Raw genomic sequence first — 72,089 nt, 5'->3', positions numbered from 1 at the left:
TGGTTAGCAAAGAGTTCATGTTCTTTTATTTGTTTATAGGTGGGCAGGTAGCAAAAAATAGGGGAAAACATGCAAGGTTCCTTGCAAACGCTCCACCGTGAGGTTCCTTACTCCTTCTCGGTCGTCGGGAATCTATGTTCTTCCCCTCTTTTTTTACGTGAGATTTGTTCATCCTTTTGCCAACACGCGAGACATCTAGCATCAAGGTGCACGTGTCATGCAATAAAATGCAGATAATCAGATAAGCAGTGCGTAAGTGAGTCGTGCACTTCGATGGCACCTACTCCTACTACGCAATATTTTTTCTCCTCGATGGCACGTGAATAGTGCATGTACTCAACGACGGAGCACATGATTGTAGCCATGACATGGTCAGCCCTTTTTTGGAGAGAGTATGTACTAAATAACTTTGATGTGTCCCTTCAACTCGCAGAACGACGAGAAGCTTGCTTACTACGCCTTCTCCCTCGCCAACGCATGCGCGGTGGCTCACAGCATGAGGAGAAACTTTTGCTTACAAGAGGTGGACATGCAGTAGTTCTTTTGGTGTAAGATTGCGAGAAGTACTACTGTAGTACCACCATTATTGTTCGACTTATGAAAGAGGTGAAGAGCCAAGCGCAAGGCTAGCCATAGTGGGAGTAACATAAGTAGGAGTACATCCTTTTTTATTCTAGAAACAACCACACATGAATATTGGACGGTAGCAGCACATCAACTGAATCAAAAATCGAAACCTTCCCACCCGGCGCCAGCTGAGCTCGCCGCTCCACATTGATGGCAGGTCAGGGAGACACGACCTCTCACTGCTTCCGCCGTTGAAGCAGCGCGCCGATCGAGGGCACCGCCCGCTGCACACCTGGCATTTCAGACTACACATACTTTGTGAGACAAAATGTGGGGCCATTATTAATGATATAGTATTATACTAAAGGTACTAACTATTGTAAGCAGGCTACGCATAATACTAGATGATGTGTCAGCTTCATATAGCTGGATGTTGGCTATACTATTAACCAAGCTCTAAGTGTGGTGTGAGTTGGAAAATTTATTAAGTCATTAATTAATAATTAACGGACGCCTTAATTACTCAGCCGTTTCTGATTCTTTTGGATAGTGGGGCTATTATTGACTTGGACATGGGGTTTGGGCCAAATGCCTACTATTATGTAGCACTTGGTCTTACTCGCACGACCGACCTGACATGCTCCACCCTAGCCGCCGCTGTAGCATATGGTTTCGCACCATTCCAGATCTTAGCGCCGCCATGCAATTCTTCTCCATCCCTCCTTCCCGCGTGCACCGCGATAAGGGACAACAGTCCTCCGAACCCCGCCATCCTATACGGGAGAGGGGCGATCAGGTTTTTGGGGAGCACATTCATGTGACTACTGCCAGTGACGACTTCCTCAACGACAGCCTTCTTCCCTGACCTCGGTAACCTCTTCATCAACGACATGAGTGACAACATCAACCACAACGGTTCTGCTCCTGCTGTACAGTATGTGATTCTGTCCTCCTGGTTTAGTCTGCATCATTACTTTGATCTTTGCAATTGTCGTCATGATCTATTTACTGTTGATTCGGATTACATCTCATAGTAAATTGCTCATATATTCAACAATCCAATCCAAAAACCTGATTATAGGCAATTTACTCCGAGTGGTTTTGCTGCGCTTTTGAAGCCGCCTACTTTTAAGGGGGTGCAATATAAAAGGTGGTGCACAAGAGCAGTATATTGGTTTCAGATCATGTACTGCTATGACGCCACTAAGGGTAAGCCTGAGGGTGATCTTAATCCTACACAACAGGAAGCTTTTGAGAACATGGATACCCTCTTCAAAGCCGCCTTGGTGAGTGTTCTTGAAGATTCCATTGTGGATTCATATATGTCATTTGACAGCGGCAAAGACATGTGGGCTGCGCTCGAGGCCACGTTTGGGACCTCGGGCGCTGGCAACGAGTTGTACGTCATGGAGCTATTATGTGACTACAAGATGACTGATGAGCACTCTGTTGTTCAGCAGACTCATGAGATACAGTCACTCGCTAAGGAACTTGAGTACTTCAAGTGTGTGTTGCTAGGAAAAATTTTTGTTGGGACCATCATTGCCAAGCTTCCACCTTCGTGGAACGATTTGGCTACTTCTTTGAAAAACAAGAGACATGAGTTTCTCGTTTTGAATCTCATTAGCACTCTTCATTTTGAAGAGAAAGGGAGAGCAAAAGACACACGTGCTTGGGTTGTTGAGGGAGCTTCTAGTGCCCACATGGTACACGAGAAGAACTTCCAGCCCAACCAACCCCAAAACAACAAGAAAAAATCTCAGGGGAAAGGCAAGTTTGATGCAAAGTACAAGCCGTCACATTCTACCAACTTCAAGAAGAATTCTCATAACGGGAAGGGATACAAACCTCAATTTTGGTAGCACCGCACAAAACATATATGGTTGCATCTACCTACTGTCAGCTAACCTCATGGTGCTCCAGGTATTCCTACATTCGTAACTAGGTACAATCACCACCACAAGATGAAATAAGCTTATTCGTACATTGACTTGCTGATTGCAGTGCGGAACGATCATGTCATGTGTGGAGTAGCAAACAAGCAGTGCAGCCAAAGGTGGAAATCAACCAAGGACTTATGAAATTATATATAATCTTCCTCAAGCAGGTCAGTATCCCCTTCGTCCAGATGATCATGTTTTCTCATGTCAAGCTATTGATATGTGCTACTATTTTGCAACACCGTTTAAGTATAGCTATTGTTTTCCTATCTTTTTAGATTCGGGACAATGAAGATGATTTCAGGGGAACTGCACAATATGGACTCATGTTGAGTCATCTCTATTGCCTCATGTGTTTGCTGCAAATGTGTCAGCATCAATTGCAACATGAGGCAGCTAGCTAGCTGTGGAGTTGCCAACATGCTCAAATTGCTTGCAACATTGAGAAGAAACAAGCATGCCTAGGAAATTAATGTGTGCGTAGGGAGGCCCTTTGCTCAGAGAAGCATCGACCGATTTTATTTATTTCCACACCTTCTCACAGCTTTGTATTGGTTATAGTATGGTGAATCATCGAGATGCATAAACATGCTGAACTTTTGTTCTTTTGAATGTTAGTATGCATACCGTATCTTCTGAAGCTTAGTTTAATGTAAATGTTGACTAGCCTGTGAACCTTCACAATCTAGTAAGTATATTGTAGGCCTGTTATTTGACACCTCACTTTGCCGCGCTATGAGACGAGTGTGAGTGTCTGCATCCAGTACCGCATCCTCTAATTTGGTGGATGCCAAGTTGAAAAAGGTTATCGATGAGTAGCCATAAGCTGGAGGCGTCTCTTTTTTTTTCTTTCGAATGGGCAATAAGCTGGAGAGTGTCTCGGGCTGCCTCTAGCACAAGGCCCTCCAATACAAAATACGGGCAGCCGACTGGGCTGATACAAAAGCCTATGCATCTTAAAGCCCATTTGTTTTTGTTTTTTGCGAGGAGAAGCCCATATTTCTTGAAGAGGGGAGATCCCAGGAAAACCCTCCTTCCTCCTCGCTTCCACTTACGCTTCCGTCTCGCCCCAATTCCCCCCAGCTCCCCATCTTCCTCACTCTTCCAAAAAACTGCTCACCTTCTTCCTCACTCGTACAGAAAACTCCTGCTCCTCTTCTTCCACTCCTACAAAAAAACCCAACCCTCCTTCTTCCCCACTCACACTGCCACTAGGCTCGTCTCTGGCTACTTTGCTCAAACACGTGAGCTCGGCGCGACGCCCACAAGGAAAATGGAGTCGGCTGGCCCCGGCGCCAAGAAGATGAGGCTCCCGCCAGCAGTGACGCCGGTTGTAGATCCCGCACCTGGCATCGCTGGGAGACGTGGCGAGCCCCTCTCCCCCCACACAAGGATCTGAAGAACTGGTGGAATCTCCGGTGGACTACATCAGCGATCTCCCGGACGTCATCCTTGAGGAGATCATCTCGCTTCTCCCCACCAAGGATTGCTGCCGCACAGAAGTCCTCTCAACTCGGTGGCGCCCTCTATGGCGCACCGCGCCCCTTAATCTCGACTGTCGTCAGATATTTGTCCTTCCTGAATTTGATCTCCTCGGAGCCATCGTCTCCTCTCACCAGCAGGGCCCCGTTCAACGCCTCTACATCCTGACACGCTACCTGCTGTCCATAACCAACACGGTGGACGCTTGGCTAACATCCCTTGAATTCAGAAAACTCCAGCAATTTGAGTTCTACCATTACCATGAAAGTTTCATACCACGAACATAACAAGAATTCGTGCCCACACCACCATTGTCCATCTCACGGTTTTCCTCCTCTCTCCACACTGCCACCTTCGCCCGGTGCCATCTACCAGACGATCTGCTACAAATGCTTCGACTCCCACTACTAAAAATACTTTCGCTTGTGGTGGTTTATCTGTCAGAGGCCTCACTGCACAGAATCATCCACTCCAGTTGCCCTGCCCTGGAGCGCTTGCTGATTGTTTTGGGAATAGAAATCCCTATCAGTTGTCTCTAAATAAAGTCGCCTCACCTTAAAAGCATTGGAATTTGTTTTGAAGGACAGCAGCTCATCATCGAAGATGCCCCTTCACTTGAACGATTGCTCCTTGATAATTGTTATAAACCTTCGCAAATAATTGTCGTCTCTACGCCCAAACTGGAGACCTTGGGTGTAATTCGTGATCCGTTTAATGATCACAAAGAGTTAGTGTTTGGCTCCTCACTTTTTCAGGTACCGTATATTATCATCTGCACATTTGTAATCATAAGATGCATTTTTCATTTTTGTGCATAAGTTTTATATCATCTTGGAGTACACTTTGGGTACTAATATTATGTTATATCCTCAATGAAGAGTTTTTCCATGGATAGCTTATCAATGCTGCTAGATTCTGTCAAGATCTTATATATCGGAATGTATAGTTATCATCTGAACATAATTATTGTCTTGCTACGATGCTTTCGGTCTCTGGAGAATATATATATGGAGGTGATGATTTCATGCACACTGAAAGACTTTATATATTGTACTAGAATTAACCATTCAGCTGTTACTCTTTTGACATACTCTTTTTTCATACCTTAACTGTTTTCAAATCTTCATGTCTACTTAGGTACTGCAAGTACATGGACAAAAACGTATAACTAATCGGTGGCGTAATAAGCACCAGAATTTTCTAAGTTCTCATGACATTCGTTTGAGGACAATAACGATGGAAGGATATGCATCCAACCAGGCAAGCAGAAGATTTGTCACATTCTTCCTGTTGAATGCGAGGTTACTATTGTCCCTGAGGCTTAAGTTTTACCGCAAGAGATTTCTCACGGAAGGACACGTTGAAGAGCAAAAAAAGAAGTTCCAGGTGGACAAATGGGCTTCTAAACGTGCACGACTTCTATTTACAACAAGTTGTAGTCATCATGCAATAAATTTTTATGCACAGGATGTTGATTTTATGGATCAGACCTATCCATTTGTTTGTGACTGCGAAAAAGAGTGGTTGGGTTATGATACGCCCATTTTGCATCATGCTTTTATATCGATATTTATTGCATTATGGGCTGTTATTACACATTATGTCACAATACGTATGCCTATTCTCTCTTATTTTACAAGCTTTGCAAGAAGAGGGAGAATGCCGGCAGCTGGAATTCTAGGCTGGAAAAGGAGCAAATATTAGAGACCCATTATGCACAACTAAAAAAGTCCAGAAACTCCATGGAAGATAGTTTTGGAATATATAAAAAATATTGGGCGAAGAAAGCACCGAAGGGGGGCCACCCACCATCCACGAGGGTGGGGGGAGCGCCCTACCCCCTGGGCGCGCCCCCTGTCTCATGGGCCCCCTGGCAGGCCTCCGGTGCCCATCTTTGGCTATATGAAGTCTTTCGCCCTGGAAAAAATCATAAGCAAGCTTTCAGGATGAAACACCGCCGCCACGAGGCGGAACCTTGGCGAAACCAATCTAGGGCTCTGGCGGAGCTGTTCTGTCGGGGAAACATCCTTCCGGGAGGGGGAAATCATCACCATCATCATCACCATCGGTCCTCTCATCGGGAGGGGGTCAATCTCCATCAACATCTTCACCAGCACCATCTCATCTCAAACCCTAGTTCATCTCTTGTATCCAATCTTTGTCCCAAAACCTCAGATTGGTACCTGTGGGTTGCTAGTAGTGTTGATTACTCCTTGTAGTTGATGCTAGTTGGTTTATTTGGTGGAAGATCATATGTTCAGATCCTTTATGCATATTAATATCCCTCTGATTATGAACATGAATATGATTTGTGAGTAGTTATGTTTGTTCCTGAGGACATGGGAGAAGTCTTGCTATAAGTAGTCATGTGAATTTGGTATTCGTTTGATATTTTGATGAGATGTATGTTGTCTTTCCTCTAGTGGTGTAATGTGAATGTCGACTACATGACACTTCACCATTGTTTGGGCCTAGGGGAAGGCATTGGTAATTACTAAGTAGATGATGGGTTGCTAGAGTGACAGAAGCTTAAACCCTAGTTTATGCGTTGCTTCGTAAGGGGCTGATTTGGATCCATATGTTTCATGTTATGGTTAGGTTTACCTTAATACTTCTTTTGTACTTGCGGATGCTTGCAAGAGGGGTTAATCATAAGTGGGATGCTTGTAGAAGAAAGGGCAGTACCCAAGCACCGGTCCACCCACATATCAAATTATCAAAGTACCGAACGCGAATCCTATGAGCGTGATGAAAACTAGCTTGACGATAATTCCCATGTGTCTTCGGGTGCGCTTTCCTTTATATAAGAGTTTGTCCAGGGGTGTCATTTGCTACAAAAAGGATTGGGCCATCTTGCTGCACCTTATTTACTTTTATTACTTGTTACCCATTACAAATTACCTTATCACAAAACTATCTGTTACCGATAATTTCAGTGCTTGCAGAGAATACCTTACTGAAAACTGCTTATCATTTCCTTCTGCTCCTCGTTGGGTTCGACACTCTTACTTATTGAAAGGAATAGATAGATACCCTATACTTGTGGGTCATTAAGACACTTTTCTGGCACCGTTGCCGGGGACTAAAGCGCCTTTGGTAGGTGGAATTTGGTAAGGAAAAATTTATATAGTGTGCTGAAATTTACTGTCACTTTTTACTATGGAACATAATCCTTTGAGGGGCTCGTTCTGGGTATCTTCACCCCGACCAGTAGAGCAAAGAATTGCTCCTCAACCTACCGACCCTTCTGAAAATGTTTACTTTGAAATTCCTTCGTGTATGATAGAGAAACTGCTGACTAACCCTTTTACAGGAGATGGAACATTACATCCCGATTTGCACTTAATCTATGTGGATGAAGTTTGTGGATTATTTAAGCTTGCAGGTATGCCCAAGGATGTTATCAAGAAGAAGGTATTCCCTTTATCTTTTAAGGGAAAGGCATTGACATGGTTTAGGCTATGTGATGATATTGGATCATGTAACTACAGCCGATTGAAATTGGAATTTCATCAGAAGTTTTATCCTATGCATCTGGTTCATCGTGATCGTAATTATATATATATACTTTTTGGCTTCACGAAGGAGAAAGCATCGCTCAAGCTTGGGGGAGGCTTAATTCAATGTTATATTCATGCGCAATCATGAGCTCTCAAGAGAAATTATTATTCAAAAATTTTATGCTCGTCTTTCTCTCAATAATCGCTCCATGCTCGACACTTCCTGTACTGGATCTTTTATGATGAAGACTATTGAATTCAGATGGGATTTATTGGAAAGAATTAAATGCAACTCTGAAGATTGGGAACTCGACGAAGGTAAGGAGTCAAGTATACCACCTAAGTTTGATTGTGTTAAATCTTTTATGGATACCGATGCTTTTCATGAATATAGCACTAAATATGGACTTGACTCTGAGATAGTAGCTTCTTTCTGTGAATCATTTGCTACTCATGTTGATCTCCCTAAGGAGAAGTGGCTTTAATATCATACTCCCATCGAAGTAAAAGTAGATGAACCTATTAAAGTTGAAGAAAAGACTATCACTTATAATGTTGATCCTATTGTTCCTACCGCTTATATTGAGAAACCACCTTTCTCTGCTAGAATAAAGATCATGCTAGAGCTTCAACTGTGGTTCGGAAGAGTAATACTAGAACACCTACACCCTCTGAGCAAATTAAAGTTGAACCTACTATTTCTATGGTTAAAGATCTCTTGTCCGATAATATTGATGGGCATGTTATTTACTTCTGTGATGAAGCTGCTAGAATTGCTAGACATGATACTAGAAATAAACATATACTTGTTGTAGGCATGCCTGTTATTTCTGTTAAAATAGGAGATCATTGCTATGATGGCTTATGTGATATGGGTGCTAGTGCGAGTGCAATAACTCATTCTTTATATGAAGAATTATGCATGATATTGCACCTGCTGAGATAGAAGGTATTGATGTTACAATTAAGCTTGCCAATAGAGATACTGTTTCACCGATTGGGATTGTTAGAGATGTTGAAGTCTTGTGTGGGAAAGTTAAATATCCTGCTAATTTTCTTGTTCTTGGTTCCCCACAAGATGACTTTTGTCCCATTATATTTGGTAGACCCTTCTTGAATACTGTAAATGCTAAGATAGACTGCAAAAAGGATATTGTTTCTGTTGGTTTAGGGGATTTGTCTCATGATTTTAATTTTGCTAAATTTTGTAGACAACCCCATGATAAAGAATTGCCTAGTAAAGATGAAATTATTGATCTTGCTTCTATTGTCGTGCGTCCTAATGATCCTTTAGAACAATATTTGTTGGACCATGAAAATGATATGTTTATGAATGAAAGAAGGGAAATCGATGAAGTATTCTTTAAACAGGGACCTATTTTGAAACACAACTTACCTATTGAATTCTAGGGGATCCTCCTCCACCCAAGGGTGATCCCGTGTCTGAGCTTAAATCGTTTCATGATACTCTTAAATATGCTTATCTTGATGAAAAGAAGACATTTCCTATTATTATTAGTGCTAACCTTTCAGAGCAGGAAGAATATAAATTATTGAAAACTCTAAAGAAGCACCGTGCTGCAATTGGATATACTCTAGATGATCTTAACGGCATTAGTCCCACTCTATGCCAGCATAAAATAAAATTAGAGGAAGACGCTAAACCGGTTGTTGATCACCAATGACGGTTAAATCCTAAGATGAAAGACGTGGTAAGAAAAGAAATACTAAAGCTTCTGGAGGCAGGTATAATTTATCCTGTTGCTGATAGTCAGTGGGTAAGTCATGTCCATTGTGTCCCTAAGAAGGGAGGTATTACTGTTGTTCCTAATGATAAGATGAATTGATCCCACAAAGAATTGTTACAGGTTATAGAATGGTAATTGACTTCTGCAAATTAAATAAAGCTACTAAAAAGGATCATTACCCTTTACCTTTTATTGATCAAATGCTAGAAAGATTATCCAAACTTACATATTTTTGCTTACTAGATGGTTATTCTGGTTTCTCTCAAATACATGTGTCAAAAGAGGATCAATAAAAGACCACCTTTACTTGCCCTTTTGGTACCTTTGCTTATAGATGTATGCCTTTTGGTTTATGTAATGCACCTGCTACCTTTCAAAGATGTATGATTGCTATATTCTCTGACTTTTGTGAAAAGATTGTTGAGGTATTCATGGATGATTTTTCCATTTATGGACTTATTTTGATAATTTCTTAAGCAACCTTGATCGAGTTTTGCAGAGATGTGAAGAAACTAATCTTGTCTTGAATTGGGAGTTAACGAATTTACAGTCCGTCCCCATTAACCACTCGGACATCGACCCAGGAAGAATTTATTCTAGGGTTTTTGCTAATCTATGATTAACCTCCTTTCATAATACTCCCTACCCCCAGGGGAAGTCGAATCCCCGCTGCCTCCTTAAGTGCCACTTTATGGTTAATGGAGGTATTGTCTTGGGGCATAAAATTTCTCAAAGAGGTATTGAAGTTGATAAAGCTAAAGTTGATGCTATTGAAAAGATGTCGTGTCCAAAGGACATTAAAGGTATAAGAAGTTTCCTTGGTCATGTCGGTTTTTATAGGAGATTCATTAAAGGCTTCTCAAAAATTTCCAGACCTCTGAATAATCTCTTACAAAAAGATGTTCCTTTTGTCTTTGATGATGATTGTGTAGAAGCATTTGAAATACTTAAGAAAGCCTTGATTTCTGCACCCATTGTTCAGCCACCTGATTGGAATTTACCCTTTGAAATTATGTGTGATGCTAGTGATTATGCTATAGGTGATGTTCTAGGACAAAGAGTTGATAATAAATTAAATGTTATACAATATGCTAGTAAAACTCTAGACAGAGCCCAGAGAAATTATGCTACTACTGAAAAAGAATTTTAGCAGTTGTATTTGCTTGTAATAAGTTCAGACCTTATATTGTTGATTCTAAAGTAACTATTCACACTGATCATGCTGCTATTAAATATATTATGGAAAAAAGAAAGATGCTAAACCTAGACTTATTAGATGGGTTCTCCTACTACAAGAATTTGATTTGCATATTATTGATAGAAAGGGAGCTGAGAACCCCGTTGCAGACAACTTGTCTAGCTTAGAGAACATTCTTGATGACCCACTGCCTATAGATGATAGCTTTCTTGATGAACAGTTAGCTGTCATAAATGCTTCTTGTACTGCTCCATGGTATGTTGATTATGCCAATTACATTGTTGCTAAATTTATACCACCTAGTTTCACATTCCAGCAAAAGAAAAGGTTTTTCTATGATTTAAGACACTACTTATGGGATGATCCACACCTTTATAAAGGAGTAGATGGTGTTATTAGACATTGTGTACCTGAGCATGAAGAGGAATAGATCCTACGCAAGTGTCACTCTAAGGCTTATGGAGGACAACATGCTGGAGATAGAACTTCACATAAGGTATTGCAATCCGGTTTTTATTGGCCTACTCTCTTCAAGGATGCCCGTAAGTTTGTCTTGTCTTGTGATGAATGTCAAATAATTGGTAATATTAGTAGATGTCAAGAAATGCCTATGAATTATTCACTTGTTATTGAACCATTTGATGATTGGGGCTTTGATTATATGGGACTGTTTCCTTCCTCTAATGGGTATACACATATTTTAGTTGTTGTTGATTACGTTACTAAGTGGGTAGAAGGTATTCCAACTAGTAGTGCTGATCATAACACCTCTATTAAGATGCTTAAAGAAGTTATTTTTCTGAGGTTTGGAGTCCCTAGATACTTAATGACTGATGGTGGTTCACATTTTATTCATGGTGCTTTTCGTAAGATGCTTGCTAAGTATGATGTTAATTATAGAATTGCATCTCCATATCATCCACAGTCTAGTGGTCAAGTAGAACTGAGTAATAAAGAGCTTAAATTAATTTTGCAAAAGACTATCAATAGGTCTAGAAAGAATTGGTCCAAGAAACTTGATGATGCATTATGGGCCTATAGAACTGCATATAAAAGTCCTATGGGTATGTCTCCATATAAAATGGCTTATGCAAAAGCATGTCACTTACCTCTCGAACTTGAACATAAGGCATATTGGGCCATTAAAGAGCTCAACTATGACTTCAAACTTGCCGGTGAGAAGAGACTATTTGACATTAGCTCACTTGATGATTGGAGAACCCAGGCCTATGAAAATGCCGAACTGTTTAAAGAAAAAGTTAAAAGATGGCATGACAAAAGGATACAAAACTGTGATTTTAACGTAGGTGATTATGTATTGTTATACAACTCTCGTTTAAGATTTTTTGCAGGAAAACTCCTCTCTAAGTGGGAAGGTCCTTACATTATCGAGGAGGTCTATCGTTCCAATGCCATAAAAATCAATAACTTCAAAGGCACAAATCCGAGGGTGGTGAACGGTCAAAGAATCAAACATTATATCTCACGCAATCCTATAAATGTTGAAACTAATGTTATTGAAACCGTAACCCCGGAGGAGTATATAAGGGACACCTTCCAGAATGTTTTAGCCTCCGAAAAGGAAGAGGTATGTGGTACGGTAAGTAAACCAACTCCAAAGCAGTTCTAATAGCAATTTTTCTCCGTTTTGGAATATTTAAGAAAATAGGAAAATAAGAAGCAGTCCGGAAAGGACACGAGGGTGGAGGGTGCGCCCTACCCCCTGGGCGCGCCCCCTTACCTCGTGGGCACCTCGTGTGCCCTCTGGACTCTGTTTTCTTGCATGATACTTCTTTTGGTCGGTAAAAATTCACTATGTAATCTCCCGAAGGTTTTGACCATCATACCATGCAAATATCCTCTGTTTTTGTTTCGAGCTATTTCTACAGCAGATTTAGAGCAAGATGTCATCTCAAGACTCCGACGGAGAGAGCTATGTCTCACATCTCATTGCTGACCCAAAGACCTATGGGGACCTATCCCCTTGTGGTCGAACTACGGATGATGAGGAGGATGCTCATTTGAGGAGGATGAATGATTCAAGTTTGGAGGAGTAGGATGTTCCTCTACCACAACCTGGGGATATGCACGTGAAGTTCAAGAAGTCTAGTCTCCCCAAGAGGGCTAAACTATCTAACAACCGATCTATTCCTTCTTGTTTTCGGAAGAAAAGCAAAGGAGATTTACGTGACAAGATCTTGAAGCTGGAATCGGAGGTCAATAATTTAAAGGCAGAGATCGCTCTTCTCAATTACAATATGAAAAAGCTGAAGGCACAATTGTCATCATCATCACCATCTCCTTCACCTTCGAAGAAAGACGCATAAATACATGGGTATGGGCACTCCCCTTGGAAACTGCCAAGCTTGGGGGAGTGCCCCGATATTGTATCACCATCACACTTTTATCTTTACCTTTTTTTCTTAGTTCGATCCTTTTGGTTATATCTTGATCTAGTAGAATAAAGTTTTTGTATGATCTAGTTTTGAGTTTTGATTTATGATCCTTCTATGTAATCGAGTCCGTGAGCTATATATAATAAAGATTAGTGTTGAGTCAAGGGTTTGGTTATCTTGCTATGATCTTGAGAAAAAAGATAAAGAATAAAAATAAATAAAGAGATCATATTGATCTTATGGAGAGTAATGACTTGACATATAAAGAGTATGATGAATAAAAGTTGTTGAGAGTTGACAAACATAGTTTTGGTCATCATTGCAATTAATAGGAAGTAATAAAGAAAGAAAGGTGTTCACATATAAATATACTATCTTGGACATCTTTTATGATTGTGAGCACTCATTAAAATATGATATGCTAAAAACTTGATGTTGGACAAGGAAGACAACGTAATGGGTTATGTTTTCTTACATCTGAAATAAGTTATATTGTCATGGATCATCCAACATGTTGATCTTGCCTTTCCCCCTCATGCTAGCCAAATTCTTTGCACCAAGTAGAGATACTACTTGTGCTTCCAAATATCCTTAAACCCAGTTTGGCCATGAGAGTCCACCATATCTACCTATGGATTGAGTAAGATCCTTCAAGTAAGTTGTCATTGTTGCAAGCAATAAAAATTGCTCTCTAAATATGTATGATTTATTAGTGTGGAGAAAATAAGATTTATACAATCTTGTGATGTGGAAGAAATAAAAGTGACAGACTGCATAATTAAGGTCCATATCACAAGTGGCAATATAAAGTGACATTCTTTTGCATTAAGATTTCGTGCATCCAACCATAAAAACACATGACAACCTCTGCTTCCCTCTGCGAAGGGCCTATCTTTTATTTTTGTCTTATACCTTATACAAGAGTCATGGTGATCTTCACCTTTCCTTTATACATTTTATCCTTTGGCAAGCACTGTGTGTTGGAAAGATCCTGGTATATATAGCTAATTGGATGAGGGTTTTCATAAACTATTATTGTTGACATTACCCTTGAGGTAAAAGGTTGGGAGGCAAAACTATAAGTACCTATCTTTCACTGTGTCCGATTAAAGCTTCATACCCATAAGTATTGCGTGAGTGTTAGCAATTGTGAAAGACTAAATGATAGTTGAGTATGTGGACTTGCTGAAAAGCTCTTATATTGACTATTTCCGATGTTATGATAAATTGCAATTGCTTCAATGACTGAGATTATAGTTTGTTAGTTTTCAATGAAGTTTCCGATTCATACTTGAAATTGGAATGAATTGTTACTTTAGCATAAGAAACCATATGAAAATATATATATGTTGATGTTATAAGAATGATCATGATGCCCTCATGTACATATTTTATTTTATCGACACCTCTATCTCTAAACATGTGAACATATTTTTTGATATCAACTTCCGCTTGAGGACAAGCGAGGTCTAAGCTTGGGGGCGTTGATACGTCCATTTTGCATCATGCTTTTATATCGATATTTATTGCATTATGGGCTGTTATTACACATTATGTCACAATATTTATGCCTATTATCTCTTATTTTACAGGGTTTGCACGAAGAGGGAGAATGCCGACAGCTGGAATTCTGGGCTGGAAAAGGAGAAAATATTAGAGAACTATTCTGCACAACTCCAAAAGTCCTGAAACTCCAAGGAAGACAATTTTGGAATATATAAAAAATATTGGGCGAAGAAAGCACCAGAGGGGGCCACCCACCATCCACAAGGGTGGGGGCACGCCCTACCCCCCTGGGCGCACCCCCTGTCTCGTGGGCCCCCTGGCAGGCCCCTGGTGCCCATCTTTGGCTATATGAAGTATTTTTCCCTAGAAAAAAAAATCATAAGCAAGCTTTCAGGATGAAACACCGCCGCCACGAGGCGGAACCTTGGCGAAACCAATCTAGGGCTCTGGCGGAGCTGTTCTGTCGGGGAAACATCCTTCCGGGAGGGGGAAATCATCACCATCATCATCACCATTGGTCCTCTCATCGGGAGGGGGTCAATCTCCATCAACATCTTCACCAGCACCATCTCATCTCAAACCCTAGTTCGTCTCTTGTATCCAATCTTTGTCCCAAAACCTCATATTGGTACATGTGGGTTACTAGTAGTGTTGATTACTCCTTGTAGTTGATGCTAGTTGGTTTATTTGGTGGAATATCATATGTTCAGATCCTTTATGCATATTAATACCCCTCTGATTATCAACATGAATATGATTTGTGAGTAGTTACGTTTGTTCCTGAGGACATGGGATAAGTCTTTCTATAAGTAGTCATGTGAATTTGGTGTTCGTTTGATATTTTGATGAGATGTATATTGTCTTTCCTCCAGTGGTATCATGTGAACATCGACTACATGACACTTCACCATTGTTTGGGCCTAGGGGAAGGCATTGGGAAGTAATAAGTAGATGATGGGTTGCTAGAGTGACAGAAGCTTAAACCCTAGTTTATGCGTTGCTTCGTAAGGGGCTGATTTGTATCCATATGTTTCATGCTATGGTTAGGTTTACCTTAATACTTCTTTCATAGTTGCGGATGCTAGCAACAGGGGTTAATAATAACTGGGATGCTTGTCCAAGTAAGGGCAGCACCCAAGCACCGGTCCACCCACATATCAAATTATCAAAGTACCGAACGTGAATCATATGAGCGTGATGAAAACTAGCTTGACGATAATTCCCATGTGTCCTCGGGAGCGCTTTCCTTTATATAAGAGTTTGTCCAGGTTTGTCCTTTGCTACAAAAAGGATTGGGACATCTTGCTTCACCTTATTTACTTGCATTACTTGTTACCCGTTACGAATTACCTTATCACAAAACTATCTGTTACCGATAATTTATGTGCTTGCAGAGAATACCTTACTGAAAACTGCTTATCATTTCCTTCTGCTCCTCGTTGGGTTCGACACTCTTACTTATAGAAAGGACTACGATAGAACCCCTATACTTGTGGGTCATCATGTTAGATGTTACTGCCATGTTCAATCTGGGTTTTGTCTAAAAATTTGATGAACAATTAATCCTTGGGCTTTTTGTACCGTTTGTAAGCTTGAGTTGCATGTTGTTGCCCTCGTACTCCCCTCCACCTACCACTACACTGCTGCATCTTCCACAGCTGTTGTTCCTTCCCATCCGAGGCCTCACCGTCGTTCTCCACCTTGGTTCGCTCGCTGTGCCCGCCTCCGTCTGGCATTGTCAACATGGTCAACAACCAAGAGGAATCAGGAGATGACTGATACGTCCATTTTGCATCATGCTTTTATATCGATATTTATTGCATCATGGGCTGTTATTACACATTATGTCACAATACTTATGCCTTTTTTCTCTTATTTTACAAGGTTTACATGAAGAGGGGGAATGCCGGCAGTTGGAATTCTGGGCTAGAAAAGGAGCAAATATTAGAGACCTATTCTGCACATCTCCAAAAGTCCTGAAACTCCACGGGAATTATTTTCAAAATATATAAAAAATAATTGGGCGAAAGAAGTACCAGAGGGGGTCCACCCACCGTCCACGAGGGTGGGGGCCCGCACTACCCCCCGGGCACGCCCCCTGCCTTGTGGGCCCCCTGGTGGCCCTCTGATGCCCAACTTTGGCTATATGGAGTCTTTCATCGAGAAAAAAAATCATAAGCTAGCTCACGGAACGAAACTCCGCCGCCATGAGGCGGAACCTTGGTGGAACCAATCTAGGGCTCCGGCAGAGCTGTTCTCCCGGGGAAACTTCCCTCCGGGAGGGGGAAATCATCACCATCGTCATCACCAACGATCCTCTCATCAGGAGGGGGTCAACCTCCATCAACATCTTCACCAGCACAATCTCATCTCAAACCCTAGTTCATCTCTTGTATCCAATCTTTGTATCCAAACCTTAGATTGGTACCTGTGGGTTGCTAGTAGTGTTGATTACTCCTTGTAGTTGATGCTAGTTGGTTTACTTGGTGGAAGATCATATGTTCAGATCCATTATGCATATTAATACCCCTCTGATTATGAACATGAATATGATTTGTGAGTAGTTACGTTTGTTCCTAAGGACATGGGAGAAGTCTTGCTATAAGTAGTCATGTGAATTTGGTATTCGTTCGATATTTTGATGAGATGTATGTTGTCTTTCCTCTAGTGGTGTCATGTGAACATCGACTACATGACACTTCACCATTGTTTGGGCCTAGAGGAGGGCATTGGGAAGTAATAAGTAGATGATGGGTTGCTAGAGTGACAGAAGCTTAAACCCTAGTTTATGCGTTGCTTCGTAAGGGGCTGATTTGGATCCATATGTTTCATGCTATGGTTAGGTTTACCTTAATACTTCTGTTGTAGTTGCGGATGCTTGCAAGAGGGGTTAATCATAAGTGGGATGCTTGTCCAAGTAAGGGCAGTACCCAAGCACCGGTCCACCCACATATCAAATTATCAAAGTACTAAATGCGAATCATATGAACGTGATGAAAACTAGATTGACGATAATTCCCATGTGTCCTCGGGAGCGCTTTACTTTATATAAGAGTTTGTCCAGGCTTGTCCTTTGCTACAAAAAGGATTGGGCCATCTTGTTGAACCTTATTTACTTGCATTACTTGTTACTCGTTATAAATTACCTTATCACAAAACTATCTGTTACCGATAATTTCAGTGCTTGCAGAGAATACCTTACTGAAAACTGCTAATCATTTCCTTCTGCCCCTCGTTGGGTTCGACATTCTTACCTATATAAAAGGCTATGATAGATCCCCTACACTTGTGGGTCATCAAGACTCTTTTCTGGCGCCATTGCCGGGGAGTGAAGCGCCTTTGGTAGGTGGAATTTGGTAAGGAAAAATTTATATAGTGTGCTGAAATTTACTGTCACTTGTTACTATGGAACATAATCCTTTGAGGGGCTTGTTCGGGGTGTCTTCACCCCGACCAGTAGATCAAAGAGTTTCTCCTCAACCTACTGAACCTACCGAAAATGTTTACTTTGAAATTCCTTCGGGTATGATAGATAAACTGCTAGCTAATCCTTTCACAGGTGATGGAACATTGCATCCCGATTTGCACCTAATCTATGTGGATGAAGTTTGTGGATTATTTAAGCTTACAGGTATGCCCGAGGATGTTATCAAGAAGAAGGTATTACCTTTATCTTTGAAGGGAGATGCATTGACATGGTTTAGGCTATGTGATGATATTGGATCATGGAACTACCAACGATTGAAATTGGAATTTAATCAGAAGTTTTATCCTATGCATTTGGTTCATCATGATGGTAATTATATATATAATTTTTGGCCTCGCGAAGGAGAAAGCGTTGCTCAAGCTTGGGGGAGGCTTAAGTCAATGTTATATTCATGCCGCAATCATGATATCTCAAAAGAAATGATTATTCAAAAATTTTATGCTCGGCTTTCTCTCAGTAATCGCTCCATGCTCGATACTTCTTGTACTGGATCTTTTATGATGAAGACTATTGAATTCAAATGGGATTTATTGGAGAGAATTAAATGCAACTCTGAAGATTGGGACCTCGACGAAGGTAAGGAGTCAGGTATAACACCTAAGTTTGATTGTGTTAGATCTTTTATGGATACCGATGCTTTCCGTGAATTTAGCACTAAATATGGACTTGACTCTGAGATAGTAGCTTCTTTCTGTGAATCCTTTGCTACTCATGTTGATCTCCCTAAGGATAAGTGGTTTAAATATAATCCTCCCCTTGAAGTGAAAGTAGTTGCAACTATTAAAGTTGAAGAAAATACCATCACTTAAAATGATCTTGTTGTTCCTACTACTTATTTGAGAAACCACCTTTCCCTGTTAGAATAAAGGATCATGGTAAAGCTTCAACTGTGGCTAACAAAAGTAATATTAAGACACCTAAACCCCCTGAGAAAATTAGAGTTGAACCTAGTGTTTCTATGATTAAAGATCTCTTGGCCAATAATATTGATGGGCATGCTATTTACTTCTGCAATGAATCTGCTAGAATTGCTAGACCTGATAATAAAAATAAACATAGACTTATTGTAGGCGTGCTTGTTATTTCTGTTAAAATAGGAGATCATTGCTATCATGGCTTATGTGATATGGATGCTAGTGCAAGTGCCATACCTCATTCCTTATACAAAGAAATTATGCATGATATTGCACCTGCTGAGATAGAAGAGATTGATGTTACAATTAAGCTTGCCAATAGAGATACTATTTCACCAGTTGGGATTGTTAGAGATGTTGAAGTCTTGTGTGGGGAAGTTAAATATCCTGCCGATTTTCTTGTTCTTGGTTCCCCACAAGATGACTTTTGTCCCATTTTATTTGGTAGACCCTTCTTGAATACTATTAATGATAAGATAGACTGCAATAAGGATATTGTTTCTATTGGTTTAGGGGATATGTCTCATGAGTTTAATTTTGCTAAATTTCGTAGAAAACCCCATGATAAAGAATTGCCTAGTAAAGATGAAATTATTGGTCTTGCTTCTATTGTCGTGCCTCCTAGTGATCCTTTAGAACAATATTTGCTAGATCATGAAAAATGATATGTTTATGAATGAAAGAAGGGAAATAGATGAAGTATTCTTTAAAAAGGGACATATTTTGAAACACAACTTGCCTGTTGAAATCTTAGGGGATCCTCCTCCACCCAAGGGTGACCCCGTGTTTGATCTTAAACCTTTATCTGATACTCTTAAATATGCTTATCTTGATGAGAAAGAGATATATCCTGTTATTATTAGTGCTAACCTTTTAGAGCATGAGGAAAATAAATTATTGAAAATTTTGAAGAAGCACCATGCTGCTATTGGATATACTCTTGATGATCTTAAGGGCATTAGTCCCACTTTATGCCAGCACAAAATAAAATTGGAGAAGGATTCTAAACTGGTTGTTGATAACCAATGATGGTTAAATCCTAAGATGAAAGAAGTGGTAAGAAAAGAAATACTAAAGCTTCTGGAGGCAGGTATAATTTATCCCGTTGCTGATAGTCAGTCGGTAAGTCATGTCCATTGTGTCCCTAAGAAGGGAGGTATTACTGTTGTTCCTAATGATAAAGATGAATTGATCCCACAAAGAATTGTTACAGGTTATAGAATGGTAATTGATTTCCGCAAATTAAATAAATCTACTAAAAAGGAAAATTTACCCTTTACCTTTTATTGATCAACTACTAGAAAGATTATCCAAACATACACATTTTTGCTTTCTAGATGGTTATTCTGGTTTCTCTCAAATTCCTGTATCAAAAGAGGATCAAGAAAATACAACTTTCACTTGCCCTTTCGGTACCTTTGCTTATAGACGTATGCCTTTTGGTTTATGTAATGCACCTGCTACCTTTCAAAGATGTATGACTGCTATATTCTCTGACTTCCGTGAAAAGATTGTTGAGGTATTCATGGATGATTTCTCTGATCGAGTTTTACAGAGACGTGAAGAGACTAATCTTGTCTTGAATTGGGAGAAGTGCCACTTTATGGTTAATGAAGGTATTGTCTTGGGGCATAAAATTTCTGAAAGAGGTATTGAAGTTGATAAAGCTAAAGTTGATGCTATTGAAAAGATTCCGTGTCCCAAGGACATTAAAGGTATAAGAAGTTTCCTTGGTCATGCCGGTTTTTATAGGAGGTTCATTAAGGACTTTTCTAAAATTTCTCGGCCTCTGACTAACCTCTTACAAAAAGATGTCCCTTTTGTCTTTGATGATGATTGTGTAGAAGCATATGAAATACTTAAGAAAGCTTTGGTTTCTGCACCTATTGTTCAACCTCCTAATTGGAATTTACCATTTGAAATTATGTGTGATGCTAGTGATTAGGCTATAGGGGCTGTTCTAGGACAAAGAGTTGATAAGAAATTAAATGTTATCCAATATGCTAGTAAAACTCTAGACCGTGCTCAAAGAAATTATGCTACTACTGAAAAAGATGTTTAGCAGATGTGTTTGCTTGTGATAAGTTTAGACCTTATATTGTTGATTCTAAAGTAGTTGTTCACACTGATCATGCTACTATTAAATATCTTGTGGAAAAGAAAGATGTTAAACCTAGATTTATTAGATGGGTTCTCTTGCTACAAGAATTTAATTTGCATATCATTGATAGAAAGGGAGCTGAGAACCCCGTTGCAGACAACTTGTCTAGGTTAGCGAATGTTCTTGATGACCCACTACCTATTGATGATAGCTTTCCTGATGAACAATTAGCTTTCATAAATGCCTCTCGTCCTGCTCCATGGTATGCTGATTATGCTAATTACATTGTTGCTAAATTTATACCACCTAGTTTCACATACCAGCAAAAGAAAAAGTTCTTCTATGATTTAAGACATTACTTCTGGGATGACCCACATCTTTATAAAGAAGGAGTAGATGGTGTTATTAGACGTTGTGTACCTGAGCATGAACAAGAACAGATCCTACGCAAGTGCCACTCCGAGGCTTATGGAGGACACCATGTTGGAGACAGAACTGCACATAAGGTATTACCATCCATTTTTTATTGGCCTACTCTCTTCAAGGATGCCCGTAAGTTTGTTTTGTCTTGTGATGAATGCCAAAGAATTGGTAATATTAGTAGACGTCAAGAAATGCCTATGAATTATTCACTTGTTATTGAACCATTTGATGTTTGGGGCTTTGATTATATGGGATCGTTTCCTTCCTCTAATGGGTATACACATATTTTAGTTGTTGTTGATTACGTTAATAAGTGGGTAGAAGCTATTCCAACTAGTAGTGCTGATCATAACACCTCTATTAAGATGCTTAAAGAAGTTATTTTTCCGAGGTTTGGAGTCCCTAGATACTTAATGACTGATGGTGGTTCACATTTTATTCATGGTGCTTTTGTAACATCCCAAATTTTCAATTTGGAATGTTATACATAGGTCATCCATGCATATCATATTTTATTGCATTTCCGTTCCACAATCCTCGAAATCCTAAGCAACTCAAGGACCCTCGGAGAGAGTTGGGGATTTCCCGGTTTTCATATTTGACTTTTATCAAATAATGAAACAAGGATTTTGATTTTAATTATTTTTCTCTCTGAAAAATATTTCGCATTAAAATATAAGAGAGGAGATAATATGAATTCTACAAAATAATTTAAATATTGGAGGAAAAATATTAAAAATATTTCCCGGTTTTCATATTTGATTTTTATCAAATAATGAAATGATCTGGAGGAAATTAAGAAACAGATCAAGGAGTTATTGGAGAAAGGTTACATTCGAAGAAGTTCATCACCTTGGGGAGCCCCAGTGCTTTTGGTTGAGAAGAAGGATAAATCCCTAAGGATGGTTGTTGATTATCGAGCTTTGAATGAAGTGACAATTAAGAACAAGTACCCATTGTCGATGATCAATGATCTGTTTGATAAGTTGCAACGAGCTAAAGTGTTTTCAAAGATCGACCTACGATCGGGATATCATCAGTTGAAGATTCGAGAGAAGGATATACCAAAGACAACGTTCACCACACGGTATGGATTATACGAATATACGGTCATGTCATTTGGACTGACAAATGCCCCTGCCTATTTCATGAGCATGATGAACAAGGTGTTCATGGAATATTTGCACAAGTTTGTTGTGGTGTTCATTGATGATATTATGGTATACTCGAAGAATGAAGAGGAGCACAAGGAGCATTTGCGGTTAGTTCTCGAGAAACTCAGGGAACACCAGTTGTATGCTAAGTTTAGCAAATGCGAATTTTGGTTGAGGGAAGTCGGATTCCTTGGACATGTTATATCAGGGGAAGGAATAGCAGTAGACCCCAGCAAGGTTCAGTCAGTCACTGAATGGTTGGCACCCACTTCAGTTAGCGAGATCCGCAGTTTCCTTGGACTCGTAGGATACTACTGGAGATTCATTGAGAACTTTTCCAAAATTGCGAAGCCAATGACTGAACTATTGAAGAAGGACACTAAGTTTAAATGGACAGAAGATTGTGAGGCAAGTTTCCAGGAGTTGAAGAAACGTTTGACTACAGCCCTAGTGTTAACACTGCCAGATATACATAAGGAGTTCCAAGTGTTAACACTGCAGGACGGAAGAGTTGTTTTGTATGCCTCACGACAACTAAAACCACATGAGCTGAATTATGCCACGCATGATCTAGAGCTAGCAGCCGTAGTGCATGCGTTGAAGACTTGGAGACATTACCTTATTGGGAACTGTTGTGATGTGTACACGGATCATAAGAGTTTGAAGTACATTTTCACACAGAAGGAGCTGAACCTTAGCCAGAGGAGATGGCTGGAGCTTATAAAGGATTACGACATGAAGCTACACTATCATCCAGGAAAGGCCAATGTCATAGCAGATGCTTTGAGCCGGAAGAGTTATGCCAATATCCTTGAAAGTAAGGGACTGCCGAAGGAGTTAGCAGAGGACATCATGGAACTTCGATTGGAGATTGTTCCAAGAAGTTTCGTTGCAACAATGGAGGTTCAGTCTACATTGTTCGGCAAGATTCGAGAAGCTCAGAAGGATGACAAAGAGATTTCCGAGATAAAGGAGAAGATGAGCAAAGGAAAGGCCCAAGGTTTTCGTGAGGATGAGCACGATACCTTATGGTTTGAGGACCGAGTTTATGTGCCCAATAACCCAGAGATCAGGAAGTTAATACTTCAGGAAGCTCATGACTCACCATACTCGATACACCCCGGAAACACCAAGATGTATTTGGATTTGAAGGAACGTTTCTGGTGGACTGGTACGAAGAAGGATATTGCCGAGTATGTAGCCGTATGTGATGTTTGCCAGAGAGTGAAGGCAGAGCATCAGAAGCCAGTAGGACTGTTACAGCCTATGCCGATACCCAAATGGAAGTGGGATAAACTTGGCATGGACTTTATCACCGGATTGCCCAGAACCAAAGCAGGATATGATTCTATATGGGTAGTAGTTGATCGCTTGACCAAAGTGGCTCAGTTTATCCCAGTGAAAACCACCTATACAAGTGCGAAGTTGGACAAGATATATATGTCCAGGATCATATGTCTGCATGGAGTTCCGAGGACCATCGTATCAGATAGAGGAACACAGTTTACCTCAAAGTTTTGGCATCTGTTACACCAGACTTTCGGTACGAGATTGGAGTTCAATACAGCATTTCACCCGCAGACGGATGGACAAACCGAGAGAGTCAACCAGATACTGGAAGATATGTTGAGAGCCTGTGCGCTATATTATGGATCTAGTTGGGATGACAACTTGCCTTACGCAGAGTTCTCGTACAACAATAGCTACCAAGCCAGTTTGAAGATGGCACCGTTTGAAGCCCTGTATGGACGCAGGTGCAGAATGCCGTTGATGTGGAATGAGGTAGAGACCGGCAGTTGTTTGGACCAGACTTGATCAAGGAGTTTGAGGAGAAGGTTAAACTGATTCGTGATAGACTGAAGATTGCTCAGTCCAGGCAGAAGAGTTACGCAGACTCAAAACGCAAGGAGATAACATATGAAATTGGAGACAAAGCATATTTGCGAGTATCACCTTTGCGAGGAGTGAAACGTTTTGGAGTTAAAGGAAAGTTAGCCCCGAGATTTGTAGGACCGTATCGTGTTTTGGAACAGATGGGAGAAGTTGCCAACAAGTTGGAGTTACCTGAGGGATTGTCAGGAGTTCACGACGTGTTCCACGTTTCATAGTTGAAGAAGTGTCATGCTGAGATGGCCGATATACCGTTAAGAGATACAGTACCCTTGGAAGCGATTCAGTTGGACAGTGATTTGACTTATGAGGAGAAGCCAGTTAAGATTCTTGAGTTTGCCAGCCGAGTCACCCGCAACAAGGTTATCAAGTTTTGCAAAGTTCAGTGGAGCCACCATACCGAGGATGAAGCCACCTGGGAATGAGAGGATGATCTACTCAGAGACCACCCACACCTATTTTCTAGCCAACCCGAATCTCGAGGGCGAGATTCATCTTGAGGGGGGTAGGTTTGTAACATCCCAAATTTTCAATTTGGAATGTTATACATAGGTCATCCATGCATATCATGTTTTATTGCATTTCCATTCCGCAATCCTTGAAATCCAAAGAACCTCAAGAACCCTCGGAGAGAGTTGGGGATTTCCCGGTTTTCATATTTGATTTTTATTAAATAATGAAACGAGGATTTTGATTTTAATTATTTTTCTCTCCGAAAAATATTTCACATTAAAATATAAGAGAGGAGATAATATGACTTCTCCAAAATAATTGAAATATTGGAGGAAAAATATTAAAATCACTTATTTGATTTTATTTGAGTTTATTTGGATTTTATTGCATTAGAAAAATTGCACGTTTCCAAAATTGCATTTTAGGGCCAAGAAAATGTTCATCTCGTTCTAAATTTTTTATTTAGATGATGAAAATTTATTTTGGCATTTTTAGGTTTTTATTTTATTTTCTAGGATTTTATTTCTGTCGGCGAAACTGTTTTAAAAAAAATCTCCCCGCGCCGACTGGGCCGAAGCCCAGCCGGGCCGCCGGCCCAAGTCGCCACCGCCGCCTTCCCACGCGCGAGCGCCGCCGCCGCCGCCTCGGACACAGTCCGAGCCGGACTCCACCTCCGCCGCCGCGCCTTGCCCCTTTAGTCCAAGTCTCCGCCCCCCCTCCTATATATACGCGCCACCCCGGCCATCCCACCACCACACCACCACCGCCGCCCCGCCGCCGCCAAGCCCCCCCGCCGCCGCAGTCGCCCGCGCCGCCTGCCGCCGCCGAGCCCCGCCACCCCGCGAGCCACCGCCCCGCCGCCCAAACCCCTGCCTCGCCGGAGCCCCTCGCTGGAGGTACCGCGTCGGATCCCGAGCCACCATTTTTTAAACCGTTCGGTTTTCTTTTAGAAACCCTAGTTCGTTTTTTAGATCGGTTCACCGTTTTTTCTCGGTTCTTCTATTTAGCGGATGTTCGTCCGTATGTTCGCTTTAACGAACGGTTTTCGCCCGTTAGTTACAGTTAACGAACGCTCGTTCGTTAGTCTGTTCGTTAATTTTATTTTTGTCGGATTTATCCGCGATTATTTTTCGATCGCGATTTCTGATCCGATCTTAGTTTCTGTTTATCTTTTCGCTCGTTAGTCGGAATCAGGCGATTCAAGCGCCTAGATCTTCATCTCGAGACCCTCTTTCTGTTTAACCAACTTGCACAAGTTTTTGCTACTGTAATATTTGACCTAGGTCCAGATTAGTAAATGGATCTTGTTTCTTTCGCCGTTTGAGTTTCGTTGCTCCATTCGATTTGATTCTTTTTGCGTACCGGAGTTCTTAAGTTGAACTTTCTAGTCAACCTCTCTTATTTGAGTTTTGCTTGTGCATCTTTGCTTGTTGCTTATGTATGTTATTGTTTGTTTGCGATAGAACACCCGGAGTGCGAAGCGTGTTACTACGAGTCTCTAGGTTTCGCGGATCGTAAGCAAGGCAAGTAACACATTGATCATACTCTTTTCATACCCAGTTTTTATGCATTAGTTCCAATCCTCAAACATTGCATGATTAGGATGTCATTAAATTGTGGGTTGGGAAGTAGTTATTGAGGTAGAACCTATTGCCCTGTTACTGTCAAACCCTTGGGAGTTACTTCTACACGTTGCTTATATTACTATGTTATGCTATGATCGTAGACGTGGTTTGGGTTTGAGTGAAATCCATGACAGGTGTGAGATTGTTAATTAATGGTTCAACTTAAGGTGGCAACTTAAATAAACATCTGGGTGGATTGAGGCACCTGGGGAACCCAGTGTTGTCTGTTTTTTTGGAAATCACGGGGTACCCATGTGATCTTCCTATGGACCGCCACCCAGGCTCAAAGGGAACTGAGATGATTCATGCTAGAAACTTCCGTGTGCAGCCACAAGCTATTATGGGCTCTAGCATAGTTGAGTAAGTTACGTGAAGCTCTTGAAGAGGTAGATCAGCAGGTAGTGGGTTTTGTAGGTTTGGTATGGTCTACCCGGAGTAGAGAGTTAACGTTTCGGAAAGACTGTGTCTCGGTCATCCGTTTCTCAAACACCATGCCGTGCGAGAAATCCAACGGAGGCAATCGAGTCTTGTGGGGAAAAGTGCGCAAACCTTTGCAGAGTGTACAATCTAATCATGGTTAGCCGTGTCCTCGGTTATGGACAATCTTGAGTATCTAGTACTTGAGTTATCACATGTATCTCATCACTCTTAATTAATATTGTTGGGTTGTTAACTACTTTAATTTGGGATTGAGTTGGGGTTACCTTCTCAATGTTGTTCAACCACCATGATAGTTAAATTAAAATCTATTCCTTTGTTGTAGGGAAAAATTGGCTTTACGCAAAACTGTAACCATAGAGCTTTCCACCAGCCAAATATGCATGTAGTGATAGCAGTATTCTGTTCTTGCTCTACTGTGTTACTTTGCCAGCATAGTCCATGTGCTGACTCGTTCTTGGGCTGCAACGTATTATGTTGCAGACTTTTCAAATGAAGAGTAAGGTTCGTTAGGTCGTTGCCGTGCAACTCAGCTATGCCATTGGAGTTGATGGACTCACTTTATCTTCCAAGCCTTCTGTTGTTATCGCATTAGATGGCCTTAAGCCATATTATTGTAATAATTTCTCTTTGGAGACATTCAATGTAATAAGTGTGTGATTGCTACTCTACTATAAATCTTCGAGTACTGTGTGTGTCAGCATTACCGATCTAGGGATGACACTGAAGCACAGAGACTTGACCATCTAAGGTTGGGTCGCTACAAGATGGTATCAGAGCACACGCTGAGTGTAGGACATGGCCACTAAGATAAACCATAGGTCACTCTTCTCTACTCATTTCTGACTCCTCTCCATTTTCTACTCTTTAGGATGACGGAGATGAAGAACAAGTTTGCACAACCGGATGAAGACACACCTTTTGGACGTCACTTGAAGGAAGTCACTAGGTACTTGAACATTGGAATACCAAGCTTCACCGGGACGTACAACGCCACCCTACCAGAAGAGGAGCGCTGGACGATTCAAGTACAAGTTCCAGGAAGGACGTTCTCGCCAACTTCCAAACCCATAGAATTTTCCTTCGACGCACCAACCTGGAGTTTAGGAAAGAGCATGGCAGCCCACATTACCATGGGACGCATTGGAGAAGTCTACAAGAGGGAACTCAAGGACACTATCTACCAAATATGTGGGCGCCGAGACGAGCAATGGGAAGTAATCAGCACCAGGAAAGATAGATCCATTGCAGCTTTCATCCATGAGTTAAACCAGCACATTCGACGTTAGGAGAACCAGATGTGCGCAGACATGATGGACTTGAAGAAGGCGAAGACTAGGATCATCGAGCTCGAGGAGGAACTCAAGTTTATACGCGATGGATATGAGGAGGAAATCAAGACACTACTGGAGAAGAATGATGACCTAGTTAAGAAGATCAGAGTATTCATGGGAGACCCCACACCAGTAGAAGAAGACGAAGAACCCAAGGAGATTCGCCCCGAGGACTACATCATCATCGACGACACCGATTCAGATCCTAGTGATGATGACTTTGAAGACGAAGCTGGAGCAGACATCAAGGAGTCTTCCACCGATCAAAATTTCTAGATGACCACCATATATTATTGGTATACCCCCATGTAATTAGTAGTAGTAGAGCACTTTTGTGATAGTTCTAGACCGCTTGTATGCCCTTGCTTGATTGATTGAGTGAAATGATTGTGTTTGTCTCATATGCATATGGGTAGTGCTTCCTCATTAGACCTCATTCTATTCTGATCTCTCCCCTCTAAACCCATCAGATGCCTCCAAGACGTGACCCCGGATTTGCTTTCCCACCGGAGCTCACTCAGTTGATCCAGCAACAGAATACCTTGATGCAATTACTAGTTCATAACTAGGGCAACACCAACAACATCAACAACAACCCGCCGCCAGTGGACAACCTGGCCCGTTTTCTAAGGTTACAGCCGCCGGTGTTTTCCAATAGCACCGAGCCTATAGTTGCTGATGATTGGCTACGCCGTATTAGAAGGGAGTTGATCACCGCAGGTTGCACAGATGCTGAGAAGGTGCTCTTTGCCGCACATCCGTTGGATGGACCAGCAGCCTCATGGTGGAAGAATTACACGGCCACTTTTCCTGTAGCCAATGTCACTTGGGACCAGTTTCAGCAAGCTTTCCGCACAGCCCATGTCTCATGTGGAGCCATGCAGATGAAGAAGCGGGAGTTCCGCAACTTATGCCAGGGGAACCGTACTGTGGCTCAGTACATGGATGAGTTTAGCAAGTTATCTCGCTATGCACCTGATGATGTGGCCACAGATGCCGCGAAGCAAGAGAAGTTTATGGAAGGGCTAAATGATGAGATGAGCATGCAGTTGATGGTAGCAACCTTCAAAAACTACCAGGAGTTGGTAGATAAGGCTCTTATGATTGAAGGGAAGCAGCAGCAGATTGAGAGCCGTAAGAGGAAGTACGGACAAGGGAAGTATAACTCAGGAGCTCAGCAGAAGCCTCGCCTAACCCCGAACTCGGGAGGACTTGTTCATAACCATGGAGGTCACAAGCACACTGGAGGAGGATCGCATAATCACAATGGTGCTAAGAATGGAAATGGGAACGGAGCTAACAACAACCAGAACCGCTCCAACCCAGCCACACCCGCCAAAAGAGACCTAAGTCAAGTTACTTGCTTTAAGTGCGGGAAGACAAGGCACTATGCCAATGACTGCCCTGAAGGAAGGAATGGAAACGGAAATGGGAGCGTTGGGAAGAAGCCTAATCCATTCAGCAAAGGACAAGTTAACCACGTTAACATGGAGGAGGTTGAAGAGCAGCCGGACGCGGTAATAGGTAAGTTTTTGGTTAAGTCATTTACCGCTCTTGTTCTTTTTGATACTGGTGCATCGCATTCATAAATATCAAGGGGATTCGTGGATAAGTTTAAACTACCAACCCAAACCCTTAGGACCCCTCTCCTAGTGAGTTCACCCAGATCAGAGTACATGGCTAGCCGATGGTGCGACCAGATACCCCTAACCATTGGCACACATGTTTTTCTGCCCGACCTAATTATCTTAGAGTCACAAGGATTGGATGTGATATTAGGCATGGACTGGATGACAAAGTATGGAGGAAGTATTGACTGTGCTAGTAAGTCGATCTATCTCACCACCCCGGAGGGAAAAAGGATTAAGTATGTATCTAGGCATGTGCCTAGGAGGAGCCAAGTGAATACCCTCACGGGAGTTGTTCAGGAGGAAGTGCCTGTAGTGCAGGATTACCCAGATGTTTTTCTAGAGGAGTTACCAGGCATGCCACCGGATAGAGACATTGAGTTTTTGATAGAGCAATTGTTAGGTATAGGGCCAATATCCAAGAGACCCTATCGGATGCCCGCAAATGATCTGGAGGAAATTAAGAAACAGATCAAGGAGTTATTGGAGAAAGGTTACATTCGAAGAAGTTCATCACCTTGGGGAGCCCCAGTGCTTTTGGTTGAGAAGAAGGATAAATCCCTAAGGATGGTTGTTGATTATCGAGCTTTGCATGAAGTGACAATTAAGAACAAGTACCCACTGCCGATGATCAATGATCTATTTGATCAGTTGCAAGGAGCTAAAGTGTTTTCAAAGATCGACCTACGATCGGGATATCACCAGTTGAAGATTCGAGAGAATGATATACCAAAGACAACGTTCACCACGCGGTATGGATTATACGAATATACGGTCATGTCGTTTGGACTGACAAACGCCCCTGCCTATTTCATGAGCATGATGAACAAGGTGTTCATGGAATATTTGCACAAGTTTGTTGTGGTGTTCATTGATGATATTATGGTATACTCGAAGAATGAAGAGGAGCACAAGGAGCATTTGCGGTTAGTTCTCGAGAAACTCAGGGAACACCAGTTGTATGCTAAGTTTAGCAAATGCGAATTTTGGTTGAGGTAAGTCGGATTCCTTGGACATGTTATATCAGGGGAAGGAATAGCAGTAGACGCTAGCAAGGTTCAGTCAGTCACTGAATGGTTGGCACCCACTTCAGTTAGCGAGATCCGCAGTTTCCCTGGACTCGTAGGATACTACTGGATATTCATTGAGAACTTTTAAAAAATTGCGAAGCCAATGACTGAACTATTGAAGAAGGACACTAAGTTTAAATGGACAGAAGATTGCGAGGCAAGTTTCCAGGAGTTGAAGAAACGTTTGACTACAGCCCTAGTGTTAACACTGCCAGATATACATAAGGAGTTCCAAGTGTATTGCGACGCCTCCTGCTTAGGACTTGGATGTGTGCATATGCAGGACGGAAGAGTTGTTTCGTATGCCTCACGACAACTAAAACCACATGAGCTGAATTATGCCACGCATGATCTAGAGCTAGCAGCCGTAGTGCATGCGTTGAAGACTTGGAGACATTACCTTATTGGGAACCGTTGTGATGTGTACGCGGATCATAAGAGTTTGAAGTACATTTTCACATAGAAGGAGCTGAACCTTAGCCAGAGGAGATGGCTGGAGCTTATAAAGGATTACGACATGAAGCTACACTATCATCCAGGAAAGGCCAATGTCATAGCAGACGCTTTGAGCCAGAAGAGTTATGCCAATATCCTTGAAAGTAAGGGATTGCCGAAGGAGTTAGCAGAGGATATCATGGAACTTCGATTGGAGATTGTTCCAAGAGGTTTCGTTGCAACAATGGAGGTTCAGTCTACATTGTTGGGCAAGATTCGAGAAGCTCCGAAGGATGACAAAGAGATTGCCGAGATAAAGGAGAAGATGAGCAAAGGAAAGGCCCAAGGTTTTCGTGAGGATGAGCACGATACCTTATGGTTTGAGGACCGAGTTTATGTGCCCAATAACCCAGAGATCAGGAATTTAATACTTCAGGAAGCTCGTGACTCACCATACTCGATACACCCCGGAAACACCAAGATGTATTTGGATTTGAAGGAACGTTTCTGGTGGACTGGTATGAAGAAGGATATTGCTGAGTATGTAGCCGTATGTGATGTTTGCCAGAGAGTGAAGGCAGAGCATCAGAAGCCAGTAGGACTGTTACACCCTATGCCGATACCCAAATGGAAGTGGGATAAACTTGGCATGGACTTTATCACCGGATTGCCCAGAACCAAAGCAGGATATGATTCTATATGGGTAGTAGTTGATCGCTTGACCAAAGTGGCTCACTTTATCCTAGTGAAAACCACCTATACAAGTGCGAAGTTGGCCAAGATATATATGTCCAGGATCGTATGTCTGCATGCAGTTCCGAGGACCATCGTATCAGATAGAGAAACACAGTTTACCTCAAAGTTTTGGAATCTGTTACACCAGACTTTGGGTACGAGATTGGAGTTCAATACAGCATTTCAGCCGCAGATGGATGGACAAACCGAGAGAGTCAACCAGATACTGGAAGATATGTTGAGAGCCTGTGCGCTAGATTATGGATCTAGTTGGGATGACAACTTGCCTTAAGCAGAGTTCTCGTACAACAATAGCTACCAAGCCAGTTTGAAGATAGCACCACTTGAAGCCCTGTTTGGACGTAGGTGCAGAATGCCGCTGATGTGGAATGAGGTAGAGACCGGCAGTTGTTTGGACCAGACTTGATCAAGGAGTCTGAGGAGAAGGTTAAACTGATTCGTGATAGACTGAAGATTGCTCAGTCCAGGCAGAAGAGTTACGTAGACTCAAAACGCAAGGAGGTAACATATGAAATTGGAGACAGAGCATATTTCGAGTATCACCTTTGCGAGGAGTGAAACGTTTTGGAGTTAAAGGAAAGTTAGCCCCGAGATTTGTAGGACCGTATCGTGTTTTGGAACAGATGGGAGAAGTTTCCAACAAGTTGGAGTTACCTGAGGGATTGTCAGGAGTTCATGATGCGTTCCACATTTCACAGTTGAAGAAGTGTCATGCTGAGATGGCCGATATACCGTTAAGAGATACAGTACCCTTGGAAGCGATTCAGTTGGACAGTGATTTGACTTATGAGGAGAAGCTAGTTAAGATTCTTGAGTTTGCCAACCGAGTCACCCACAGCAAGGTTATCAAGTTTTGCAAAGTTCAGTGGAGCCACCATACCGAGGATGAAGCCACCTGGGAACGAGAGGATGATCTACTCAGAGACCACCCACACCTATTTTCTAGCCAATCCGAATCTCAAGGGCGAGATTCATCTTAAGGGGGGTAGGTTTGTAACATCCCAAATTTTCAATTTGGAATGTTATACATAGGTCATCCATGCATATCATGTTTTATTGCATTTCCGTTCCGCAATCCTTGAAATCCTAAGAACCTCAAGAACCCTCGGAGAGAGTTGGGGATTTCCCGGTTTTCATATTTGATTTTTATCAAATAATGAAACGAGGATGTTGATTTTAATTATTTTTCTCTCCGAAAAATATTTCACATTAAAATATAAGAGAGGAGATAATATGACTTCTCCAAAATAATTGAAATATTTGAGGAAAAATATTAAAATCATTTATTTGATTTTATTTGAGTTTATTTGGATTTTATTGCATTAGAAAGATTGCACGTTTTCAAAATTGCATTTTAGGGCCAAGAAAATGTTCATCTCGTTCTAAATATTTTATTTAGATGATGAAAATTTATTTTGGCACTTTTAGATTTTTATTTTATTTTCTAGGATTTTATTTCTGTTGGCGAAATTGTTTTAAAAAAAAATCTCCTCGCGCCGACTGGGCCGAAACCCAGCCGGGCCGCCGGCCCAAGTCGCCACCGCCGCCTCCCCACGCGCGAGCGCCGCCGCCGCCGACTCGGACACAGTCCGAGCCAGACTCCGCCTCCGCCGACGCGCCTTGCCCCTTTACTCCAAGTCGCCGCCCCCCTCCTATATATACGCGCCACCCCGGCCCTCCCACCAGCACACCACCACCGCCGCCCCCCCGCCGCCAAGCCCCGCCGCCGCCGCAGCCGCCCGCAGCCGCCCGCGCCGCCTGCCGCCGCCGAGCCCCGCCACCCCGCGAGCCACCGCCCCGCCGCCCAAACCCCCGCCTCGCCGGAGCCCCTCGCCGGAGGTACCGCGCCGGATCCCGAGCCACCGGTTTTTTTAAAACCGTTTGGTTTTCTTTTAGAAACCCTAGTTTGTTTTTTAGATCGGTTCACCGTTTTTTCTCGGTTCTTCTATTTAGCGGACGTTCGTCCGTACGTTCGTTTTAGCGAATAGTTTTCGCCTTTAGTTACAGTTAACGAACGCTCGTTTATTAGTCTGTTCGTCAGTTTTATTTTTGTCGGATTTATTCGTGATTATTTTTCGATCGCGATTTCTGATCCGATCTTAGTTTCTGTTTATCTTTTCGCTCGTTAGTCGGAATCAGGCGATTCAAGCGCCTAGATCTTCATCTCGAGACCCTCTTTCTGTTTAACCAACTTGCACAAGTTTTTGCTACTGTAATATTTGACCTAGGTCCAGATTAGTAAAGGGATCTTGTTTCTTTCGTCGTTTGAGTTTCGTTGCTCCATTCGATTTGATTCTTTTTGCGTACCGGAGTTCTTAAGTTGAACTTTCTGTTCAACCTCTCTTATTTGAGTTTTGCTTGTGCATCTTTGCTTGTTGCTTATGTATGTTATTGTTTGTTTGCGATAGAACACCCGGAGTGCGAAGCGTGTTACTATGAGTCTCTAGGTTTCGCGGATCGTCAGCAAGGCAAGTAATACATTGATCATACTCTTTTCATACCCAGTTTTTATGCATTAGTTCCAATCCTCAAACCTTGCATGATTATGATGTCATTAACTTGTGGGTTGGGAAGTAGTTATTGAGGCAGAACCTATTGCCATGTTACTGTCAAACCCTTGGGAGTAACTTCTGTTGGGAACGTAGTAATTGCAAAATTTCCTACGCACAAGCAGGATCATGGAGATGCATAGCAACGAGAGGGGAGAGTGTTGTCTACGTACCCTCGTAGACCGTTCGCGGAAGCGTTATATCAACGCGGTTGATGTAGTCGTACATTTTCATGATCCGACCGATCCAAGTACAGAAAGCACGGCACCTCCGAGTTCTGCACACGTTCGGCTCGGTGACGTCCTCGCCTTCTCGATCCAGCAAGAGGGGCGAAGTAGTAGATGAGTTCCAGCAGCACGACAGCGTGGTGACGGTGTTGGTGAAGAACAATCTTCGCAGGGCTTCACATAAGCACTATGAAAACTATGACAGAGGATAAACTAGAGGGGACGGGGTTGCCGGCACACGGCTTGGTGTTTCTTGATGTGTCATTGGTGCTAGCCCTGCCCCTCTATTTATATGTTGAGCCCTGCGGTCGAAACTTGGAGCAAAAGCCTCCTCAAAGTCGATTTTGCCCGAAAGGCAAGAGTCCCACTCGGACTCCAGGACCCAACGCCACAATCCTTGGCGCCTGGCCCAGACGCCATGGGCCTCAGCGTCTGGCTCAGGGCCAGATGCCAGGGTCTCCGGTGTTTGGCCCCCTGGCCTCCGCAAAACTCCTTTTGCACCGACTTATAGCCCCATGGGCCTGACTCCTTGGCCAAACCATATCATCCAATATATGAATCTTTACCTCCGGACCATTCCAGAGCTCCTCGTCATGTCCGTGATCTCATCCGGGACTCCGAACAATATTCAGTCACCAACATACATAACTCATATAATACTATATCATCAACAAATGTTAAGCATGCGGACCCTACGGGTTCGAGAACTATGTAGACATGACCAAGACACCTCTCTGGTCAATAACCAATAGAGGGACCTGGATGCCCATATTGGCTCCTACATATTCTACGAAGATCTTTATCGGTCAGACCGCATAACAACATACGTTGTTCCCTTTGTCATCGGTATGTTACTTGCCCGAGATTCGATCGTCGGTATCTCAATACCTAGTTCAATCTCGTTACGGCAAGTCTCTTTACTCGTTCCGTAATACATCATCCCGCAACTAACTCATTAGTTGCAATGCTTGCAAGGCTTATAGTGATGTCCATTACCGAGTGGGCCCAGAGATACCTCTCCGACAACCGAAGTGACAAATCCTAATCTCGAAATACGCCAACCCAACAAGTACCTTCGGAGACACCTGTAGAGCACCTTTATAATCACCCAGTTACGTTGTGACGTTTGGTGGCACACAAAGTGTTCCTCTGGTAAACGGGAGTTGCATAATCTCATAGTCATAGGAACATGTATAAGTCATGAAGAAACCAATAGCAACAAACTAAATGATCAAGTGCTAAGCTAACGGAATGGGTCAAGTCAATCACATCATTCTCCTAATGATGTGATCCCGTTAATCAAATGACAACTCATGTCTATGGTTAGGAAACTTAACCATCTTTGATCAATGAGCTAGTCAAGTAGAGGCATACTAGTGACACTCTGTTTGTCTATGTATTCACACATGTATTATGTTTCCGGTTAATACAATTCTAGCATGAATAATAAACATTTATCATGATATAAGGAAATAAATAATAACTTTATTATTGCCTCCAGGGCATATTTCCTTCAGTCTCCCACTTGCACTAGAGTCAATAATCTAGATCACATCGCCATGTGATTTAACATCAATAGTTCACATCACCATGTGATTAACACCCATAGTTCACATCATCATGTGACCAACACCCAAAGGGTTTACTAGAGTCAATAATCTAGTTCACATCGCTATGTGATTAACACCCAAAGAGTACTAAGGTGTGATCATGTTTTTCTTGTGAGAGAAGTTTAGTCAATGGGTCTGCAACATTCAGATCCGTATGTATCTTGCAAATTTCTATGTCAACAATTCTTTGCACGGAGATACTCTAGCTAATTGCTCCCACTTTCAATATGTAGCTAGATCGAGACTTAGAGTCATCCAGATCGGTGTCAAAGCTTGAATCGTCGGAACTCTTTATGACGAAACTTTTGTCACCTCCATAATCGAGAAACATATCCTTATTCCACTAAGGATAATTTTGACCAATGTCTAGTGATCTACTCCTAGATCACTATTGTACTCCCTTGCCAAACTCGCAGGGTATACAATAGGTCTGGTACACAAATGGCTTATTTTATAGAACCTATGGCCAAGGCATAGGGAATGACTTTCATTCTCTTTCTATATTCCGCCGTAGTCTGGCTTTGAGTCTTACTCAGTTTCACACCTTGTAACACAGGCAAGAACTCTTTCTTTTGACTGTTCCATTTTGAACTACTTCAAAATCTCGTCAAGGTATGTACTCTTTGAAAAACTTATCAAGCGCCTTGATCTATCTCTATAGATCTTGATGCTCAATATGTAAGCAGCTTCACTGAGGTCTTTCTTTGAAAAACTCCTTTCAAACACTCCTTTATGCTTTGCAGAATAATTCTACATTATCTCCGATCAACAATATCTCATTCACATATACTTATCAGAAATGTTGTAGTGCTCCCACTCACTTTCTTGTAAATACAGGCTTCACAGCAAGTCTGTATAAAACTATATGCTTTGATCAACTTATCAAAGTGTATATTCCAACTCCGAGATGCTTGCAGCAGTCCATAGATGGATCGCTGGAGCTTGCATATTTTGTTAGTACCCTTAGGATTGACAAAACCTTCTGGTTGCATCATATAGAACTCTTCTTTAATAAATCCATTAAGGAATGCAGTTTTGTTTATCCATTTGCCAGATTTCATAAAATGTGGCAATTGCTAACATGATTCAGACAGACTTAAGCATAGATACGAGTGAGAAGCTCTGATCGTAGTCAACACCTTGAACTTGTCGAAAACCTTTTTGCGACAATTCTAGCTTTGTAGATAGTAACACTACTATCAGCGTCCGTCTTCCTCTTAAAGATCCATTTAATCTCAATGGCTCGCTGATCATTGGGCAAGTCAATCAAAGTCCATACTTTGTTCTCATACATGGATCTCATCTCAGATTTCATGGCCTCAAGCCATTTTGCGGAATCTGGGCTCATCATCGCTTCCTCATAGTTCGTAGGTTTGTCATGGTCAAGTAACATGACCTCTAGAACAGGATTACCGTACCACTCTGGTGCGGATCTCACTCTGGTTTACCTATGAGGTTCGGTAGTAACTTGATCTGAAGTTACATGATCATCATCATTAACTTCCTCACTAATTGGTGTAGTAGTCACAGGAACAGATTTCTGTGATGAACTACTTTCCAATAAGGGAGCAGGTACAGTTACCTCATTAAGTTCTACTTTCCTCCCACTCACTTCTTTCGAGAGAAACTCCTTCTCTAGAAAGGATCCATTCTCAGCAATAAATAACTTGCCTTCGGATTTGTGATAGAAGGTGTACCCAACATTTTCTTTTAGGTATCCTATGAAGACGCACTTCTCCGATTTGGGTTTGAGCTTATCAGGTTGAAACTTTTTCACATAAGCATTGCAACCTCAAACTTTAAGAAACGACAGCTTAGGTTTCTTGCCAAACCATAGTTCATACGGTGTCGTCTCAACGGATTTTGATGGTGCCCTATTTAACGTGAATGTAGCTGTCTCTAATGCATAACCCCAAAACGATAGTGGTAAATCGGAAGAGATATCATAGATTGCACTATATCCAATAAAGTATGGTTATGACGTTCGGACACACCATTATGCTGTGGTGTTCCAGGTGGCATAAGTTTTTGAAACTATTCCACACTGTTTTGATTGAAGACCAAACTCGTAACTCAAATATTTGTCTGCGCGATTAGATCGTAGAAACTTTATTTTCTTGTCACGATGATTTTCCACTTCACTATGAAATTCTTTGAACTTTTCAAATGTTTCAGACTTATGTTTCATCAAGTAGATATACCCATATCTGCTCAAATCATCTGTGAAGGTCAGAAAATAACGATACCCGCCTCAAGCCTCAACACTCATCAGACCACATACATCAGTATGTATGATTTCCAACAAATCTGTTGCTCGCTCCATTGTTCCAGAGAACGGAGTCTTAGTCATCTTGCCCATGAGGCATGGTTCGCAAGCATCAACTGATTCATAATCAAGTGATTCCAAAAGCCCATCAGCATGGATTTTCTTCATGCGCTTTACACCAATATAACCTAAACGGCAGTGCCACAAATAAGTTGTACTATCATTATTAACTTTGCATCTTTTGTCTTCAATATTATGAAAATGTGTATCACCACGATCGAGATCCAACAAACCATTTTCATTGGGTGTATGACCATAGAAGGTTTTATTCATGTAAACAGAACAACAATTATTCTCTAACTTACATGAATAACCGTATTGCAATAAACATGATCCAATCATATTCATGCTCAACGCAAACACTAAATAACATTTATTTTAGGTTTAACACTAATCCCAAAAGTACAGGGAGTGTGCGATGATGATCATATCAATCTTGGAACCATTTCCACTACACATCGTCACTTCACCCTTAACTAGTCTCTGTTCATTCTGCAACTCCTGTTTCGAGTTACTGTTCTTAGCAACTGAACTAGTATCAAATACTGAGGGGTTGCTATAAACACTAGTAAAGTACACATCAATAACATGTATATCAAATATACCTATGTTCACTTTGCCATCCTTCTTATCCGCCAATTACTTGGGTTAGTTCCGCTTCCAGTGACCAGTCCCTTTGCAGTAGAAGCACTCAGTTTCAGGTTTAGGTCCAGACTTGGGTTTTTTCACTTGAGCAGCAACTTGCTTGCTGTTCTTCTTGAAGTTCCCCTTTCTTCCCTTTGTCCCTTTACTTGAAACTAGTGGTTTTGTTTACCATCAACACTTGATGCTTTTCTTGATTTGTACCTTCTTCGATTTCAGCATCACGAAGAGCTTGGGAATTACTTTCGTCATCCCTTGCATATTATAGTTCATCACGAAGTTCTACTAACTTGGTGATGGTGACTAGAGAATTCTGTCAATCACTATTTTATCTGGAAGATTAACTCCCACTTGATTCAAGTGATTGTAGTACCCAGACAATCTGAGCACATGCTCACTGCTTGAGCTATTCTCCTCCATCCTTTAGCTATAGAACTTGTTGGAGACTTCATATCTCTCAACTCGGATATTTGCTTGAAATATTAACTTCAACTCCTGGAACATCTCATATGGTCCATGACATTCAAAACGTCTTTGAAGTCCCGATTCTAAGCCGTTAAGCATGGTGCACTAAACTATCAAGTAGTCATCATATTGAGCTAGCCAAACATTCATAACGTCTGCATCTGCTCCTGCAATAGGTCTGTCATCTAGCGGTGCATCAAGGACATAATTCTTCTGTGCAGCAATGAGGATAAACCTCAGATCATGGATCCAATCCGCATCATTGCTACTAACATCTTTCAACTTAGTTTTCTCTAGGAACATATATAAAATAAAATAGGGGAGCTAAACGCGAGCTATTGATCTACACCATATATATGCTAATACAACCAGGACTAAGTTCATGATAAATTTAAGTTCAATTTAATCATATTATTTAAGAACTCCCACTTAGATAGACATCCCTCTAATCCTCTAAGTGATCACGTGATCCATATCAACTAAACCATGTCCTATCATCACATGAGATGGAGTAGTATCAATGGTGAACATCACTATGTTGATCATATCTACTATATGACTCACGCTCGACCTTTTAGTCTCCGTGTTCCGAGGCCATATCAGTTATATGCTAGGCTCGTCAAGTTTAACCTGAGTATTCCGTGTGTGCAACTGTTTTGCACCCGTTGTATTTGAACGTAGAACCTATCACACCTGATCATCACGTGGTGTCTCAGCACGAAGAACTTTCGCAACGGTGCATACTCAGGGAGAACACTTATACTTTGATAATTTAGTGAGGGATCATCTTATAATGCTACCGTCAATCAAAGCAAGATAAGATGCATAGAAGATAAACATCACATGCAATCAATATAAGTGATATGATATGGCCATCATCATCTTGTGCTTGTGATCTCCATCTCCGAAGCACCTTCATGATCACCATCGTCACCGGCGCGACACCTTGATATCCATCGTAGCATTGTTGTCGTCTCGCCAATCTTATGCTTCCACGACTATCGCTACCGCTTAGTGATAAAGTAAAGCATTACAGGGCGATTGCATTGCATACAATAAAGCGACAACCATATGGCTCCTGCCAGTTGTCGATAATTTGGTTACAAAACATGATCATCTCATACAATAAAATTTGACATCATGTCTTGACCATATCACATCACAACATGCCCTGCAAAAACAAGTTAGACGTCCTCTACTTTGTTGTTTGCAAATTTTACGTGGCAACTATGGGCTTTAGCAAGAACCGTTCTTACCTACGCATCAAAACCACAACGATAGTTTGTCAAGTTGGTGATGTTTTAACCTTCGCAAGGACTGGGCGTAGCCACACTCGGTTCACCTAAAGTTGGAGAAACTGACACCCGCCAACCACCTGTGTGCAAAGCACATCGGTAGAACCAGTCTCGCGTAAGCGTACACGTAATGTCGGTCCGGGCCGCTTCATCCAACAATATCGCCGAACCAAAGTATGACATGCTGGTAAGCAGTATGACTTATATCGCCCACAACTCACTTGTGTTCTACTCATGCATATGACACCTACGCATAAAACCTGGCTCTGATACCACTATTGGGAACGTAGTAATTTCAAAATTTCCTACGCACATGCAAGATCATGGAGATGCATAGCAACGAGATGGGAGAGTGTTGTCTACATACCCTCGTAGACCGTTCATGGAAGCGTTATATCAACACGGTTGATGTAGTCATACGTCTTCACGGTCCGACCGATCCAAGTACCGAAAGCACGACACCTCCGAGTTCTGCACACGTTCGGCTCGGTGACGTCCTCGCCTTCTCGATCCAGCAAGAGGGGCGAAGTAGTAGATGAGTTCCGGCAGCACGACGGCGTGGTGACGGTGTTGGTGAAGAACAATCTTCGCAGGGCTTCGCCTAAGCACTACGAAAACTATGACGGAGGATAAACTAGAGGGGACGGGGTTGCCGGCACACGGCTTGGTGTTTCTTGATGTGTCTTTGGTGCTAGCCCTGCCCCTCTATTTATATGTTGAGCCCTGGGGTCGAAACTTGGAGCAAAAGCCTCCTCAAAGTCGATTTTGCCCGAAAGGCAAGAGTCCCACTCAGACTCCAGGACCAAACGCCACAATCCTTGGTGTCTGGCCCAGACACCATGGGCCTCGGCGTCTGGCCCAGGGCCAGACGCCAGGGTCTCCGACGTTTGGCCCCCTGGCCTACGCAAAACTCCTTTTGCACCGACTTATAGCCCCATGGGCCTCACCCCTTGGCCAAACCATATCATCCAATATATGAATCTTTACCTCTGGACCATTCCAGAGCTCCTCGTCATGTCCGTGATCTCATCCGGGACTCCGAACAACATTCAGTCACCAACATACATAACTCATATAATACTATATCGTCAACAAACATTAAGCATGCGGACCCTACGGGTTCGAGAACTATGTAGACATGACCGAGACACCTCTCTGGTCAATAACCAATAGCGGGACCTGGACGCCCATATTGGCTCCTACATATTCTACGAAGATCTTTATCGGTCAGACCGCATAACAACATATGTTGTTCCCTTTGTCATCGGTATGTTACTTGCCCGAGATTCGATCGTCGGTATCTCAATACCTAGTTCAATATCGTTACAGCAAGTTTCTTTACTCGTTCCATAATACATCATCCCGCAACTAACTCATTAGTTGCAATGCTTGCAAGGCTTATAGTGATGTGCATTACCGAGTGGGCCCAGAGATACCTCTCCGACAACCAGAGTGACAAACCCTAATCTCGAAATACGCCAACCCAACAAGTACCTTCGGAGACACCTGTAGAGCACCTTTATAATCACCCAGTTACGTTGTGAAGTTTGGTGGCACACAAAGTGTTCCTCTGGTAAACGGGAGTTGCATAATCTCATAGTCATAGGAACATGTATAAGTCATGAAGAAACCAATAGCAACAAACTAAACGATCAAGTGCTAAGCTAACAGAGTGGGTCAAGTCAATCACATCATTCTCCTAATGATGTGATCCCACTAATCAAATGACAACTCATGCCTATGGTTAGGAAACTTAACCATCTTTGATGAACGAGCTAGTCAAGTAGAGGCATACTAGTGACACTCTGTTTGTCTATGCATTCACACATGTATTATGTTTCCGGTTAATACAATTCTAGCATGAATAATAAACATTTATCATGATATAAGGAAATAAATAATAACTTTATTATTGCCTCTAGGGCATATTTCCTTCAGTCTCCCACTTGCACTAGAGTCAATAATCTAGATCACATCGCCATGTGATTTAACATCAATAGTTCACATCGCCATGTGATTAACACCCATAGTTCACATCATCATGTGACCAACACCCAAAGGGTTTACTAGAGTCAATAATCTAGTTCACATCGCTATGTGATTAACACCCAAAGAGTATTAAGGTGTGATCATGTTTTGCTTGTGAGAGAAGTTTAGTCAACGGGTCTGCAACATTCAGATCCGTATCTATCTTGCAAATTTCTATGTCAACAATGCTCTGCACGGAGCTACTCTAGCTAATTGCTCCCACTTTCAATATGTATCTAGATCGAGACTTAGAGTCATCCAGATCGGTGTCAAAGCTTGAATCGACGTAAATCTTTACGACGAACCTTTTGTCACCTCCATAATTGAGAAACATACCCTTATTCCACTAAGGATAATTTTGACCAATGTCTAGTGATCTACTCCTAGATCACTATTGTACTCCCTTGCCAAACTCAGGGCAGGGTATACAATAGGTCTGGTACACATATGGCATATTTTATAGAACCTATGGCCAAGGCATAGGGAATGACTTTCATTCTCTTTCTATATTCTGACGTGGTCTGGCTTTGAGTCTTACTCAGTTTCACACCTTGTAACACAGGCAAGAACTCTTTCTTTTGACTGTTCCATTTTGAACTACTTCAAAATCTCGTCAAGGTATGTACTCATTGAAAAACTTATCAAGCGTCTTGATCTATCTCTATAGATCTTGATGCTCAATATGTAAGCAGCTTCACTGAGGTCTTTCTTTGAAAACCTCCTTTCAAACACTCCTTTATGCTTTGCAGAATAATTCTACATTATCTCCGATCAACAATATGTCATTCACATATACTTATCAGAAATGTTGTAGTGCTCCCACTCACTTTCTTGTAAATACAGGCTTCACCGCAAGTCTGTATAAAACTATATGCTTTGATCAACTTATGAAAGCGTATATTCCAACTCCGAGATGCTTGCACCAGTCCATAGATGGATCGCTGGAGCTTGCATATTTTGTTAGTACCTTTAGGATTGACAAAACCTTCTGGTTGCATCATATACAACTCTTCTTTAATAAATCCATTAAGGAATGCAGTTTTGTTTATCCATTTGCTAGATTTCATGAAATGTGGCAATTGCTAACATGATTCCGATAGACTTAAGCATAGATACGAGTGAGAAACTCTCATCGTAGTCAACACCTTGAACTTGTCGAAAACATTTTTGCGACAATTCTAGCTTTGTAGATAGTAACACTACTATCAGCGTCCGTCTTCCTCTTGAAGATCCATTTAATATCAATGGCTCGCCGATCATTGGGCAAGTCAATCAAAGTCCATACTTTGTTCTCATACATGGATCTCATCTCAGATTTCATGGCCTCAAGCCATTTTGCGGAATCTGGGCTCATCATCGCATCCTCATAGTTCGTAGGTTCGTCATGGTCAAGTAACATGACCTCCAGAATAGGATTATCGTACCACTCTGGTGCGGATCTCACTCTGGCTTACCTACGAGGTTCGGTAGTAACTTGATCTGAAGTTACATGATCATCATCATTAGCTTCCTCACTAATTGGTGTAGTAGTCATAGGAACAGATTTCTGTGATGAACTACTTTCCAATAAGGGAGCAGGTACAGTTACCTCATCAAGTTCTACTTTCCTCCCACTCACTTCTTTCGAGAGAAACTCCTTCTCTAGAAAGGATCCATTCTCAGCAATGAATAACTTGCCTTCGGATCTGTGATAGAAGGTGTACCAACATTTTCTTTTGGGTATCCTATGAAGACACACTTATCCGATTTGGGTTTGAGCTTATCAGGTTGAAACTTTTTCACATAAGCATTGCAACCTCAAACTTTAAGAAACGAGAGCTTAGGTTTCTTGCCAAACCATAGTTCATACGGTATCGTCTCAACGGATTTTGATGGTGCCCTATTTAACGTGAATGTAGTTGTCTCTAATGCATAACCCGAAAACGATAGTGGTAAATCGGTAAGAGATATCATAGATTGCACTATATCCAATAAAGTACGGTTGTGACGTTCGGACACACCATTATGATGTGGTGTTCCAGGTGGCATGAGTTTGTGAAACTATTCCACATTGTTTTAATTGAAGACCAAACTCGTAACTCAAATATTTGTCTCCGCGATCAGATCGTAGAAACTTTATTTTCTTGTCACGATGATTTTCCACATCACTCTGAAATTCTTTGAACTTTTCAAATGTTTCAGACTTATGTTTCATCAAGTAGATATACCCATATCTGCTCAAATCATCTGTGAAGGTCAGAAAATAACGATACCCGCCTCAAGCCTCAACACTCATCGAACCACATACATCAGTATGTATGATTTCTAACAAATCTGTTGCTCGCTCCATTGTTCCAGAGAACGGAGTCTTAGTCATCTTGCCCATGAGGCATGGTTCGCAAGCATCAACTGATTCATAATCAAGTGATTCCAAAAGCACATCAGCATGGATTTTCTTCATGCGCTTTACACCAATATTGTTGGGTTGTTAACTACTTTAATTTGGGATTGAGTTGGGGTTACCTTCTCAATGTTGTTCAACCACCATGATAGTTAAATTAAAATCTATTCCCTTGTTGTAGGGAAAAATTGGCTTTATGCAAAACCGTAACCATAGAGCTTTCCACCAGCCAAATATGCATGTAGTAATAGCAGTATTCTGTTCTTGCTCTACTGTGTTACTTTGCCAGCATAGTCCATGTGCTGACCCGTTCTCAGGCTGCAACGTATTATGTTGCATACTTTTCAAACGAAGAGTAAGGTTCGTTAGGTCGTTGCCGTGCAGCTCAGCTATGCCGTTGGAGTTGATGGACTCACTTTATCTTCCAAGCCTTCCGCTGTTATCGCATTAGATGACCTTAAGCCATATTATTGTAATAAGTTCTCTTTGGAGACATTCAATGTAATAAGTGTGTGATTGCTACTCTTCTATAAATCCTCGAGTACTGTGTGTGTCATCATTACCGATCCAGGGATGACACTGAAGCACAGAGACTTGACCATGTGAGGTCGGGTCGCTACAGCTTTTCGTAAGATGCTTGCTAAGTATGATGTTAATCATAGAATTGCATCTCCATATCACCCACAGTCTAGTGGTCAAGTAGAATTGAGCAATAGAGAGCTTAAATTAATTTTGCAAAAGACTGTCAATAGGTCTAGAAAGAATTGGTCCAAGAAACTTGATGATGCATTATGGGCTTATAGAACTACATATAAAAATCCTATGGGTATGTCTCCGTATAAAATGGTTTATCAAAAGGCATGTCACTTACCACTTGAACTAGAACATAAGGCATATTGGGCCATTAAAGAGCTCAACTATGACTTCAAACTTGCCGGTGAGAAGAGGCTTTGTGACATTAGCTCACTTGATGAATGGAGAACCCAGGCCTATGAGAATGCCAAACTATTTAAAGAAAAAGTTAAAAGATGGCATGATAAAAGGATACAAAAGTGTGAGTGTAATGTAGGTGATTATGTATTGCTATACAACTCTTGTTTAAGATTTTTTGCAGGCAAACTCCTCTCTAAATGGGGAGGTCCTTACATCATCGAGGAGGTCTATCATTTCGGTGCCATAAAAATCAACAACTTCGAAGGCACAAATCCGAGGGTGGTGAACGGTCAAAGAATCAAACATTATATATCAGGTAATCCCATAAATGTTGAAACTAATGTTATTGAAACCATAACCCTGGAGGAATACATAAGGGTCACTTTTCGGAACATGTTAGACTCCGAAACGGAATAGGTACGTGGTACAGTAAGTAAACCGACTCCAAAACAGTTCTAATGGCAATTTTTCTCCGTTTTGGAATATTTAAGAAAATAGGAAAATAAGAAGTAGTCCGGGAAGGACATGAGGCTTCCACGAGGATGGAGGGCACGCCCCCTGCCTCGTGGGCACCTCGTGTGCTCTCCGGACTCTGTTTTCTTGCACGATACTTCTTTTGGTCCGTAAAAGTTCACTATATAATCTCCCGAAGGTTTTGACCACCGTATCATGCAAATATCTTCTGTCTTTGTTTCAAGCTGTTTTTCTGACAGATCTAGATCGCCATGGCGTCTTCAAGTTCCCCCAAGGACAATTTCTTCGAGAAGGTCATCAACCCCTACCTCGCGGAGGTGCTGGAACACCCTCAAACCATTGAGATGCGTGAGGGGTTGTTGCATATCCACGATGCTGAGGGACCAAGGAGGACCGGAAGCATGGAAACAAGGCTCGAGGCATTGGAGCAACAAGTTTTCTAGTGCCAGGAGATGGTGGAATGTGGACTCGACTCCAATCATATAATGATCATGGAGTTCACCAACAACCACAAGTTGGATGACAAGAACATTAGGGAGGCTATCTTCAAGCTTCATGAGAAAATCGAGCGCCTCCAAGCCCAGATCTATGACCTGCAAAACCAAAATTGTGAGTATGAATATAGATTCAAGAGGATGAGTTTGGCTGCAGATTTGAGGATCCCGGAGACTCGATCATCTTTCTATGATGGTGAGCCTATGCCTTGGAAGATGGACGAGAAGCCTACATCATCAACAACTCCATCATCACCACCTCCGAGGAAGGAAACATAAACACATGGGTATGGGCACTCCCCTTGGCAACTGCCAAGCTTGGGGGAGTTCCCCGGTATCGTATCACCATCACACTTTTGTCTTTACCATTTTTCTTAGTTCGATCATTTTTGTAATATCTTGATCTAGTAGAATAAAGTTTTAGTATGATCTAGTTGTGAGTTTTTCTTTATGATCCATCTATGTAATCGAGTCTATGAGCTTTATATAATAAATATTAGTGTTTAGTCAAGGGCTTGATTATTTCGCAATGATCTTGAGGGAATAAAATAAAAGAGAAGAAATAAAAAGAAATAAAGAGATCATATGGATCTTATGGAGAGTAATGACTTCACATATAAAGAGTATGATGACTAAAAATTGTTGAGAGTTGACAAACATAGTTTTGGTCATAGTTGCAATTAATAGGAGGTAATAAGGAAAGAGAGGTTTTCACATATAAATATACCATCTTGGACATCTTTTATGATTGTGAGCACTCATTAAAATATGATATGCTAAAGAGTTGACGTTGGACAAGGAAGACAATGTAATGGGTTATGTTTTATTACATCTAAGATAAATTATATTGTCATGGATCATCCAACATGTTGAGCTTGCCTTTCCCTCTCATGCTAGACAAATTCTTTGCACCAAGTAGAGATACTACTTGCGCTTCCAAATATCCCTAAACCCAGTTTTGCCATGAGAGTCCACTTTATCTACCTATGGATTGAGTAAGATCCTTCAAGTAAGTTGTCATCGTTGCAAGGAATAAAAATTGCTCTCTAAACATGTATGATTTATTAGTGTGGAGAAAATAAGCTTTATATGATCTTGTGATGTGGAAGAAATAAAAGCGATGGACTGCATAATAAAGGTCCATATCACAAGTGGCAATATAAAGTGACGTTCTTTCGCATTAAGATATTGTGCATCCAACCATAAAAGCACACGACAACCTATGCCTCCCTCTGTGAAGGGCCTATCTTTTATTCTTGTCTTATACTTCATATAAGAGTCACGGTGATCTTCACCTTTCATTTTCACATTTTATCCTTTGGCAAGCACAATGTGTTGGAAAGATCATGATATATATGGCTAATTGGATGTGGGTTTTCATGAACTATTATTGTTGACATTACCCTTGAGGTAAAAAGTGGGAGGCAAAACTATAAGCCCCTATCTTTCTTTGTGTCTGATTAAAACTTCATAACCATAAATATTGCGTGAGTGTTAGCAATTATGAAAGACTAAATGATGGTTGAGTATGTGGACTTATGAAAAGCTCTTATTGACTCTTTCTGATATTATGATAAATTGCAATTGCCTCAATGACTGAGATTATAGTTTGTTGGTTCTCAATGAAGTTTCTGATTCATACTTGAAATTGTGATTGAATTATTACTTTATCATAGGAGATCATGTGACAATATATATATATATGTATGTTGTTGTTGTTGTTCTAGGAATGATCATGATGCCCTCAAGTCCGTATTTTATTTTATCGACACCTCTATCTCTAAACATCTAGACATATTTTTCGATTTTGGCTTTCGCTTGAGGACAAGCGAGGTCTAAGCTTGGGGGAGTTGATACGTCCATTTTGCATCATGCTTTTATATCGACATTTATTGCATTATGGGCTTTTATTACACATTATGTCACAATACTTATGCCTTTTCTCTCTTATTTTACAAGGTTTACATGAAGAGGGGGAATGCCGGCAGCTGGAATTCTGGGCTGGAAAAGGAGCAAATATTAGAGACCTATTCTGCACATCTCCAAAAGTCCTGAAACTACATGGGAATTATTTTCATAATATATAAAAAATATTGGGCGAAAGAAGTACCAGAGGAGGGCCACCCCCTGCCTCGTGGTCCCCCTGGTGGCCCTTTGATGCCCATCTTTGTCTATATGGAGTCTTTCGTCGAGAAAAAAATCATAAGCTAGCTCACGGGACGAAACTCCGCCGCCACGAGGCAGAACCATGGAGGAACCAATCTAGGGCTTCGGCGGAGCTGTTCTTCCGGGGAAACTTCCCTCCGGGAGGGGCAAATCATCACCATCGTCATCACCAACGATCCTCTCATCGGGAGGGGGTCAATCTCCGTCAACATCTTCACCAGCACCATCTCATCTCAAACCCTAGTTCATCTCTTGTATCCAATCTTTGTATCCAAACCTCAGATTGGTACTTGTGGGTTGCTAGTAGTGTTGATTACTCCTTGTAGTTGGTGCTAGTTGGTTTACTTGGTGGAAGATCATATGTTCAAATCCATTATGCATATTAATACTCCTCTGATTATGAACTTGAATATGATTTGTGCGTAGTTACGTTTGTTCCCGAGGACATGGGAGAAGTCTTGCTATAAGTAGTCATGTGAATTTGGGAACGTTCAATATTTTGATGAGATGTATGTTGTATTTCCTCTAGTGGTGTCATGTGAACGTCGACTACATGACACTTCACCATTGTTTGGGCCTAGAGGAGGGAATTGGGAAGTAATAAGTAGATGATCGGTTGCTAGAGTGACAGAAGCTTAAACCCTAGTTTATGAGTTGCATCGTAAGGGGGTGATTTGGATCCATATGTTTCATGCTATGGTTAGGTTTACCTTAATACTTCTGTTGTAGTTGCGGATTCTTGCAATAGGGGCTAATCATAAGTGGGATGCTTGTCCAAGTAAGGATAGTACCCAAGCACCGGTCCACCCACATATCAAATTATCAAAGTACCGAACGTGAATCATATGAACATGATGAAAACTAGCTTGATGATAATTCCCATGTGTCCTCGGGAGCGCTTTACTTTATATAAGAGTTTGTCCAGGCTTGTCCTTTGCTACAAAAAGGATTGGGCCATCTTGCTGCACCTTATTTACTTGCATTACTTGTTACTCGTTACAATTTACCTTATCACAAAACTATCTGTTATTGACAATTTTAGTGCTTGCAGAGAATACCTTACTGAAAACTGCTTATCATTTCCTTCTGCTCCTCGTTGGGTTCGACACTCTTACTTATCGAAAAGGATACGATAGATCCCCTACACTTGTGGGTCATCATGACTGTACGTGGAGAGGCTGACAGTAAGGACCCACCAGGGTCATTGCATTACGCAAGCTGGTGCCTCGTTATTACAAGCCAGGACAAGTCATCGACGTCTTATCTCACACCGGTGATGCATAGGTTGGCGCGGCGGCGGATTTGTTAAAATTACACAAGGAGCAGATAACACCAGGGACCTAGCAGCTCGCCCAATTGTTTTTTAAGTTTCAGAGACGGACCTCAACTACGCGCTATGCGGGGGCTGTGGCTCGTCTAGCCCACGATTACGCTTTTATTTAAGCACATGACGAGCCCAGTTGATATCTTTTTTTCTTTCTGAAAATGGCTAGCCTAGTTCTTTTTTTTCGAGAACACCAAAACCAAGGCCTACTTGGTTTTCTCAGCCCTGCTCGGTAGCAAATCTTTCAAGACGAGGAGGGAGGGATGCAAAGTAGTAAGAAATGGGCTTCCCCCGAAAATGGGCTATAAGTTGTAAGAAATAGGCTGTAACTTTTTAAACCAAAGCCAACCAACAATTACATTAAAATATCTTTTTTTCTGCATTTCTCTACTCTCTACTCTTATAAAAACCAAAGCCAACATGCAATTACATTAAAAGATCGTCTTTTCTCCCACAAGATAAACTACTCATACAAATGCATCTTCATGTTCCGTGCAACGCATGGGCATCTTGCTAGTTAAGACTTTAAATTTCATTCATTTTTTGCGGAGAATTGTTTTTTAATTTTATTTTGATATAATTTAAAAAATATATTTTTAATGCAACTCGAAATTTCGTGATTAAAAGAGTTCGGACCCCACCGAAATATGAAAAATTTCATTGAATTTTTTAGCAGTGCCCAGAATATATGGTTTGTAATGCTAATAAAAAGAATATGGGCTTTAAATATCCTTAAGAATTAGCAAATGGGCTGTAAATTATTGAAAATAATGGCTAATGGGTTGTATCTTGTTTTCCACAGATTTGTAGGCTGACTTCTGGGCCTACTAGGTTGACAATGATGTTGTCCTAATTTTTTTGACGCGTACGCAAGGCTTTTTCAACTTAGTCAACACGGAGCAGTGACTGTTGACGCGGGACTGCCTGCTCCCTCCTCCCGTTGCTAGTTGTGCTGCCGCGATGCCATCCCTCTACCCACCCGCACATCCTGTTATTTTCCGGCGACGTCAGCCTCACCCCGCAGCCAACCAGTCAGCGCTCGTACACCCATCAGTGTGGGCATCCGCTACGGTAGCTTCGCCGGCTCCGGGTCGTTCCCTTCCTGGGCCTCGCCCTCGTCCACTGTGTTTGTGCTCTCGGCGCGGCGAGGTTAACATGGTCAACAAACAACAGCCATCGGAAGAGGCTGACAGTAGGGGTCCACACAAGGAAATGCCTCCTTATTACGCGCAAAATAATGATTCCTCCACCTGATAGCTGGGACCCACCGGAAGGGCCTCTGTATTTCTTGAAAAAAACGTTCCCTCTACTGTCAGCTCGAACCCACCATCTATATCTTCGCACACAAGGAAGTGCCTCCTTATTACGCACAAAAAATGAATACTCCCCCTGCTAGCTGGGACCCACCATTGTGGGAGGCTAACTTGTGGGCCTACTAAGATGACGGGGATGGAGGGCTTTCTCAACTTAGTCAATATGAACGATTCTAGCTCCAGTGACCGTACGATGTCCATCCAACGGTGATAGTGCTTCTTCAACCTCTGGTCTTCTTGCTCCAGCCGCCCAAACAAGCGTCAGCCGAGCCGCCGGCTCCTGCCTCCCGTGTTCGCCTGTGCTACCACCGCTGGCCATGCCATCCCTCTATACTCACCCACATCTCATGTTATTCTCCGGCGACGGCAGCCTCACACCATAGCCGAAGCAGTCAACCCACGTACTCCCCTCCGTGTGGGCATCCACTGTCGCGTCGTCCCCTTCCTAGGCCTCGTCGTCGTCCATCGCCCTGTTGCTCTCGGCGCGGCGTGGTCAACGAAAGACTTTGATCGGAAGAGTACTATACGTGGAGAGGCTAACACCTCGGTCCACGGCCGCAGCAAGGAAGTGCCTCCTTATTACGCGGAAAATAATGATTCCTCCACCTGACAGCAGGGACCCATGATAACCCACAAGTATAGGGGATCTATCGTAGTCCTTTCGATAAGTAAGAGTGTCGAACCCAACGAGGAGCAGAAGGAAATGATAAGCGGTTTCCAGCAAGGTATTCTCTGCAAGTACTGAAATAAGTGGTAACAGATAGTTTTGTGATAGGATAATTTGTAATGAGCAACAAGTAACAGAAGTAAATAAAGTGCAGCAAGGTGGCCCAATCCTTTTGTAGCAAAGGACAAGCCTGGACAAACTCTTATAAGATGTAAAGCGCTCCCGAGGACACATGGGAATATCGTCAAGCTAGTTTTCATCACGTTCATATGATTCGTGTTCGGTACTTTGATAATTTGGTATGTGGGTGGACCGGTGCTTGGGTGCTGCCCTTACTTGGACAAGCATCCCACTTATGATTAACCTCTATTGGAGCATCCGCAACTACAACAAAAGTATTAAGGTAAACCTAACCATAGCATGAAACATATGGATCCAAATCAGCCCTTGCGAAGCAACGCATAAACTAGGGTTTAAGCTTCTGTCACTCTAGCAACCCATCATCTAGTTATTACTCCCCAATGCCTTCCTCTAGGCCCAAATAATGGTGAAGTGTCATGTAGTCGACGTTCACATAACACCACTAGAGGAGAGACAACATACATCTCATCAAAATATCGAACGAATACCAAATTCACATGACTACTAATAGCAAGACTTCTCCCATGTCCTCAGGAACAAAAGTAACTACTCACAAAGCATAAACATGTTCATAAACAGAGGGGTATTAATATGCATATAGGATCTGAACGTATGATCTTCCACCAATTAAACCAACTAGCATCAACTTCAAGGAGTAATTAACACTACTAGCAACCTACTAGCACCAATCCCGGACTTGGAGACAAGAATTGGATACAAGAGATGAACTAGGGTTTTGAGATGAGATGGTGCTGATGAAGATGTTGATGGAGATTTCCCTCTCCCGATGAGAGGAGCGTTGGTGATGACGATGGCAATGATTTCCCCCTCCGGGAGGGAATTTTCCCTGGCAGAACAGCTCCGCCAAAGCCCTAGATTGGTTTCGCCAAGGTTCCGCCTCGTGGCGGCGGAGTTTCGTCCGAGAAGATGGCTTATGATTTTTTTCCCATCGAAAGACTCCATATAGCAGAAGATGGCCACCGGAGGGCCACCAAGGGGCCCATGAGGTAGGGGGTGCACCCTCCTGGGCAGGGTGTGGCCCCCCTGTTGAAGTTCTTGCTCTCAGTATTTTTTTTATATTTGGAAAACATCTTCCGTGAAGTTTCAGGACTTTTGGAGCTGTGCAGAATAGGTCTCTAATATTTGCTCCTTTTCCAGCCCAGAATCCCAGCTGCCGGCATTCTCCCTCTTTATGTAAACCTTGTAAAATAAGAGAGAATAGACATAAGTATTGTGACATAATGTGTAATAACAGCCCATAATGCAATAAATATCGATATAAAAGCATGATGCAAAATGGACGTATCAACTCCCCCAAGCTTAGACCTCGCTTGTCCTCAAGCGAAAAGCCGAAATCGAAAAATATGTCCACATGTTTAGAGATAGAGGTGTCGATAAAAATAAAATACAGACATGAGGGCATCATGATCATTCGTAGAACAGCTACTCATACAATTCTTGTCATATAATTTCTTATGCTAGAGTAATAATTCAATCACAATATCAAGTATGAATTGTAAACTTCATTGAAAACTAACAAACTACAATCTCAGTCATTGAAGCAATTGCAATTTATCATAACATAGGAAAGAGTCAATGTATAAGAGCTTTTCAGCAAGTCCACATACTCAACTATCATATAATCTTTCACAATTGCTGACACTCACGCAATACTTATGGATATGGAGTTTTAGTCGGACACAGAGAAAGATAGGGGCTTATAGTTTTGCCTCCCAATGTTTTACCTCAAGGGTAATGTCAATAGTAATAGTTCATGAAAACTCACATCCTATTAGCCATATATACCAGGATCTTTCCAACATATTGTGCTTGCCAAAGGATAAAATGTAAAAAGGAAGGGTGAAGACCACCATGACTATTATGCAATGTAGGAGATAAAGGTAAAAGACAGGCCCTTCGCAGAGGGAAGCAGAGGTTGTCATGCGCTTTTATGGTTGGATGCACAAAATCTTAATGCGAAAGAACGTGACTTCATATTGCCACTTGTGATATGGACCTTTATTATGCAGTCTGTCGCTTTTATTACTTCCATATCACACGGTCGTATAAAGCTTATTTTCTCCACACCAATCAATCATACATATTTAGAGAGCAATTTTTATTGCTTGCACCGATGACAACTTACTTGATGGATCTTACTCAATCCATAGGTAGATATGGTGGACTCTTATGGCAAGACTGGTTTAAGGGTATTTGGAAGCACAAGTAGTATCTCTACTTGGTGCAATGAATTTGGCTAGCATGAGGGGAAAGGCAAGCTCATCATGTTGTAAGATCCAAGACAATATAATTCATCTCAGATGTAAGAAAACATAACCCATTACGTTGTCTTCCTTGTCCAATGTCAACTCTTTAGCATGTCATATTTTAATGAGTGCTCACAATCATAAAAGATGTCCAAGATAGTATATGTATATGTGAAGACCTCTCTTTCTTTATTACTTCCTATTAATTGCAATGATGACCAAAACTGTGTTTGTCAACCCTCAACAACTTTTATTCATCATACTCTTTCTATGTGAGCTCATTACTCTCCATGAGATCCATATGATCTCTTTGTTTCTTTTTATTTCTTTCTCTTTTATTTTATTAACTTATGATCATGGCAAAAGAATCAAGCCCTTGACTCAACACTAATCTTTATTATAGCTGCGGGAGAACCAATGACACTCTTTTTCATATTCTCATAAGAAAGAAATCTAACATTGGAAGGAATAACCGAGTTTGGAATAGCCGAGCTCTGAAGTTCTCCCATTGTGAATCCAACTCGGAAGTGGGAAGTGACTTCTTGATCCTATCCATCGCATCTATCCTCTTCAATTCAGCCTCCATCTCTTCCTCCGTTGCTGGCCCAAAGAGGTCAACATTGTTGTTTGTCATTGATCTCGGTGCCGGGTGAGACACCCGGCTCTCCCCGACTGACTCTTGCGAAGACATCTTGCTCTAATCTGCAGCAGCAACAGCTCAAAACACAAAATAGAGGATAATTGCGTGATACGGGAGTCAAAACCCCCGGGAGATTATATAATGAATTTTTACCGACCAAAATACGTGTCGTGTATGAAAACGGAGTCCGGAGAGCACAAGAGGTGCCCACGAGGTAGGGGGGTGTGCCCAGTAGGGTAGGGCGCGCCCTCCACCCTCGTGGAGGCCTCATGTCCTTCCCGGACTGGTACTTATTTTTCTATTTTTCTAAATATTCTAAAACGGAGAAATATTGCCTTAAAAACTGTTTTGGAGTCGGTTTACTTACCGTACCACATACCTATTCCTTTTCGGAGTCTGAAACATTCCGGAAAGTGTCCCGTATGTATTCCTCCGGGGTTACGGTTTCAATAACATTGGTTTCAATATTTATGGGATTACCTGAGATATAGTGTTTGATTCTTTGACCGTTCACCACCTTCGGATTTGTGCCTTCGAAGTTGTTGATTTTTATGGCACTGGAACAGTAGACCTCCTCGATAACATAAGGATCTTCCCATTTAGAGAGAAGTTTTCCTGCAAAAAATCTTAAACGAGAGTTGTATAGTAATACATAATCACCTACATTAAACTCACGCTTTTGTATCCTTTTGTCATGCCATCTTTTAACTTTTTCTTTAAACAACTGGGCATTTTCGTAGGCTTGGGTTCTCCATTCATCAAGTGAGCTAATATCAAATAACCTCTTCTCACCGGCAAGTTTGAAATCATAATTGAGTTCTTTAATAGCCCAATAAGCCTTGTGTTCTAGTTCGAGAGGTAAGTGACATGCTTTTCCATAGACCATTTTATACGGAGACATACCCATAGGATTTTTATACGCAGTTCTATAGGCCCATAATGCATCATCAAGTTTCTTGGACCAATTCTTTCTAGACCTATTAACAGTATTTTGCAAATTTAATTTGAGTTCTCTATTACTCAATTCTACTTGACCACTAGACTGAGGATGATAAGGAGATGCAATTCTATGATTAACATCATATTTAGCAAGCATTTTATGGAAAGCACCATGAATAAAATGTGAACCACCATCAGTCATTAAAAATCTAAGGACTCCAAATCTTGGAAAAATAACTTCTTTAAGAATTTTAATAGAAGTGTTATGATCAGCACTACTAGTTGGAATAGCTTCTACCCACTTAGTAACGTAATCAACAACAACTAAAATATGTGTATATCCATTAGAGGAAGGAAAGGGTCCCATATAGTCAAAGCCCCAAAAATCAAATGGTTCAATAACAAGTGAATAATCCATAGGAATTTCTTGACGTCTACTAATATTGCCAATTCTTTGACATTCATCACAAGATAAGACAAACTTACGGGCATCCTTGAAGAGAGTAGGCCAATAAAACCCAGATTGCAGTACCTTATGTGTAGTTCTATCTCCAGCATGGTGTCCTCCATAAGCTTCGGAGTGACACTTGTGTAGGATCTGTTCCTGTTCATGCTCAGGTACACAACGTCTAATAACACCATCTACTCCTTCTTTATAAAGATGTGGGTCATCCCAAAAGTAATGCCCCAAATCATAGAAGAACTTTTTCTTTTGCTGGTATGTGAAACTAGGTGGTATAAACTTAGCAACAATGTAATTAGCATAATCAGCATATCATGGAGCAGTATCAGAAGCATTTATGACATTTAATTGCTCATTAGGAAAGCTATCATCAATAGGTAGTGGGTCATCAAGCACATTTTCTAACCTAGACAAGTTGTCTGCAACGGGGTTCTCAGCTCCTTTTCTATCAACAATATGCAAATCATATTCTTGTAGCAAGAGAACCCATCTAATAAGTCTAGGTTTAGCATCTTTCTTTTCCATAAGATATTTAATAGCAGCATGATCAGTGTGAATAATTACTTTAGAATCAACAATATAAGGTCTGAACTTATCACAAGCAAATACAACTGCTAAGAATTCTTTTTCAGTAGTGGCATAATTTCTTTGAGCATTGTCTAGAGTTTTACTAGCATATTGAATAACATTTAGTTTCTTATCAACTCTTTGTCCTAGAACAGCACCTACAACATAATCACTAGCATCACACATAATTTCAAAGGGTAAATTCCAATCAGGTGGCTGAACAATAGGTGCAGAAATCAATGCTTTCTTAAGTATTTCAAATGCTTCTACACCGTCATCATCAAAGACAAATGGTATATCTTTTTGTAATAAATTAGTCAGAGGCCAAGAAATTTTTGAGAAGTCCTTAATGAACCTCCTATAAAATCCGGCATGACCAAGGAAACTTCTTATACCTTTGATGTCCTTGGGACATGGCATCTTTTCAATAGCATCAACCTTCGCTTTATCAACTTCAATACCTCTTTCAGAAACTTTATGCCCCAAGACAATACCTTCATTAACCATGAAGTGGCACCTTTCCCAATTCAAGACAAGATTAGTTTCTTCACATCTCTGCAAAACTCGATGAAGGTTGCTCAAGCAATCATCAAAAGAAGATCCATAGACAGAAAAGACGTCCATGAAAACCTCACAAATCTTTTCACAAAAGTCAGAGAATATAGCCATCATGCATCTTTGGAAGGTAGCAGGTGCATTACATAAACCAAAAGGCATACGTCTATAAGCAAAAGTACCAAAAGGGCATGTAAAAGTAGTCTTTGATTGATCTTTGGCTAACACAGGTATTTGAGAGAAACCAGAATAACCATCTAGAAAGCAAAAATGTGTATGTTTGGATAATCTTTCTAGCATTTGATCGATAAAAGGTAAGGGGTAATGATCTTTTTAGTAGCCTTATTTAATTTGCGGAAATCAATTACCATCCTATAACCTGTAATAATTCTTTGAGGAATCAATTCATCCTTATCATTAGGAACAACAGTAATACCTCCCTTTTTAGGGACATAATGGACAGGGCTTACCCACTGACTATCAGCAACGGGATAAATTATACCTGCCTCAAGGAGCTTTAGTATCTCCTTTCTTACCACTTCTTTCATTTTAGGATTCAGTCGATGTTGATGATCACGAACTGGTTTAGCATCTTCTTCCAAATTAATTTTATGTTGACATAGAGTGGGACTAATGCCCTTAAGATCATCAAGAGTATACCCAATAGCAGCACGGTGCTTCTTCAGAGTTTTCAATAATCTCTCTTCCTCATGCTCTGAAAGGTTAGCACTAATAATAACAGGATATATCTTCTTCTCATCAAGATAAGCATATTTAAGAGTATCAGGTAACGGTTTAAGGTCAAACACGAGATCACCCTTGGGTGGAGGAGGATCCCCTAATATTTCAATAGGTAAATTGTTTTTTAGAATAGGTTCCTATTTAAAGAATACTTCATCTATTTCCCTTCTTTCATTCATAAACATATCATTTTCATGGTCTAGCAAATAATGTTCTAAAGGATCACTAGGAGGTACGGCAATAGAAGCAAGACCAATAATTTCATCCTTACTAGGTAATTCTTCTTCACGGTGTTGTCTACTAAATTTAGAGAAATTAAATTCATGAGTAATATCATCTAAACCGACGGTAACAACATCTCTTTTGCAATCTATGGTAGCATTAACAGTGTTTAAAAAGGGTCTACCAAATATAATGGGACAAAAGCTATCTTGTGGGGAACCAAGAACAAGAAAATCAGTAGGATATTTAGTTTTCCCACACAAGACTTCAACATCTCTAACAATTCCCATTGGTGAAATAGTATCTCTATTGGCAAGTTTAATTGTGACATCAATATCTTCCATCTCAGCAGGTGCAATATCATGCATTACTTCTTGGTATAAGAAATACGGTATTGCACTAGCACTAGCACCCATGTCACATAAGCCATGATAACAATGATCTCCTATTTTAACAGAAATAACAGGCATGCCTACCACAGGTCTAGGTTTATCTTTAGCACAAGGTTTAGCAATTCTAGCAGTTTCATCACAGAAATTAATAACATGCCCATCTATATTATCACACAAGAGATCTTTAACAATAGCAATATTAGGTTCAACTTTAACTTGCTAAGGAGGTGTATATGTTTTAATATTGCTTTTACGAACTACAGTTGAAGCTTTAGCATGATCCTTTATCCTAACAGGGAAAGGTGGTTTCTCAACATAAGAAGTAGGAACAATAGGATCATTATAAGTGATAGTCTTTTCTTAAACTTTAATAGGTGTAGCTACTTTTACTTCTATGGGAGGATGATATTTAAACCACTTCTCCTTGGGGAGATCAACATAAGTAGCAAAAGATTCACAGTAAGAAGCTACTATCTCAGAGTCAAGTCCATATTTAGTGCTAAATTTACGGAAAACATCGGTATCCATAAAAGATTTAACACAATCAAAACTAGGTGTCATACCTGACTCCTTACCATTGTCAAGGTCCCAATCTTCAGAGTTGCGTTTAATTCTTTCCAATAAATCCCATTTGAATTCAATAGTCTTCATCATAAAAGAGCCAGCACAAGAAGTATCAAGCATGGTGCGATTGTTACGAGAAAGCCGAGCACAAATTTTTTGAATAATCATTTCTCTTGAGATTTCATGATTGGGGCATGAATATAAAATTGATTTAAGCCTCCCCCAAGCTTGAGCAATGCTTTCTCCTTCGCGAGGCCAAAAAATATATATAATTGCGATCACGGTGAACAAGATGCATAGGATAAAACTTCTGATGAAATTCCAATTTCAATCATTTGTAATTCCAAGACATCCTATCATCACATAGCCTATACCATGTCGATGCATCTCCCCTCAAAGATAAAGGGAAGACCTTCTTCTTAACAACATCTCCGGGTACACCTGCAAGCTTAAATAATCCACAAACTTCATCCACATATATCAGATGTTCATCAGGATGTTTTGTTCCATCTCCTAAAAAAGGATTAGCTAGCAGTTTTTCTATCATACCCGCAGGAACTTCAAAGCAAGCATTTTCATTTTCATTTTCAGTAGGTTCAGTAGGTTGAGGAGCAACTCTTTGCTCTACTGGTCGGGGTGAAGATACCCCGAACAAGCCCCTCAAAGGATTACTTTCCATGGTAACAAGTGACAGTAAATTTCAGCACACTATATAAATTTTTCCTTGCCAAATTCCACCTACCAAAGGCGCTTCACTCACCGCCAACGGCGCCAGAAAAGAGTCTTGATGACCCACAAGTATAGGGGATCTATCGTAGTCCTTTCGATAAGTAAGAGTGTCAAACCCAACGAGGAGCAGAAGGAAATGATAAGCGATTTCCAGCAAGGTATTCTCTGCAAGTACTGAAATAAGTGGTAACAGATAGTTTTGTGATAGGATAATTTGTAACGAGCAACAAGTAAAAAAAGTAAATAAAGTGCAGCAAGGTGGCCCAATCCTTTTGTAGCAAAGGACAAGCCTGGACAAACTCTTATAAGATGTAAAGCGCTCCCGAGGACACATGGGAATATCGTCAAGCTAGTTTTCCTCACGTTCATATGATTCGTGTTCGGTACTTTGATAATTTGGTATGTGGGTGGACCGGTGCTTGGGTGCTGCCCTTACATGGACAAGCATCCCACTTATGATTAACCTCTATTACAAGCATCCGCAACTACAACAAAAGTATTAAGGTAAACCTAACCATAGCATGAAACATATGGATCCAAATCAGCCCCTTACGAAGCAACGCATAAACTAGGGTTTAAGCTTCTGTCACTCTAGCAACCCATCATCTACTTATTACTCCCCAATGCCTTCCTCTAGGCCCAAATAATGGTGAAGTGTCATGTAGTCGACGTTCACATAACACCACTAGAGGAGAGACAACATACATCTCATCAAAATATCGAACGAATACCAAATTCACATGACTAGTAATAGAAAGACTTCTCCCATGTCCTCAGGAACAAAAGTAACTACTCACAAAGCATAAACATGTTCATAATCAGAGGGGTATTAATATGCATATAGGATCTGAACATATGATCTTCCACCAATTAAACCAACTAGCATCTACTACAAGGAGTAATTAACACTACTAGCAACCTACTAGCACCAATCCCGAACTTGGAGACAAGAATTAGATACAAGAGATGAAATAGGGTTTTGAAATGAGATGGTGCTGATGAAGATGTTGATGGAGAATGCCCTCTCCCGATGAGAGGAGCGTTGGTGATGACGATGGCGATGATTTCCCCCTCTGGGAGGGAAGTTTCCCCGGTAGAACAGCTCCGCCAGAGCCCTAGATTGGTTCCGCCAAGGTTCCGCCTCGTGGCGGCGGAGTTTCGTCCGAGAAGATGGCTTATGATTTTTCTCCCATCGTAAGACTCCATATAGCAGAGGATGGCCACCGGAGGGCCACCAGGAGGCCCACGAGGTAGGGGGCGCGCCCAGGGGGTAGGGCGCGCCCCCACCCTCGTGGGCAAGGTGTGGCCCCCCGGTGAAGTTCTTGCTGTCAGTATTTTTTATATATTTGGAAAACTTCTTCCATGAAGTTTCAGGACTTTTGGAGCTGTGCAGAATAGGTCTCTAATATTTGCTCCTTTTCCAGCCCAGAATCCCAGCTGTTGGCATTCTCCCTCTTTATGTAAACCTTGTAAAATAAGAGAGAATAGACATAAGTATTGTGACATAATGTGTAATAACAGCCCATAATGCAATAAATATCGATATAAAAGCATGATGCAAAATGGATGTATCAACCCACCGGACGGACCACCGTATTTCACGAAAAAAAATGTTTCCCCCAGACTGCTGGGACCCAGTAGCTACATCTTCGCACGCAAGGAAGTGCCTGACAGTCGGGACCCACCTGGTCGAAGCATACGTAGCGTTGTCATTCTGGCCACGAACGTGTACGTACATATGATCGGTCTGTCTGTAGGTTGCAGCGATGAACCGTGGCCGTGTAAGGAAGGGCACGTGTCATAGTAGAGGCGCGCACGTAGCATGTACACGTACATAAAGTGGCCAGGGTGCAAGAAAATAAATATGGCCACGTACGTACATACGGGCGGGGACTCGAATGCCTACTCGCGCGCGCACGTAGCATGTACACGCACGTAAAGTGGCCAGGGTGCAAGAAAGTAAATATGGCCACGTACGTACATATGGGCAGGGTCTCGAACGCCTACTCGTGCATCCGTAACGACATGGCTGGGTCGGATTGAGAAGCTGCATCGTCGTCGTGATCATGGGGAGGCAACCGGCTGGGTCAGAACGGAATGCATCATCGTGTTCATCAGGAACCAACTGGCTTGGACGGAACAACCGATGGAAACGAGGCCTGGCGTACTGCAAAACAGAGGAAACGGCCTTGTGTTTGACCGGCCAAGGTTGAAATGAGATCCTGTTCATCGGGAGGGGTCTGGCATACCGCAAAATGGAGGAAACAGACCTCCAATGGTCGAAACGGGGTCATGTTGATCGGGCGGGTGTGGTGTACCGCAATACGGAGGAAACAAACTTGTGTTGGAGCGCTACAGTCGAAACGGGGGTCCTGTTCATCAGGAGGGATGTGGCATACCGCAAAATGGGACTCCAGGGGATATTGGTCGAAACGGGGGTCCTGTTCATCAGGAGGGGTGTGGCGTACCGCAAAACGGGACTCCAGGGGATATTGTTCATCTGCACCATCGACCTCCTCCAGCCTCCACGGGCTCCTGTTCTTCCACCATCGACCTCCTCCAGCCTCCACCTGCGACTGTTCATCCATGTGCTCCTGTTCATCCAGCATCCACCGTGCGCTCCTCCACCGGCTACTATTCGCCCAGCCCTCTCCATGGGGTCCTGTTCAACCACCCCTCCATGAGCTACTGTTCATCCAGCCCTCCACCGGCTACTGTTCAACCAGACCTCTCCCGGCTACTGTTCAACCAGCCCTCCACGGGGACATGTTCATCCAGCCCTCCACGGGGTCCTGTTCATCCACCAGCTCGATCGATCGGGGTCCTGTTCATCAAGCGGCAACGGCCTCTACTACCACGAGGTCCTGTTCATCCAACCCCCCACCGGGAACTGTTCATCTAAACCCCCCAACAACGCTCACTGTTCATCAAGAGGCAGCATCGATCGGCTTTAGTTAGTAGCAGTAGTTAAGGAATCACTCGGGTTCAGTTAACAGCAAGCGATCGATCGATCGCTCGGGTTCAGGAACGCGTAGCCTGTAGTGCAATCGCTCGGGTTCAGTTAGAGTGCAATGCCTCGCGCGTGTTCAGTTAGAGCCCAACGCCTCGCACACACGCGTGCGCATCGCTTGGCCCTAGACCACCCACCGTAACTGGGAACTCCCCGATATTTTCCTCGCCCTTGCTTCTACCACGGTTTTTTCCATCATGGACGGCCCAAAGAATGTCATGCAGCTGTGTCTCTAGCCCGCCTAGGACGAAAAGCCCATTTTCTATCATGATTTTTTGTCATAGAAGTAGGAGCCCACCACATCTATGATGATACCGGGGGTTGTCTCAATTATCATCATAGAAGTGTCATAAGTATGACAGAAAAAAATTGTTCGGCCTAGAATGTCACGGATGTTTCTTTTTTTGTAGTGTAGGTTATTCGAAGGTTGTGATTTGTTGATCTAGAGTAAATATCAAGTTTGAGATGCAGCGCCTATGGCGTGGTTCTCGAGGAGATTGAAAAAGGAAATTGAAAACAACAACACTTATGAATGACACCGCCGTCGGGCCCGGCGTGTACATGGGTGCTGTCGCGGAGGCAGATTGGATATAGGATGAACCATCCTGCAGCAGCGGCGCGGATTGGCTGCATGCGGCGCTCGGCTAGGGTGGTAGCAGTAGTTGAAGGCGTGGTAGTGCAAGGCCCAGTGGAGGCTTGAGGCTTTGTGCAAGCCCGTCTGCGGCCCGTGCGTTTAGCATTTTCGTTGTGCAAGTGGACCTGTCCCGAGGAGGCAGGGGCTAGCGTGCGTGCCTGGTCCAGTGGGCAGAGGTCTAGGCTGAGGAGGTCGTCCAATGGCTGTCTACGACACTTCATACAGGACAAACAAAGCTGCGAGCAGTGCATCACGAGGCAAAATTTCATGTTTTGACCCTTTTCGGAAACTTAATCGAGATCTAACCCTAGTTTGAATTTTTTCGAGATCTAACCCTTTTGCTACCGCCAGGGTCCATGGTGGTAGGGTGTAACAGCCTACACAACCATACCGCCAAATAGGTTATACAACCCTACCGCCAAGGTGCTCGACGGTACGCACGAGCACGCATTGTGTTCAATACTTAGGAGAAAATTATGGTAGGGCATGCAACCCTACCACCAGGGACCTTGGCGGTAGGCTGTTATACCCTACCGCCATAGACTCTAGCGGTAGCAAAAGGGTCAGATCCTGAAATTTTTTCAGACTAGGGTCAGATTTTGATTAAGTTTCAAAATGGCCAAAACCCAATATTTAGCCGCATCACGATGGAAAGCATCACAGTGTGAGATTTGTTTGGGAGAAAAGAAAGAGACCGAGTCTCTTTGTATGACGCGGATAGGCAGGCAAATCAGTCAGCACAAAGGTGCATTCATCGAAATACAGGACAAAGCATAGCTAGCATCGGGTTTGAGCCAAATAAGAGCAATCACATGAAGGTCAAAAGGAATCCTTGATTTGGATTTTGCTATTAGTACATGAGGGTATACCACGTCAGGTTTTGCTTGTGTACTTGGACATCACATGAGGAGAGATCAGATAATATATTTTCACACAGTCAGCTATACGAAGAACCATGTCACCAACGGGTGTCAGGTAGTAAGTGGAGAAGTTCACGAAACTTAAAAACCTTCGGTTATGGCAGACAACGGTGGAAGATTTGTTGGCACAATAGGAATGCTTGCGGGCATTGCGAGAATTCATGCCGAGTAAGATGGAATTATGTGTGATGGACGGAAATTCGAAGATGATTTGGGAGTCTGGAGCGTGTCGTAAAGTCGGATATGTTCAGCCGGGTCAGACTTGTCAGTCTGACGGGATTGACGCAAGTCAGTTGGTACAGAAGACGGTGGCTGGATCGGCGACGATGACATGGGTGTGTGATGCTAATGGTGACCAACTTCTGGGGCGTGGAAACACGTGGCACATGCCCAAGGGCTTGTGTGGCTTCGACAAGACTATGGCGCAGGGTTTTTTCAAGGTGATGTACACACGGAGCTTGAAGTCGACGGGGCGTGAGGGTGGGATGATCGTCTACCATGGAGTCATGTTGAAGGTGGAGCTGGAGTCTGGAAGACTTCAATCGGTGTTGATTGAGGGGCTACGGCATAAGAGCTCAGAGAGTCGAAGCCTATTTTAGCGGGAAAAGCGAGTGGCATGCAGTTCGGACTGGAGCTCGGTTGTGTGATGGAAACGTGAAACTTGTCATCGGTCGGTGATGATCGGTGATACTCTGGAGTGGGAGTTGAGTGGTGTGGGTTCGCGACCCTTGAGGCTCGACTGGGACAGCGGACACTCGACACGGTAATAGCATCGAGGCGTGCGGTATGCACAGGACATGGAGACGGACCAGGGCTCTGGTGGTCTTACATGTGGTGAGACAACTGCAAATGGACTTGGGATGACTACGAGCAATGGTGAAATTCCTTCAAGTTCCATACAAGCGGTCAAGAAAGGAGCGGTGATGTTGAGTTCAGGTAACTCTTGTGTGTGACACCCAATATGTGAGTTGTTCACGCAGGTTAGTGATCAGTGTGTGATAGCGTTAGACGGATACTCTAGAAGTTGGGAGCACTAACGAGAGTAACAAGGAACTTAATTTTTCTCGAGTGTTGACTGTGGCCAAGAAAAGAAGGGACTACAAGTTGCAGGTGGAGTCATATGGAGTATTTGAAGTAGCAGCGGTACTCATGGCATAACTCAAGTCCAATGTACATGGAAGTTTGACGCATGGATGAATTCAAGGTGGTGGAGAATATTCGCCAAGGTGGACTTTGTTGGAATTGTGTCAAATATTGTGTACAAGGTAGGTTACAGTTGGACTCTTAGTATTGTATTTAGATAGGATATGGAGCAGTGGCGGAGCCAGGATTTTCGACATGGGTATGCATGGTGAATTTTTTTTGCGTCACAACAACGTAAGAAATAAAAAGTTCATGGTACTGTAACACCCTGGTTTTTGGCCCTTTTCTTTTTCTTTTTGATTTATTGATGTTTGCTCTTATTTTCTTTTTGGAGTGATTCTGTGGCCTTGCAACCTCGGAGATCATCATCATTTCTTCTCCCAAGTGGCTCATCATTCTCAAATATTTCCCAAGATCATGTCACTTCACTTCTTGACCAGACCCTAAAATTCTTTTCTTCGAATAATCCTTTTTCTATTGGAGGAATAGTCCTGCTTGCCCTAGGTTGTGAAGCAACCTATATTTCTATCACTCCCAAAATTCCCAAATAATTCTCATAATTTCTTTGGGTCATATAGTTCTCAAATATGCCCAAACTTTTGTGTCCTAGCCCAAAAATAATTCCCCAATATTATTTCTTCATTTCTGTCCAGAGTGGCCTTTTGTGAAGGAAGTGCCACCTATCCTCTCTTGATTGCTCCCAAACTTTTTTTGCATGATATATCCTCCAAATCATTGCCGGATGCCAAATTTGAACTTTATTTGCCTAGCCAATCTTCCTCCGCAATTTTTCAAAGTTTCTATTAGACAGAAGCCAGTGTGAAGGAAGTACTAGCTAGGAGTATCCAAATTAGTTGAAATTTTGCATGCCTCTTCATGTGCTCATATCATAACCCTCCTCCAAATGTCAGCGGCATCCAATCATCTATGTGAGCGCATGATCAGATCTTTGTCTCTGTCAATATTTTTAGGTTGTGAAGCAAGTATATTTTATGTTGCTTCATTTTGGCGGAAAAATTACCAGAGCATTCTCATGACCATAAAACCTTTCTCCACAAATTTTGGGATCAATTCATCAAGCCAATATTTCTCTAGAATTTTCCCAAGTTTTTGGACAGTGAGGATGTTTGTGAAGCAAGTACTATTTTGGCAAGTCCATTTGGTATGAAACTTTTACAGCATCTTCATATGTCCATATCATGAGGCTTTGCCAAGTTTCATCCCATGTCATCACTCCATGTGAGTTCCCCTTCTTAATCTAGTTTTTGGACCATAATGTAGTTACAAAGCAACCTTATTAGTTTTGTGATCCATTTCCCCTAAAAAAACTCCAGGATTATAGTCCTTCCTTAGATAAACCTCCCAGACATCACATTTGACCCTTAGCATCTCTCTGTTGATCACACATTCACACTAACATGACCAAGTTTGCTACAACAAACTTCGAAGCTTAGTTCCAACCCAACCACGGTGCCCATTTCTTTCTCTATCACCTCAGTTGCAACCTACCCTAGAGGGACTACACCCCAGGCATCATTTGGCCGACCTTGTGGCATTATATGAAGTAGTACACGCGGTGACCACCGACTTGGCATGGAGTGCGCGCATCCAGGATGTCGTTTGGTTTGGGCCTCTCCTGTGCTCAGCGTCACAGTGAGCACGGGCGTGTCTCCCATCTCACCCTCGCCGTCCTCTTCTCCCGGGACCTCTTCCCACCTCTGGCAGCCTGCTCGCTGGCGCTCGTCGCCGCGCGCCCACGGGCGAACAATGCCTGACATGGCTTTAATGGCGCCACGACTGCTTCCTCCCCATGCCCCTTGGCTCCCTCTGCCCCCGTGAGCTCCTCCCTATGCCTCCCCATCGTCTACCTCCGATCTCGAGCGCCTGCACACGCGCTCGTGGCTCCGGCCACGTGTCCGCGGCGATCCAGCTCGACCACCTCCTCCCCTGGCTATATAAGCCCACCCCGAGGCCTCTCGACCTCACCTAGATTCTTCCCGCACCTCCTCTAGCCCCCTGACCTCTTCCGCGAGCTCGAGCACCCCCCTTTCCTCCTCCATGGCCGCCGTGCCCGTCTCGGCCTCGGCCTAAATTCGCTCAGCGTTGTCACCCTCCTTGCCTTATTCCACCACCAGACCACTTCTCCATCTCTGACAGATCACCCCAACACCTCTCCTCCTACTCCGGCGACTCGTGGCACCACGCCCAACTCCGGCTGAGCCGCCGTCCGCCACCGCGCGAACCCTGCCCGACCCCGTCCTCTCCGGCGTGCACCACTGGTACAGGTCGACGCGGCTCTCCATGCTAAGCTCGTTGGTAGGTGGAGCGTCACCGGAGATCCTTTGTGGCGCCCGCAAGCGCCGCCCGACACCGGCGGCCTCCTTGCTTCGCGGCCAGTCGCGGGCGAGAGTAAGGAGATCATGCCGCCCTCGCCAGCTGGCCAGGCGGTGCCCACCACCACGCGTGACCCCGCCCGTCAGCCCCTTCGTGCATTGACCCCGCGCCGATGACGTGGATAAGTGAACACACCTTTTCAGGTTTACGTTTTCTATAACTGAAAGTGTATTTCCTTACGGCTTATAACCAAAGTACGTTTTCTCTGCAGAAAAGCGTGTTTCCAGAGGACTGATAACCCAAAATTATAGGGGGTCGCAACAATTTTCAAGGGTAGAGTATTCAACCCAAATTTATTGATTTGACACAAGGTGAGCCAAAGAATATTCTCAAGTATTAGCAGCTGAGTTGTCAATTCAACCACACCTAGAAACTTAATATCTGCAGCAAAGTATTTAGTAGCAAAGTAATATGATAGTAGTGTTAACGGTAGCAAAAGTAGTGTTTTTGGTATTTTGCAGTGATGATAGTGAAGGAAATATGCCCTAGAGGCAATAATAAAGTTATTATTTATTTCCTTATTTCATGATAAATGTTTATTATTCATGCTAGAATTGTATTAACCGGAAACATAATACATGTGTGAATACATAGACAAATAGAGTGTCACTAGTATGCCTCTACTTGACTAGCTTGTTGATCAAAGATGGTTGTGTTTCCTAGCCATAGACAAAGAGTTGTCATTCGATTAACGGGATTACATCATTAGGAGAATGATGTGATTGACTTGGCCCATTCCGTTAGCTTAGCACTTGATCGTTTAGTATGTTGCTATTGCTTTCTTCATGACTTATACATGTTCCTATGACTATGAGATTATGCAACTCCCGTTTGCCGGAGGAACACTTTGTGTGCTACCAAACGTCACAACATAACTGGGTGATTATAAAGGAGCTCTACAGGTGTCTCCAAAGGTACATGTTGGGTTGGCGTATTTCGAGATTAGGATTTGTCACTCCGATTGTCGGAGAGGTATCTCTGGGCCCTCTCGGTAATGCACATCACTTAAGCCTTGCAAGCATTGCAACTAATGAGTTAGTTGCGAGATGATGTATTACGGAACGAGTAAAGAGACTTGCCGGTAACAAGATTGAACTAGGTATTAAGATACCGACGATCGAATCTCGGGCAAGTAACATACCGATGACAAAAGGAACAACGTATGTTGTTATGCGGTCTGACTGATAAAGATCTTCGTAGAATATGTAGGAGCCAATATGAGCATCCAGGTTCCGCTATTGGTTATTGACCAGAGCCGTGTCTCAGTCATGTCTACATTGTTCTCCAACCCGTAGGGTCCGCACGCTTAAGGTTTCGATGACAATTATATTATGAGTTTATGAGTTTTGATGTACCAAAGGAGTTCGGAGTCCCGAATGAGATCGGGGACATGACGAGGAGTCTCGAAATGGTTGAGACATAAAGATCGATATATTAGACGACTATATTCGGACATCGGAAAGGTTCCGAGTGGTTCGGGTATTTTTCGGAGTACCGGGGAGTTATGGGAATACGGGAGAATAAGTATATGGGCCTTATTGGGCTTTAGGGGAGAGGGAGAGGAAGGCCGCGCGCCCCCCCATTAACTAGTCCGAATTGGACTAGGGAGAGGGGCGGCGCCCCCTCCTTCCTTCTCTTCCCTCTTCCCCTTCCTTGTCTCCTACTCCTACTACTTGGAAGGACTCCTAGTTGGACTAGGAAAGGGGGAATCCTACTCCCGGTGGGAGTAGGACTCCCCTAGGGCGCGCCATAGAGAGGGCTGGCCCTCCCCTCCTCCACTCCTTTATATACGGGGGCAGGGGGCACCCCATAGACACACAAGTTGATCCACGTGATCGTTTTCTTAGCCGTGTGCGGTGCCCCCTTCCACCATACTCCTTGATAATATTGTAGCGGTGCTTAGGCGAAGCCCTGCGGCGGTAGAACATCAAGATCGTCACCACGCCGTTGTGCTGACGGAACTCTTCCCCGACACTTTGCTGGATCGGAGTCCGGGGATCGTCATCGAGCTGAACGTGTGCTAAAACTCGGAGGTGACGTAGTTTCGGTGCTTGATCGGTCGAGCCGTGAAGACGTGCGACTACATCAACCGCGTTGTCATAACGCTTCCACTGTCGGTCTACGAGGGTACGTAGATCACACTCTCCCCTCTCGTTGCTATGCATCACCATGATCTTGCGTGTGCGTAGGAATTTTTTTGAAATTACTACGTTCCCCAACAGTTGTATCAGAGCCAGGTTTTATGCGTTGATGTTATTTGCATGAGTAGAACACAAGTGAGTTGTGGGCGATATAAGTCATACTGCTTACCAGCATGTCATACTTTGGTTCGGCGGTATTGTTGGATGAAGCGGCCCGGACCGACATTACGCGTACGCTTACGCGAGACTGGTTCTACCGACATGCTTTGCACACAGGTGGCTGGCGGGTGTCAGTTTCTACAACTTTAGTTGAACCGAGTGTGGCTACGCCTGGTCCTTGCGAAGGTTAAAACATCACCAACTTGACAAACTATCGTTGTGGTTTTGATGCGTAGGTAAGATTGGTTCTTGCTTAAGCCCGTAGCAGCCACGTAAAACTTGCAACAACAAAGTAGAGAACGTCTAACTTGTTTTTGTAGGGCATGTTGTGATGTGATATGGTCAAGACATGATGCTAAATTTTATTGTATGAGATGATCATGTTTTGTAACCGAGTTATCGGCAACTGGCAGGAGCCATATGGTTGTCGCTTTATTGTATGTAATGCAATTGCGCTGTAATGCTTTACTTTATCACTAAGCGGTAGCGATAGTCGTGGAAGCATAAGATTGGCGAGACGACAACGATGC

Source organism: Triticum urartu, chromosome 7 (genome assembly GCF_003073215.2).
Source record: "Triticum urartu cultivar G1812 chromosome 7, Tu2.1, whole genome shotgun sequence".
Classification (NCBI taxonomy): Eukaryota; Viridiplantae; Streptophyta; class Magnoliopsida; order Poales; family Poaceae; genus Triticum; species Triticum urartu.
This window is presented reverse-complemented; position numbering follows the sequence as displayed.